Genomic DNA, 72,089 nt, shown 5'->3' with positions numbered 1-72,089 from the left:
ATATATTTGTGGCCCAGATGCACAGGAGATAGAGGCTGTATCTTCCAACAATGTACTGGAGAGTTTTCCAAAGGCATTCTCTGATCAATGTACGAAGAAGTTGTCCTTCTTTCGCACCTAATGTTTTCGCCATTTTGCCTCGAAAATATGCCGACAAGGATTTCTATTCACTTCCGCACTAGCAAAAGTCTGCGCGGCAAACAGAACTTAAGAGAAGCGAAAAAAGAGCGAACAAGAGCTGCGTCACACCACCTGAGTTTTCACAAGAACAATATGTCCCTTGACGCCTTTGGCACGGTTTGTTCCAAGAATAAAAATATTTAGATTGAGGCGTTGTATGGAAGCATTGCAGAATGTTTCTGTTTGGTAGCAGATAGCACTCTCGGAGCTGAACGTGCACATAAACCGAATTATTATAGGTTTCAGAGTAAGTTATTACAAGGTTTCTTGAAACAGATATTTCTTTTGATTTCAACAATTTTCACTCATTTACAATTACATGTGAAAGCTGCACATGCTGGCCGTTGCAAAAGTTGAACAGGAGCTGGAACAAACCCTTGTGACCGCTTCTTCGGCGTTGAAGAAGTAACCTGCACACTGAAATGAATCTTTCACAGGTAAGAAGTATCCCCTTGTGTTTTCGTTTCACCCAAGTCGTAACGATTTTGAGGGCGATAATTATGTTGAGCTCTTTCGGTCGTAGAGTGTCGAGGACGGTATCCAATGTATGCACCAAACTATAATTTACTACTTACACGGGCTGCAGCATCAGTAAATATCGACTCCGTTTTTATCACTACGCCGTGGCGAACACGGTGCACAGCACTGACAGCTCGGTATGAGTCATTTGAACAGGGCCGACGCTTTGACTGTGAACTGATACTAAGCGACACATTTTAAAGCGAAGCTTTGTTTCCTCTTCCCCACATCTAGGTGCTGGCTGTAGCTATCTTCCTGAGCAGATAACTTGAGATATTATTTAGGTACCACTTGCTGCGTTCCGAAATCGACAACGGGATAGCGGTTGCTGTTTTGACGACTAGACAGGTTAGGCCACTGAGCATATGCTGATGCATATTGCGCCACAGCATTTGTGTCACAATGTTTAACTTGCCCTTCTGTATAACTGAAAATCTGCATTATTCAATGGACATGGGCGCTTTCCAGGACAACACGCTCTATGAATGTGTGCCACTGCGACACAATCAAAATTCTCCCACTTGTAAACAACAGAGATCGCCTAAGTCCCCAGGAACCAACTGGTAATAGCTATAGGTGATTTTTGTGTCTATCTTGCTAACCTCTATTAACTTATTAGATTCTTGCGGCTTTTTATTGGGGTCTGATGCATACTCGAGGGAAAGAAGTTGATAGAAGATACGTTGTTGGTTGGTCGCCGCCATTAACTTTCATAGATGAAATAAATGCAAATCAACTAATCCAGAGCAGAATTTCTCTTTGTTTAGGAAAATCAATGTTTTCTTGCTTCTTCTGACGCTGCGATCGCGGTGTGTTTTGGGGGATAGCGGGGTTAATTAGTTTTTTTTTTTTTTAAAGCAAATGTTCGCTGGTTTTCCTCTGTCTGCAGTACTACTTACAGAGGCCTTATATTAAAACCAGGAATGAAATCAGAATATAAGCACAATTGAACTGTCATTGCCTTGGGCAGCTTTTTCTATTCATTTAACAGTGATAATTTCCCATTTATTCAAGCTTCTTTTTTGACGCTTGCAAAATATTTGGTAGAACCATGTGGAAGATTATTTATATATACACACATACCTCACAGGCTCCCACTAAAGTACTGGGCGAGGGGGATAAGAAAAACACCAAATAGCGCAAAGAGGCGTACATATAACAACAAATAAAAAACTGCAAAAAATATGCCGTTTAACATCAAGCAAACGAGGAGCAATAACAACACTGTGGGCAATCAGGAACGCGCATGGCTCAGTGAAACTCTTGGCAAAGAGCTGCAAACATGTATGCATATACATAGTAGGCAAGAAACAAGGATGACGACAGGTAAGTCACAGGGGACAAATGAAACATGTGCGCATGAGTACGCTAGAGAATAATCGCTTTAACTGTTTCTCTAAAAGTTTCCAGGTTATTTCTTTTCAACAATATGGTTTGGAAATTCGTTCCAAGATGCTATTGCCTGAGGTAACGCAGATTTATAAGATCCATTTGTGCGGCCAAAAACAGGCGTGAAAGTGTGTAGGCTACATAAGCTACTGGATGTGTGAAATGGTAGGGAAGATGGTAATGAAGTTGCTCTTTTAGTGTGAGTGATATTGTGCAGTATGCAAAGCGGAGCTACCGTTCTTCGTGGTTCAAGAGATGGGAGTGACAATGATTTCTTTATAGAAAACACTAATACAACATATATTATATATTATACATTATACATTATATAAAACGCTAACACAGCAGTGCTGCCATATATTTAAAAAATTCTATGATATGCGAGAAGGAGTTTTTATAGGCGTGTAAATGCTATAATTTCGGCTTTAACAAACGCTGGATGATATAAATGTGTAAGTTTAAGTGTGATATCCAAGAAATTTGACCTAATTTAATTTTTCAATGCCAGAATAGAGACTTAGACGGTTATCTGTGAAACAGTCTTCCCGAGCTTGTTATGTTACAACTTAGGGTGTCTAAATCAAAATAAGAGAAGCATCACGGCGTCTTGTGGTGTGGCAATAATTAGTGTGTGGTGCTCTTGCAAACTGACTTAAAATGCATGCTTCAGTTTAGACTACTGCGCTTCGAGAGACCCTATTGGCTCTAACATTACAGCTAACCAAATGCGAATAAGTGCTTCTCTTGTTCTCTGCAGAACACAATCACAAGACGTTTACTGTTCATCAGTATCGTACTGATTGGTTTTGCTACACCTGTTATAACCTATCAAAACAGTCCGAAACGTAAGTATGCGAAAAGGACCACATAATCTCTTACTACACATGTGACATTTGGTCATATCCCCAGGTGATGGCTGTTGATTTCTTTACATTTTGACTCCTCCATTGCGGGGTTTACTCTGTAATATAACTGGACAGCTAAAAAGCTTCTGTCGCAAAATTCATGTGGCAAGTTACTTGAAATTTGTCATAATTCAGAACGTGGATTAAGTTATTACGCTTTTATGTTCCTAGCTTGTCACCTTCTGAGAAGCACAATAAAGAAGACAGAAATCGTACGATCAAATGCGTAGACCATATTGAATTGTAGGATGACAAAAAAAAACAAGAACATCAAAAAAATTTTTTCAATGATCAATGCTATCAGAGAAAGAGAAGAGAAGGTATTTGCTCACAAAAACCTTGAGATAATACCAGTGGTAGCTAAGCCCTGTGTAGGTATTCAAAAAAGAGTAAAATGTTTTTGTTATTTATATTTACTAATGACGTCACAACGAGTGTTCAAGGTTAAGACACTTTATTAGAAACGTAGAAATATGTCTTGGCGTTCAAATTCCTTAAAGATATTGACAAGATGAAAATGCGGTGATTGTACAGTCGTCCGCTATAGTCAGTATCAAAAAGCAAAGATAGGGACGCAGTTGGAGCTGTGTGCATTCTAAAATGGTTTTGGGGAAAAAAGTGCTTTTGAAAAGCTTAGTTCTACAACTGTATTCCCTAACCTTGAGCTCGTCATTTATTTGTCTGGATATATAATGTGGCTGAAGAATATACTTATTACGGTCTATTCCAATTTCGCCATAAAATATATTGTGAAAAAGTTTCAAGCGTAATGCCTGCCTTCTCTTTTCTTAGGTGTCCCATTTTAATGTTCAAGTTTATCTCGGTCGGTACACGTAGGAGGGTCGTATACGGTACATCCATATTCTAAAATGGGTCTAACATAGCTTTTGTACAGAAGATCACGAGCCTGCTGGGGAAGGAGTTTTGTATTGCGCCGTAGAAATCCTAACACTTTGCATGCCTTTGCTGCAATGAAATCAACGTGCCTATGCCAACATATGGACGGTATGAGGAATACACCCAAGTACTTGTACTCGGAAACAATCTGCAATGGGGAATTTGTGCCCCAAAAAACTACAGTCTCGCTTGCGGCTGCTCTTCTTCGTCCACGTAAACTAGCTCTATGTCGCCGGGAGTTTTGCATTTCATACTGAAATAAAACCAACATAAATTCCCGGGATCAGTAGTACATTGACAATATTCGCTTCATAATTGTCCTGCGCTCACCTCACGCGAAAGTATAATCGCTCGCCTTGGTGGTATTGAATAGGCAAGCTATTTTAATAGCACTGCCACGAGTAACACTGGTCTTTAGAGGGAGACAGCGTAATAACCATGTAAGGATTTTCATACCACAGAAAAATGGTACCTACCACTAGAAATGAAGTTGACGAAAAAGACGTCACTGGCCCACTTTGCATGATAACTGTGCTTTTAGGTGATTTCGGTCCATGATCAATTAAGTTCACCCACATTTCATTCACTTTGGAAGTCAGGAAAAGCAAGTGGCCGCAGAACTAGCTCAGAGTTTTTAATACTTCAATGTTTTGTATGTTTTTTCTTTTTCACTTGTAGCAGAAGTCGAGTCGACGCGGGAACTTTCTACGCGAATGTCAGATATGAAAACGTCAACTGGTACATGGTGTGCATACGCTAAAAGAACCAATATAGCCACTTCAATCTCGTTCCTGGTGTTAAACATTGTGAGAAAACAATATAGGTGAACCCCCACTATATCAAGACATGCTCTCATGGTGAAGAAACATGCATCCGTCTGCAGTTCAACCACATATATAGAAGCACTTCATTGAGAATGTACGAGATTCCACCCCCGGTCTAATCAGAATTGGTGCAAAGCTTTTGTCACACCTTTAAACATAGCTTTCATCATCGCTGTAGGCACCGGATACTGGTCGAGTTTGCGTAAGTGGCGCATTCATGCCACACGCCACTGCTAATGGAACGGCATGTGAAGACCGGGCCGGGCGCAGCAGGCGCAACATCCACCTACGTTGGTTGATTATGTTCCATAGTGTCTGCTGTTTGCGTAGTTGATATGCTACGTGGAATCAAACACGAACAAAGACGTTGCGTTTTCGGTGCACGAGCAGCTGTTTAAAGTTGACCGTCTCTCGGGGGGCCATTTAGTTCCATCATTGTTTGTCACGGCGTCATCAAGTGGGAAAGCCGAAAGCCTGCCTACGCACGTTTCTTACGCCGCGATACGTACATTTGTAGCGTTGTGTTGCTTGTGTCTAGTGGCTTTAGCATTAGTAGAGGGGCCTTCCTTTACAAAGATGTCGTTGTTACATGTAAACTGTGCGTTTACTTTCCCGTGTGTGATAGCTCCGAAGCTTGAGTACCCAAGGCGAATGAATACACGGCGTTGTAGTCGTCATTTCGCCATGCTCCTAGCGCCTCAGTCTTGCTACTTTAGGCTACACTTTCTTTCCTCGCGCATTCTAGCTCTAGCGGCGTCTGGCACACGTCCCTGTGTGCTCAAATGTCGTTGATGAAGAGCACACAGAAAGCCGGAAGGCGCCGCCAAGTCGCCGCCACCGGTTTTCTTTCTCTCCACTCATTGGAAAACAGACCAGGACTGGAAGTCGGGCTACTTTTTAGGACAAAAAAATCGTGAGAGCATTGCACGATAAAAATAAAAAAAACACAAAGACAGATAATGGTTCTATTATACAAAAAAACAAGTGAGGCCTGCAGACAGGACACAAGAGTGGAGAAGTGGACAACACGTACGGCGTTCGTGTTGTCCGCTTCTCAACTCTTGTGTCCTGTCTGCACGCCTCACTTCTTTCTTGCATAATGAATCCTTACCAACTAGCTCAGCTTTCTGTCGTTCCAATGGTTCCATGCTTACACACGTGTGATCGGCGAAGTAGTGCAATAAAACAAAAAGGGAGATCTACGGCCCCATCTGTCCTTGATTTTGGGGCTGCTTCCCCAATCAAAATGAATAAAGGCAGGGCAGTGATAAGGTGCACATCATAGCATCCCCTGAATAACCGTTAAAGTTTCACGTCTTTGCAATTTGCTCTCGATTTCTACTGTGCATGCTACGTGATATCACGAGTGCCACCTGCCTCGTACAAGCGGCGACCTATCTCAAAAGCAGAGGCCTAACAATGTGTCTTCGGGTGGTCAGAACTTACGAGTCGCAGTGCAACATCACTGGAAACGCCGTATGCGCCTTCGCCCAGTCGTCTGCGTCACATGCCAGTGCACCTACTGCTGCTGTTTGCGGCGCCGCATGCCAGCGTGCCTTACGACGGCCGCCCGGTCCCTGATGCTCGTTATACACTGACTTCGATTGCACAACTTTGTGCAAAGTGTCTGAAAGGGACGAATATTCTGGTACCAAGGAGTGTCATTCTTATCTTGCTACTTGGACTGCTTCTGTCGTGCTTTATTACACAGCCGCTCGAGGCCAGAACAAGCCACCAAGTCCGGCCATGAAAGCGGAAACTTCAGGTAAGCAAGTAATCAATACTGTGTTGGCTGTTATTTTACATGGGTCTCTGTTGATTAGAATGTGTCGCTTTTTGCCTTGTTTGCGTGCCAACTGTAATATGGAACACTTCTACAACTGTAGCGCCGATGACGAAGTTCAATAAGAAGCGGAAATTTTTTCTAATACATTTCCCGTAGCGTACATGTCAAAGGCACTTAAAGAACTAGGCGATTTCTTGCAATTGATTGCATCCACACTTTGGACGTTGTGCACCGCATGTCAGCAGAGATGCGCGGTGCAGGAAGTGTTTATTATTATTATTATTATTATTATTATTATTATTATTATTATTATTATTATTATTATTATATAGTGCTATTTCTCAGCACTCGGGTTAAAAGCTATGCTTAACTAGACAATGCTTTTGCGGTTTGATTGCCTGCTCGCTTCATGTAGTTGTAGCTAACACAAAAACTTCTGCCTCTCCGTAGCATTATTCTTGTCCCCCACGTGTTATGCAAACTACGCTATAAACATATACGCGTTATTAAGACTTATGTGCTTAACTTAGAGAAAAAGCTACAGAAATTCTGCGAATTGTCTGCTAATGCATAAGCATTGTTCGGTTCTGCTGCGACTTCGTGTTTGCTTAGTTTTGCTTACTCTGTACTTAGATTTAGGTGCACGTTAAAGAACCCCAGGTGGTCGAAATTTCCGGAGTCCTCCACTACGGCGTGCCTCATAATCAGAAAGTGGTTTTGGCACGTAAAACCCCATAATTTTTTTTTACTTTTGCTTACTCGCTTTTCCTAGCTTATGCGCGTCTACCCATGGCCGTTCCGGTGGCAAAGAATGCTCAGGCCTTAGCAGATAATTGTCAGATTTTCTCGCCGCATCCGACCTCTTCAATGCAATCGTACCAACGGAGCCGGAACGCCGGGCACGAGCCCGCATCGACGGAGCCAAGCGTTCGGAACACAAGCGGCCGCAGTAGCATGTCAGGCATTGCGTGAGGGGAGAGTGCAGCGCCGCGAAGCCGTGTCACCATCGCTGTCGCTCTCGCAATCCTGTATCGACGCTTCGCCGTGCTCCCTCACGGGTTGCAGAATCAAGCGTCCTTCTCTTCTATGATCCCTATCGTCAATCCTGTGTTACGCATGCACTCGCAGCCCACGAAAGTTCTCGCCTGCGTTTTCACTGCGCCTTCGTAAGGCGCTGTGAAAACGCGCCAAGCGTCGCAACGCGCTCGCTTGTCCGCAAGGTGTTCGTAACTCGAAGGACGCTCACCAGCGTTCAGTTGGACATTGGGTCATCCCAAAATCTCATGTTGGCCCAGACCAAAATTTCGAGTTGGCCAATCCCTAAAGTTGGTGCATGCCCAAGTTTAGGTTGAACCGCTCCCAAGTTCAAGTTCGCCCACATCGTCCCTTTCTGGCACCAACCCCGATTTATTTTGGCCCACCCCATGATTGCAAGCTAAGCAACCCCTAATTCCAATTCGGTCACCCCGAGATTTCAACCTAACCTGCCCCTAAATTTCGGTTAGCACACGTTCAAATTTCAAGTTGTCCCACTGCAACTTTTAATTTGGCCCATGTCCAAATTTCAAGTTTAGGTATATCTGTTCGTATCCTCTTTTCATTTCTTTTGCTTTAAATTGTTCCTTACCGCTTAAAAGCTACCAATCATCTACATTTACACTATCATATATGTCTTAGCTTTGCAATTTACGCATTATTTGTGCAGATGCTGGGCATTACACCTTTTGTGCGACAGGGATGGGGACCTCGCCAAAGAATACGCTATAAAAAGTGACTGCAGTTAACGGTATTGGCCGCCCTACTTAAGCAACAAGTACGAAAGGAGCAACTGGAAAGAAAAATTACTGCGGGAAAATACGGGTAAAAAGGTTTATTGAAACCTGCCATTGATGCTGCTCTTATTGACATTACCGAGGATGATTAACTATGGTTAATATTTTCTATATTTCTATGTTTTAGCTGTAGTCAGCCTTTTCTGTTTAACAGGATAAGTGAACAAGAGTTCTTCCTAGCTCTGAATTGCAACAAGTGCGTTACACAATACCCTCGTTGGTGAACATTTGATGATGTATGTTTGAGAAGAGTTTGTTGGCCATCATACTTCAACTTCTAGAACTCCACGTACAACATTACCCTTGTCCAACCCGTTCATGTCACCGATTCTAGGACCCCTGCAAGGCCCACCAGTAAGTCTTAGTTCCGGAGGACGAACCGGAACACAGAACGCACAGGGCAAGCACTATTTTTATCCTCTTTTCTCTGCAAATATCTTTTCACTGTTGTCCAATTCCAAGATGTAAACGTATTGCATCTAATTATGTCTGTTAATAAAATGGTATGAGTCTATATGCCTTCATATTAAATGCAATAAATCGTCTTCTCCGTCGTGGTGATATGGGTGGAAAGTTTAGGCTATTCTTGTTTTCCGTTCTCACAGCGGTAAAACAAGAGCCGTTCAATGTTTTAACGTTAATAGTTTACGTTAACAGAAACATTCCACGAAAAATAATTGATATTGCGGTGTTTTTGCCGCCATTTCAAACACAGTGGGATCCGGTCGTCCTTCATGTTCTTTGCCGCCAACTGCATGTGATGTCAAGACCACCAAATTGTGCTGCCTGCTCAAGTACCCCGAGTGCCACTGCACATGTGGTAAGCATTCAAAGCACTTACTGCCTGCATATCTCTAAATTTTATTTACTGAAGCTCCGTCTGTCGGCAAAAATGCATCCGATAAGTGAATAGCAGTATTCCAGGTGAGCTTATTAGAAAGAATTAAAATTTGAATTGAAAAGTAGAAATTTAAAACATTTCAAGTAGTCGTAACCTCGCAAAAAGACTCTTCTTCGTTACAATCGCCCTCCGCAGAAAAAGGCGCCATCCTGGCGGCTTAAGGCGAAGAGACTACGATTGGGTCGTAGTACGGCTTAATGCGAGAGACGTGGACAAGTTCGCGGCCGCGATGGCGTAGGTCCGTCGATGGCGTGAGGGGCTCTACGATGTAATTGACGGAGGACGTTTGCTCGAGAACGCGGTAGGGTCCTAGGTACTTTGCGACAAGTTTTGAGGAGAGGCCGGGTGTAGTAGCGGGTACCCGAAGCCATACGAGAGAGCCAGGCAAAAAAGTTGGTGCAGAACGGCCGGCAGGTTGACGGGATTGCTGCTGCCACTGGTCCTCGGTGGAAAAAGAGCGGGCAAGCTGGCGGCATTCCTCGGCATGACGAGCAGCTTCAGATAGCGGAGTACTTTCGGAGGCGTCAGGTGTATATGACAGAATGGTATCGAGAGTAGTAGAAGGTTCTCGTCCGTATAGGAGAAAGTAAGGGGAAAAACCAGTAGTTGCTTGGGTCGCAGTATTGTACGCATACGTCACGAAAGGGAGAACTTGGTCCCAGTTTGAATGATCAGAGGCGACGTACATGGAGAGCATATCGCCAAGAGTTCGGTTGAAGCGCTCGGTCATGCCGTTAGTTTGCGGATGGTACGCTGTACTGGTGCGGTGAACGATTCGGCATTCGTCGAGTAGTGCCTTCAAAGCCTCGGAAAGAAAGGCGCGGCCTCTATCGCTCAGAAGTTCGCGAGGGGCACCGTGGCGAAGAACGAAATGTCGTAACAGAAACGATGCAACGTCGCGGGCGGTGGCAGTCGGCAGAGCAGCTGTTTCAGCATAGCGGGTCAAGTGATCCACTGCAACAATAATCCAGCGGTTGCCTGCTGGAGTAGAGGGTAGCGGTCCGTAGATGTCTATACCAACACGATCAAAGGGCCGACGAGGGCAGGGAAGGGGTTGTGACGGGTAGACTTGTCCGGGAGGTAATTTTCGGCGTTGGCACTGAGCACAGGAGCGAATGAACTTTCTGACGTAGTTATACATGCCGCGCCAATAAAATCGGATGCGTAGCCGAGCATAGGTCTTGAAGAGGCCGGCATGTGCGCACTGAGGGTCTGCGTGGAAAGCGTCGCAGATAAGGTCACGGAGATGGCGGGGTATCACGAGAAGCCACTTGCGACCGTCAGAGAGGTAATTACGACGATAAAGAAGGCCGTCGCGAATGCAGAAGTGAGTAGCCTGGCGGCGAAGAGCGCGAGATGGTGAAGAGGTGGATGGATCAGAAAGGACGCTGATGAGAGCACTGATCCAGGGATCCTTGCGCTGCTCCGACGGCATGTTGCGCAGTGCATGAGATGGAACTGTGGGCTCAAGGGTGGATAGGCAAGCGCAGTCAGCGGAGACCGGTGAGCGAGAAAGGGCGTCAGCGTGCGTGTGTTTGCGGCCGGAACGGTAGAGGACGCGGATGTCGTACTCCTGTAGCTTAAGGGCCCAGCGAGCAAGTCGGCCAGATGGGTCTTTAAGGGTAGACAGCCAACAAAGGGCGTGATGGTCAGTGACGACATCGAAAGCGTGGCCATACAAATAAGGACGGAATTTGCCAAGTGCCCAAATAATGGCTAAACACTCTTTCTCTGTAACAGAGTAATTAGCCTCGGCCTTTGTGAGAGTTCGGCTCGCGTAGGCAACGACATATTCATCAAAGCCCGCTTTTCGTTGTGCGAGTACGGCGCCAAGTCCGACGCCGCTGGCATCGGTGTGGACCTCTGTGGGCGCTGCAGGATCGAAGTGGCGGAGGACAGGTGGCGAGGTTAGCAGGTGGCGTAATTTCGTGAAGGCGTCATCACAGGCGGGTGACCAAGCGGAAAGTTCTTTGTCGCCACTTAGAAGGGCTGTCAGGGGTGCACTTATGGAAGCGAAATTTCGAATGAAACGTCGGAAGTATGAGCATAAACCAAGGAAACTTTGAAGCTCCTTTAACTTCTTTGGTTGCGGAAAGTCGGTGACAGCGCGGAGCTTGGCTGGATCCGGAAGAACGCCGTCTCGTGATACAACATGGCCAAGAATAGTGAGCTTTCTGGCACCGAAACGACATTTTTTTAAGTTAAGTTGAAGTCCCGCGTCAGTGAGGCATTTGAGAACTTGCTCGAGACGGCTGAGATGGGTTCGGAAATCAGCAGAAAAGACAACTACGTCATCCAGGTAGCATAAACATGTGTTCCATTTGAGGCCGCGTAAAATATTATCCATCATTCTCTCAAAAGTGGCTGGGGCGTTGCACAGGCCGAAAGGCATTACGATGAATTCGTACAATCCATCAGGTGTTACAAATGCTGTTTTAGGTCGATCAGATGGTGCCAAGGGGACTTGCCAGTATCCGGAACGTAAATCCAGCGAAGAAAAGAACTCAGCTCCCTGCAAACAGTCGAGGGCGTCGTCGATGCGCGGTAACGGGTAAACGTCCTTGCGCGTTATCTTGTTCAGACGTCGGTAGTCGACGCAGAATCGAATAGAGCCATCCTTTTTCTTAACGAGGACGACCGGTGATGCCCAGGGACTGTTGGAAGGCTGCACAACGCCACGCTTGAGCATGTCAGCAACCTGGTGGTCAATGACACGGCGCTCAGAGGCGGAAACTCGGTAAGGGCGCTGCCGCAAAGGTGCATGACTGCCGGTATCTATCTGGTGAAAAACGGTCGATGTGCGGCCCAAACCGGAAGCATGGCTGTCGAAAGAAGCGCTGAACCTCTGTAGGAGAGCAATAAGCTGGCTTCGTTCTGAAGATGACGTGCCATCGTCGATGGAGCAGTGGAAAGCGTCGAGGAGTGACTGATCAATCGCAGAGTCACAAGTAAGTGCGCCAAGGCCCGCAGAAGTAGAAACGGCAGGAGTGTCAAAGACGCCGGCAGGAGTGTCAAAGGTGTCGACCGGTTGAACAAGGCCTAGGCATTCACCATGAGATAAAGCTAAAGGGCAGGCTGTGGGATTGTCGACGACCATTTTCGTGACGCCATTGCGAAGAGTAAGGAGAGCAAAGGGCAGCGGAGAACATCGGCGGCGAATGAACAGCTCAGAGGGCGTAAAGAGAACAGTGGCATCAGAAATAGCGGCGCACGACACAGGCACAAGCAGGGAAGAGCGTGGAGGGACGGAATTGTCTTCGGACACAAACAGTTTAACACTGGAAGGGTCGTTTTCGATAGGCTCGACGTCGGGAAGTGCAGAAAGTTCGAGTTCGGCGTGACAACAGTCAATAACGGCGTTATTATTTGCAAGGAAGTCCCAGCCTAATATGATGTCATGGGAACAAGTGGGCAGCACGACGAATTCGACGGTATACAGTAGACCTTGAATGAAGACGCGAGCAGTACAGGCAGCGAGAGGCGTTATATTTTGAGCGTTCGCGGTTCGAAGGGAGAAGTCGGAGAGAGGCGTCAAAACCTTTCGTAGTGTGCGGCAGAGTTCGGCGGAAATTACGGATACGGCGGCTCCTGTATCTACAAGTGCCAGGACGGTGATTCCTTCGACAGAGACTTCAATGACGTTGGCTGGAGAGGGACGAGGACTTGGGCATTGCGACGTGGACGCAGTTCGTGCCTCGGGAACTGCGGCCATCAGTTTTCCTGCTCGGTGGACACGGGACGACGCCGCATCGGAGAAAGCGAGCGACGACGGGGAGATGGTGAGCGGCGAGTAGAGGCGGTTGGGCGGTCAGGGGAAAAGGAAGAGGTAGGAAGGCTGGAAGGCGAAGAGGAAAACGGAGCGGGGAAAGGTGGCGCTCGCCGGATGTTCTGAAGAGGAAGCATGCCACGACGACAATGGCGCGCCACGTGACCAGCATTACCGCAAGCAAAACATATTGGGCGGTCATCGAAGGTGCGCCACTGGGGGGGGGGGGGGGGGGTAAGGTTCGAGTCGCGATTGAGGATTCGCAAAATGCTGTCGGTCAGGAAGCGGCATAGGAGGAAAATGCCGGCGTTCGTGAAGCGGCATAGATGGCGGCAAAAATGTCGGTGGTCGATGCATAGAGGGCGGCAGGGACGTTTGTGGACGAGATCGGGAAACTGCTTCAGCGTAAGTGAGAGGAGCCGTGACTGGTGTCTGCTCAACGGCTGGAGGAACGGCTTGAGAGACTTGTTCTTGAATGAAGTCGCGGATCGTAGGATGCAAAGCAGGGGGTGGTTCCTGGACAGAAGATATCAAAGATAGCTGGCGGGCGACCTCTGCGCGAACGAATTCCTGGATTTTTACGAAGAGAGCAGCATGGTTGTCGTCGACTCCAAGGCTTGATAGGGAGTCGGCGGGTGGGGTGGGACGTCGGGTGTGAAGCCGTTGCCTGCGCAACTCGTCGTAACTCTGGCACAATTCTATCACTTCAGCGACACTGTGAGGACTCTTCGATAATAACATTTGAAATGCGTCGTCCTGAATACCCTTCATTATATGTTTTATCTTCTCCTCCTCTGACATCGACGCATTCACCCGTTTGCAAAGGTCGACAATGTCCTCAATGTAGCTTGTGAAGTTTTCTCCGGCCTCTTGGGCTCGCGTGCGCAAACGTTGTTCTGCACGAAGCTTTCTTACTGCAGGCCGACCGAAAACTTGGGTAAAGTTGGTCTTGAAGACCAACCACGAAGTGAGGTCGGCTTCATGGTTTAGAGACCATAGTTTCGCAACGTCCGTAAGATAAAATGCGACGTTTCTCAACTTGGTAACGTCGTCCCACTGGTTATGGGCACTCACTCGCTCATAGGACGAGATCCAATCTTCAACGTCTTTGTCATCTGTGCCGGAGAAGATAGGGGGATCTCGCTGACGCAAGGCACCGGCACAAACCAAGGTGGCCGGCGCCGTTGGAGGAGCTGGAGGAGTGCGTGCGTCGTCGGGCAGGATGGGGGGTAGAGTGCGACTCCGAAGTTCCAGGGTGGTCGAAACCCAGCACCTCCACCACTTGCTAAGAGATTTATTAGCAGGGGCGCGAACGGGTAGCTGTCACAAGCGTTCGTCGAAAGACAGCAAGCACGAGCTCATGCCGGTGGCGATGGTGCTGTGGCGCAGGCGGCTACTCTCCTTCGTTACACTATATATTTAGGGCTTGAAGCTATAAGGAGCCCGTGGCGTAGAGTTGCTGCATCTCATAGTGAAAGGTGACAATTTCCTTTGTAAGGTTTATTCGCCGAGTGCACCTACCAAACTTAATGTGACTAAATGGAAGCAAGGGACACCGAAGGATGTTCTATTACAGCTGTAGTAGCTATAAAGGTCTTACTCTCTCTGGGAAAGCAATGCCTATTTATGGCAAGGGCACAGGACAGGTTCACTGAAAAGAGCTTCAAAACTGAACTGTTTAGAGAATTAGGTCCTGGAGGCGGCACGCGAACATTCCCGTGCGGTTTATAGAATTCGACAGACAAGTACAGACTTCCGCTGAATAACTGCAAGCCTGCTGTGAGCACGTCATGCACTAAATGCAAATAAGTGTTTGTGTATTTATTGATGTAATCTCTGTGCATGCAGGTCAGTGGCAATGCAGGACGTTTTCGTTGCAGCTCTACTGCTTTAGAAATCTATCCTACTTGGTGGTGTACAAAATTTCAAGAGGTAGAGGCAGGCTGTGCATCATCTATGACGTTCGATGGAATCATTTTCCAATCATTAGTGCTAGTAAAAGAATACACTTGTCAATGCGTATCTAAATCGCTTATCAGTGTGGTTGAGTGCAAATAGTCTTGAATTAAATACTGCACAAACAACATACATTTTATTCAGGGCTCGTAACAAGACCGTACCTAATGACATTAACATTAATTACAATGGTATAGCAATTAATCATGTCCAAGAACAAAAATTCTTAGGCGTTTGGTTTGACGAACATTTATTTTGGAGTTCGAATATAAGGATGCTATGCAATGACCTTTCTAAATCTGTCGGTATCATTAACAGGATAACCCAGCCGATACCGCTTTGGCTCAAACAACAGTTATACAATACTCTCATTTACTCTAAACTTTGCTACGGGGTCCTGGTTTAGGGTACTACTTCAAAAACAAACTACAACAAATTATTTCTCTTACAGAAACGAATCCTTCGTATATACTGCAATTACCATGGCCGTTTTGTAGACCTTCAAACAGCTCCATTATTACAACGCTACTCCCTTCTTCGAGCAGACAGAATATATTATATGAAACTTCTGATGACCATACACAAGCAAAAATTATTCACCAAAATAGACAACGATGAAATACCTCGTTATGCACTGCGCCGGAATACCAGACACTTACCGAAAACAAGAACAAATTATGGTAAACACACTTTCATATATCAGTCGACAGAAATAGTAAACAAGGTAGGAGAATTGTTAAACTTCAGTGCTTCAGAAAGTACCTATAAAAAACAGCTTAATGCATTATTACTCGCCGATGACATTGCTTTCACTAATTATTAACATTTTTCATTTTATTGCCTCTGTGTGTAGACATGTATGATCTAACAAAGAGCGCATACTGTGCTAATCGTTATGAGGCTTACTGGTTCTAACGAACAAATATTGTAATCATTTTTGTTCATGAATTTATGATCTCTTGTGTGAAATATCTATGTACGGTATATGTGTATTCATTTGTACTGATTTTATCCGCTGTTGTAACCGTGGGGTTTGGGACCTCTGTCAGGTCTGCGTGCCTTTAGTCCCAGTCTCCCCTCGCTCGGACGAGAAATAAAGTACATATGATGATGATGATGAAAATCTATAGCGCTTCGTCTAGATTGAGGACACCGTTTGCTGTTGTATGTGTTTATGATGTTTTATAGGTTCTCGTAACAGTGCAATCTCAGAAGCGTTTTCAATTGCTCCGAGATTAAACAGCGACTGGGCACATGATTTGGTGTTGCAACGTAACGCATCGCCAGCGAACAGCTGCATCCAGTAGGTCTCTTTTTCATCTTTGAATTCTTCTTTTTTGGGAGGGAAAAGGGGAGCAACAAAGTCAAGGCGAAGCATTCTTCAATTGGCACTGACTTCTGCGGTTTCCTTATTGAATATCCACGCTGATTCGCCAAGCTTACCATATTGTTAGTGCTCTTTTCACTATAGTTCGCATGATGGAGGAAGTGAGTATGCGAAATATATGAACCTGGAACATCTATGAAATTTTAGCGCAGTACCACCCGCCATTTGGAACATGACTCAACAGGAAGATTTAGCTTGTGGGCTCCTATTCAAATACATGCAAAATGATAAATCGTTTTTGTCGGCAACCACAACGCTAACCTAATTAATTTTGCTGCATTAAAAAAGAAAATGGTAAGCTCCAGTGTCTATTTCAAGCGAACTTTCAATTTAAGCCGTGAAGTGGCTGTCTTACAAAATTGTTGAAAATTGCACATCTTCAGAAAACAAAATTACTAAGTTTACAACTCTCCAACTCAGCAATGAACGATGGCGTCACAATTCTGTGAAAAGCATCGAGTAGTACGTCAAAACTGAACAAAACTGACCTATGATTAGAGTCTATTTACAAAATTGTGATGTCTTTGCCACTAAACAATACAACTCACCAAATCCCCGATGAGTTTTGTTGTTCGCGACATCGGGCTTCCGTTTGAGCGTTCCTTCACCAATGAAAATGACACTGATCTCTGAGGGTTCATGCGTTTCCCGTCGAGCCACACAGGTTGATAAGCAGTCAATGAATTGATGATGACGATTAGGAGTGATTAAGAGCTACAAGGGTTGAGTCACGTTTTATAATGGTTAGGCGCGGATGAGGTCTAAAGAGCGATGAGGGCTTATAATGGTCGGGTCATTTCTGATAAGGCTGATAAAAATTACCGACGATTACGTTACTTCCTAATGCGAAATTTGAGCGCAGCAAATAAGCTTTCACCTTTTCGATAGATTGAGGCAAAGAAATCGAGCAACACATGTATGCGCTATCACAGAATTTTTTTTTTATTTTTCACACGTATTCCTTTAACAAAGACTCCACTAACAGTTCTTGACAGTCATGAAGGAAGCTTTGTGGTCGGAGAAATAGACTGATATATGTTCGACTTGGTACACCAATGCTTGATTCTCAAAGACGAGATCTATACAAGTGCCTCGCGAGGTTGTCACAGCCGTGGGACGCGTTACGAGCGAGAGGAACGGGACGTTCTCCCGCATAAGTGTTAGGAAATTGCTGTTTGTCTTTATGTCAACATTAAAGTCCCCCACTACTAACATCGGTGTGGATCGATGGACGGTTAATGCGAGTTGCAGGAAGTGCACGACGTCTTTCGTGAGTGCGGTAGGGGCGACGTAGGCAGCTACTACCAGCAAGATAATTTCGCAGTGGCGAACGGCAGCGGCAATTTCGGCTCGGGCGGTGCACATATACAGATCCGCCGCCACCGATCTGGCTCTCTGATTGCCACCGCACAGGGCGAACGGCAGCGGCAATTTCGGCTCGGGCGGTGCACATATACACATCCGCCGCCACCGATCTGGCTCTCTGATTGCCACCGCACAGGGGTTGCATTGGAGGAGGAGCGAAGAAAGGAATTAAGTTCGAGCCGGCGCTTTGACAACCGGAGACTCGCAGGAAGAGGGGGGAGGGGGGCGGCGTGTACACCCAGCGGCAAACGATGGGGGCAGAAGCGCGCGCAGCAAGCGGACAACACGATAAAGGGAGGAGGGAAGAGATAGCAGCGACTGACTGATGCCGCTGACGCCGATAGTGAGTCAACCCCAGCTGCGGAGTTGGTTTCAGGGACAACCCCGCCGATGCCGACACAAACAATATGATACCCTCGCTTCCGCAGCGCTAAGAACCAGGTCTAGCCGTGGGAAGGTGGTCACGTATTCGTCGACGTGCCGGGGCCTACGTGAAATAACCGGCGCGTCGGCAACTGAAGAGCACCTTATCCGCCACACAAGAACAGGGGGGGGGACCCTTTCCTCCTCTTTCTGCATGGCGGCGACGGTGTTCCATGCAGTCACGTTATCTTGACTCTCTAGCGGCGTCAGCGGCATCCAGCGGTATCAGTCGGTCGCTGCTAGCGCTGGGGGGATGAAAGGGGGGCGGAGCTGGTTACGAGGCCGACGACAACGCCGACGACGACGCGAAACCCAGGAACGGACGCCAAAGAGCTGCGCTCTAAAACGAAATGGTTAAGATAAGGGGTCGGATCCAGTCCCACAAGGTTGATAAGAACCAATAAGGGCTTACAAGAATAGGATCGATTGTGATAAGACTGATTACGAAAACGGGCTGCGTAGACTTCAGTATTGGTACAATGCTTATACATACTTGGAGAACTCCAGTTGAATTTCTCCATAATTTGTTTGCGTGTGGTGCGGCCCATCGCAGCGCACGCCGCAGTTTTTGTTTTCTTTCACTGCGTGTGAGTCCTCCTAGTTAGATTTTGTGATCTCTCGGGTAAACCTTACCCCAGATCTACTGGAAGCAAGAGGGCGCTGCCTATCTGTTGGGATAACTTGAGGAGAAAATGAGACTAGAAATGAGTTAAAAGCCAACGTAGCGTAATCAGAAGGCTGTTTGTACTTTTGTGGCCTAGACGGCAGCCCAAATGCTTGGCAGAATTCGAGAATGAGAGGCGCTCAAAGAGCCGTTTTATACCTGCTCCATGCTAAATTTAGGTACTATCCTATCCGGCTAGAGTTCTCGACGCCTGCATTTAGGAGAGGCTTTAAAACTGCAACTGAAACCGAAGCTAATAAGGAAAGTAATCGCAGTGTATTTTCCTAGAAGCTTTAATAAAGACTCTCCCTCACCAAAATAGGTATTGGCCTAACTGGTGTACTATGAGCCCACTGCCTCCCTCGTGACTCTTGCAATGTACGCATCGCCCTCAGTCCCGACCCGCCGCGCAGCACCTGACCAAGGTGGCGATGAGACGTGCGAGGCGACAGAGGGTGCTAAATATCAGGATACGCGCAGCCCGCAACTAGAAAGTAAACCTGGCAACGTCTAACAAGCGAATGCTCTGGGGTAAGGCTGCAGTAGCGGGACTCTTTCAGGAATTATCAGGCATTGCTTGGAATTTTATTAGCCTCAGTGAGGTTAGAAGGACTGGTCAGGCTTACACAATGCTGACTAACGACCACGTCCTATGTTACATGATTCTAGATAACAGGGCACACGGGATACGAATTCTAATTCAAGACAAAGCGGGCAAAACTGGCAAATTCTACAGCTATAATAAGATGGTAGCAGTCGTCGTAGTAAAGCTGAATAGGAGGTATACTATGAAACTAGTACAAACGCACGCTAAATCATGCAGTCATAATGACGAAGAAAAGTTTTTTGAACATGTTGAATTATAGATGAGAACGGTGCAAAGTCGGTATACTGTAGTCCTGAATACCTTCAATAAAAGCAGCCGGGGAAAGTGGGCTGTGGAACAATAAATTGGCAACTACAGCATCAATTCTAGGAACACTGGAAGATAGATATCGGTAGAATTCGCGGAAAATAATAGGCTCTGAATAATAAATACTTTCTTCAGGAAACTATCTAATAGGAAGTGGACCTTGACAGGCGCTATTAAAGAAACAAGAAATGAAATAGTTTTCATAATCTTTGCCTATCACAGCCTAGTGTACGACGTATAAGCGCTAGGGCAAAGGGCAGTGATCATAGGCTAGTGAAGTCTACAATTTCCCTTAACTTGAAGAGACAAAGGGTAATATAAATCTGGAAGATACAGGCCGACCTAGACAGAGTAAGGGTAAACGCTGACGAATTCAGGCTAATGCTTTCAAACAAATATACAGCTTTAGAACAGGAAGATAATCACATAGAGGTAACGAATGAAACCATAAGTAGGCTCATTTCAGAAGCAGGTATTGAAGGGGGAACTAAGGCACCAAGGAAACAAGTAAGTTTGCAACCCAAATCAAAAAATGAAATCGAATTCTCTGAATTGTCAAAACTTGATGAAAAAGAAAAATTAAAGGATAATAGAAATTGTGATGCGGTAAAGATTGCGGAAGCAGTTAAAAAGGGCCGCAGCATTGAATCAGTGAGAAGAAAACTTGGCACAAGGTAAGTCAAGATATATGCGCTGAAAGATAAGCAAGGTAATGTCATCAGCAATTTCAACGGTATTGTAAAAGCAGGAGAAGAATTCTATACGGACCTGTACAGTACCCAGAGCACCAACGCTACCTTCTTTCAACGTAGACAAGGAAGAACGGAGCAAACAAACAGGGACGAGATAGAGAAGACGGACGAGCGCAGACTAGCAACAATGCAGTCCGCCAATTGTTGCTAGTGTAACCTCGTCTGTGTTTTCTGTCTCATCCCTACTCATTTGTTCCATTCTTCCTTAATTATGGATTATCAACACGCTCAACAGTGAGTACTTCTAAAGCTAGTGATGAACAGCATGCAGAGGCTCCTTCTATAACTAGTGATGATTTAAGAAGGGCCTTGCATAAACAATATCCGGTGAAAAGTGGCAGGACGAAATGACATAAAACCCGATTTCTTCAAATATGGAGAAGATATAATGCTTCAAATGCCTGCGGCCCTTTAGATAGAATTTCTCATGGCTTCATGTGTACGAGAGAGCTTTAAGAATGCCAAAATTGTGCTAACCGATAATAATGTATACGTTAAAGAAACGAAGAAGTATTGGCCTATTAGTTTGCTTTCAGTAATGCATAAAATATATGCCAAGATAATTTCCAATGGAATCAGGGCTACAATTAAATCAACCAATAAACAGACTGACTTCAGGAAGGAATATTCTACAATGGATCGCATCTTTGTCATCAATCAGATAACTGATAAATCTGCAGAGTACAATAAACCTCTCTATATGGCTTTCATGTATTACGACAAGTTCAATCGGTATATATACCAGAAGTCATACATGCATTCTTCAATCAACGCTTGCAGAAGGCATATATGAATATCTTGAGAAATATCTACAAAGATTGCACAGCTACTCTGGTTCTTCACAAGAAAATAAACATTACCCAATGCGTGCTTAGAAGTATTTATGTTACTAAACAGGTCACGCTTAGGAGTTAGGATCAACGGCGAACATCTCAGCAACCTTCGGGTTTCAGGGGACATTGTTTCACTACGGCAACAGCAACACTGCGGACGAATTACAGTGAATAATTGTGAACCTTAACTGGGAGAGTGTAAGAGTGAAGTTGAAGAAGAATATGCACAAGACGAAAGTAATGTGCAATAGCCTGGCAAGGAAACATGAATTTAGAATCGCCAGTCAATCTCTAGATTCAGTACAGGAGTACGCTTATCTAGGTCAACAAATTGCAGGGGACTCTGATTATGAGACGATAATTTACAGAAAAACAAATACGGGTTGGAACGCACTCGGCATACATTGTCAGATCCTGGCTGGGAGCTTACCACCGTCACTGAAAAGATCAGTGTACATTCACTGAATTCTATGCCGGTGTTAACATGTGGGGCAGAACTTTGGAAGTTCACAAAGACACAGGAGAACAAGTTGAGGACTACGCAAATACCGATTGAACGAAATATTCTAGGCGTAACATGAAGAGCCAGGAATGCAGAAGTGTTGATCAGAGGCCAAACCGGAATAGCCGATATTCTGGATTACATTAACATTAAAGAATGGAGGTGTGCAGGCCATGTAATGCGTAGGGTATATTCCCGGTAAACGATTACAGTTGCAGAATGGGTTCGTGGAGGACGGCAGGAAACTAGATGGAGGGATTTAATTAGAAAATTTGGAGGCACATGTGGAAATGCCTCAGAGTAAGGCGGGTAATTGGAGATCGCAAGTAGCTTGGAGATCGTCCGGCAGGCGACATAAAACACGCTGCTGATGATGACGATGATGATGACAAGGCTACTAACTGCACCGCTATTATATGAGTAGGACTTTCGCTAAACCCATGTTAACATTGTAACAAAATACGTAAATTATCAATTATTATATAAAATATGCCTGTTCAAATGTTTTAACGGATGACCTTTACAGAACTGCGATATCTCTTTTCGGTGCAGATTCACGGATTTGTATCATCGTGGTTCGGTTTCATTCAAGCTTGCAAATTTTCATAAGTATCTGTACAATATGTAAACTCTAAATGAGAACTTCGCTCGCAGTTGTCACAAGCATTTAGCTTTTTTCTTAATTGCAATGTAACAAATTTCATCAAATAGGCCAAGGGGTTGTCTCTGAAAAGCGTTTATGCATTTTACGTGTATTTGAGAAAGCGGCATTGGAGTTACATGCTATCTAATGCTGCCTCCTAATAGAACGGACAGCGAACACTCTGTAGCATGCTGCAGATGAAGAAAAAGAAAAGATTCATATCGCAACATTTGTATCGACGAAGAATGCACCACTGAATAATGTTTAGTATAGTGGCAATTTCCCGCCATAGTAGCCTTATATCTATTTCGATGGGAGTGAAAAACAATTATCCTCACGTATTTAGGAGCTCATTAAATGTGCCAGGTAGTGTAAATTATTCTTTAGTTTTTGACTATGATGCGCTTTGTAAATATACCGAGGTTTCAACATGTAAAATTGAAGAATGTAATTTCAATGAGGCAGTTCCAACACATACAGAGAGACACAAACAACACTCAGGAACCAGTGAGCTGAGACTACGTTGAACTTCCATTGCTTTAGTTTACTGGGTTTATGAGGACTTTATATAACCGGTGACTGCAGGTTAAAATATGTAATGGCTATTTTAAAACAAGGTCATGGCGAAAACACACATTTATAACGTTATGTATAGGTGCAGTTATAGGTATAAACCCCCAAATTTCAGAGCAAATGGCATGAATTAAACATTTTTTTCAGCTCCGTTTGCCACAAACTGCTCACTCTTGTGGGGAGATAAGTGTAAGCCACCCCTTCTCCTAGACTGCGAGAAGGCAGCTGGACAGCGAATTTGCCGATGTGGTAAGCCCATTCCTTTTGGACCCTATACGCTTATACTTCGTGTGTATGTCCTAACGATACAGGTACGCTAAAAGCAATAGTGAAACAGTTTCAACTCATAAGGTATTCTATCAAAATACAGCTTTACTTAGGATTCAATAAGAGTTGAAATATCACAAGAAAAAGAAATGAAGGGCTAAGCTCAATATGTTTTGCCCTCTGCCGGGAAACCGTGATGTGTGTGACATGCCTGATTTCAAATCGTGTTCGCGTATTTCAATCAATATGCGGTAGCAAATTTTCTCGAAACTGGTATGGTACTGTGCATGGGTCCTTTAAAATAGAATGCACTCGATCTTTATCAACAGAAGCCCAGCTAAGCCTTACCCGGCACCACCGAACTTCATGAGCTCACAGCTGGCCGGTGCGAAAACTTCAAAGTGACGGCGCCAGTCTTCTTTAGTTATAGCGCCTTTTTTGACTCAACAAGCTTCATCTATCAGGAAAAGGGGCCTTTGTGGCATTTCTGAGGAATGTTTCGATAATACAGTTCGAATAACCTTTTCTCTTCGGTTTATCGTAAAGTTATTTGCTTTAAATAGCCTATGCCGTATACAGGCAATTCTAATCATTGGGCTGTATATATCATTCGAAAAGGCTGGTACCACCTTTACAACCTAATGATGTATAAATCGATGTCCACTAAAATTTCACCGATCACCTTCTAATTGATTTAGCGAAGGTTTAGAAGGCATGAAAGAATACCAAGTAATTTGACAAAGCCTAACTTCACGGAACAAGCAGTAAAGATAGCACCTGTTTCGAGATAAGCGCCGTCACACTTGTGATAAATATGCCTGGTATGTCTATTCACTTTACAAAATGCTTTATTTGCACCGAAGCTCAGAAGGAACTGGAATACCAAAGAACTTCATCGCACACTTCAGTTTTCATTTGTAATGCCTTTATAAAAAATCAAACAAGAGAAGAAAAGCCAGTGGCCGTATTCTGTAACGGTTCGCTTTGGAACCGGTTCGGTCTGGCTTGTACATCTAGGTTACGTGACTAGGAGAAAGAGTGGAACGTCGCGGTGCGAGGGAGACCAATGAACATAAGGCGTTCTTCCACAAGGTCGCGTCATAATTTTTCTTAGTAAGGTTCGTTACAGAGCAATACAAGACAAGGACACAAGAAGGTATAAAACGACGACCCGGCGCTGACTCTACAGTGATATTTTATTGAAGATATGTATAACATTTATATAGGTGCCAGTTGATAACCATGACATGCACGAGACACAGAGATGTATCGAGGTAACTGTGACAACCTTACGCATATTCGAAATTGACATAGGTAACGCAGTTCCTTGTCAGGCAGAGCGATAGACGGTTCGCTGATACACGCTTTGTCCCTAATCTTTATATTGTGAGCCTCGGCGATTTCCCTTGTCGATTGGCTTGCGTGTTTAAAAATGACACTATCTTTTTAATTCGTGGCTACAACCACACGACTTGCAATGCTCCGGGAGATAAGGTGAGATGATGACCCCTTGATCAGATAGCTCATGCTCACGAACTCGAGCATTCACACATCGCTTCGTTTGTTGCACGTACTTTTTACCACAAGAGAATGGGATGGTATACACAACCTGCATAGCACAAGTGATGTACCTATCCACATGTCTGACAGTCTTCATCTTCACATGCGAAGGTCAAGGAAGAAGACAAGCGTACATTTTCGTGGATGAGTGGTGGCGGCAAGTGGGGCTGTTCATCAGAGTGGCACAAGATTGCCTCAGTTGGGACGTCTAAAAGCGCAGTTTTCTTACAGCAATTTGGCAACACATACACACACACACACACACACACACACACACACACACACACATATATGTATATATATATATATATATATATATATATATATATATATCGGTTGCACGTGCAGTTGTAGGTTGTACACAGATGCGGTTTATAGATGTCTTGTATTCTATGCATTTTATATGTACTGCCCGTCTTGCTCCATGCCTCACTTTGAGGCCTGTAAGGTATATATATATATATATATATATATATATATATATATATATATATATATAGCATCTGCTTTACGCGAAGGCTGAGCCATAGCTAATGATGATAGTTGTTGTTAAGGCAACACAAGTATGCACAGAAGCCAAGCCACAAACAGCTTCGCTCTAGTAACGGTGTCTCAACATTCTATACTACAGTCCAAGGACCACAACTTCAACGCCTACCACCAAGCAGTAGTTCCGGAGGCCAAACAGGAACAGGAATCGCACAGGGCAAGTGCATTAATTTTCGCCTCCCCTATATTATGACAACCGAATTCTCAGGCTTGTTTTGTTATAGCTAGTAGGTTCACTCTGCGTTAAAATATATTCTAATAATCTTTTGTCACTGAACAATGAGACAATCTGCAGTAAAGCCTGTTAGGCCTCCCCCTACTCATATGGCTTAGACCACCGTATCAACTCCTTATACTAGTATTGCTCCCCGCTTAGAGGGTACAGATAAAATATTTTTGTTCCATTTTTCCTACGGTAGTTTTTTACGTCCATTAAACATTTGAGGTAACGTCTGAGGTTCTTGGATTTACATCCCGACTGCTAACACAGGAGGAATGAATCGTCGCTCATGTTCCTTGCCTTCAACTCCATGCGACGTGAGGGCCACAAAGATGTGCTGCTTGCTGAACTACCCTGAATGCCGCTGCAAATGTGGTAAGAATTTTATCACATTGGTGAGCCTTGAACTGTCGTTGGTTCCGTAAATCTAAGTGAATGGATGTACAAGCATTAGAAAGTGGAAATCTTGTATCTGAATAGCACTTGGAATGTACGTAGTGCTGAATGAATTCTCGATCTCCAACTCAAAGTCTAAAGCATTTGAAATACTAGTGATATTGTCGAAAAATTCAATATTTGTATGAGTGCAGGTAAGTATCGTGCAAAATGACCTGAAATATTGCACGAAAGCCGTGCTAAATTCTTTGTGCATGAATCGTTGTGTCAGCATTGCAATACTGCAAGTACCTCGAGCTTTTCAAAATTTAGGTGCAGTAAAGTTAATCAGGTTTTCTTATGATTCTGTTAAATAATCATTATTGTCCCTCGCACAACTACGCTTGCGCTTGGGACGAGGCAGCTGAGGCTTGCATTTCAGCGCTCAGTGCATCGTACAGCGCAGGTCAGCATTCAGTGCAAAGAATATTCTAAGAACGCGGCACATGGACACTGGTCTTTTCTATACAACTATACAAGCTTCTCAAAATTAATTTTTGGCACTCGCACTCCCGCTGCATGCACTACACGTACAAAAAACAGCTTGCATATTGCAAAGTTTGTCTCGTCGTTACAAGCTCTCACTGCCTATCATTTAGGAAAGAGACAAATTCTGAAATGAGCAGATAGAATTGTATGACCCGGAAGTAATGGTTAGATGAAGCTACGCTAGTTTGAAATTTTTGATTGCAGGAGTGCGCTGGTGTATTTAGGGCAATATTGATGGTTGCACAACAAGGCTGCACAACAAAATCACTCTTTGAAAAGAGTGCGGAGCTTCACAAAAACTTTATGACGACTGGCTTAAGTGCAGAAGGGCCAATATAATTAGAAACTATGTCAGTGCTAAATATCTTTTTTCTTTTGTACTTTGTTACAGTGCCGCATCAGATCAGCTGCTCAGTCACGTGGGGAGATCAGTGTAAGGCGCCTCAGGTAATAAGTTGCGACAAGAACCCTGCCCAACGAATATGTCGCTGTGGTAAGTACATTGTTCTCAGATTTCGAAGATATAAATGAAGATGTTCAATGCTCACTAGTCGCTACAATTAGCAATTTCTAAGAGACCGGAACACGCAACTGCTTAAACATATTTCGCGTTCCCGCGAATATATGTGGTCCCAAACTACACTGCAATATCTGCCGCGTGTTTCTCATGGACCGTTTCACGTTGTTTCTAAGTCGTAGTAGTTAAATTTGAAAACCTTTATAAATTACGTACGTCGATCATCACCAAGAGTAAACGTGTGCATAAGAACTCTGTTGCGTGTTTGGCGAGTCATATGAGTGACAATATTGTTATGCAGATAATAAAAATGAAAAAGGAAACACGTGGGAATCTAGGCAACAACTTATTTCTTCGACATCTGCTATATGGTTGCTGCTATATTATATGACACCATTGTCAGCCTAAACAATTTACAGTGATTAGAGACTACTGAAAAGTTGGGTTAGCGGTGGTTGCATGGAGCGATAAAGTAAGCGGCATCATTGGCTAACCCGCACTGCACGGTCCCCAGAAGGAGCCTTCGACCCACTCCAGGCTCTTCGGGTCCAATCGTCATTCCACCTTGCCTTTATCGTGATAAACACATATACATTCACGCTTGATGGCATATTAAGAGAAATAGTGGCAGCATTCAGTAATTTGTACCTACTCAGTAAAATTCAGCTTTAGTTATTTCTCGCAGCATGGGCAAGCTATCTACCCCAAATATGCTTAAGCGACGTAAAATAACGGGGCACCATAATTAATTAACAGGTAACTAATTAATTAATTAACAGGTAACTAATTATATCAACATGAAAATATCAAACGGTGTGGTTTTGCGAGTTAAAACGAGGTTCTTTGAGGAACCCCGTAGTGGAGTATTCCAAAATTATTTTTACCGCCTACGATTTAGTAACGCGCGTCTTAATTGAAGTATAATAGCGCTGTTGCATATAGACCCTATTAATATGTAGCCGCCAGGCTGGGATTGTAGCTGACAACTGCGGCTGAGCAGCACAACGTCATAGCCACTAAGCTGCCATGGTGGGTGTTCTCGACGTTGTGTGGTACATCCGTAAAAGTTTAGGAGATCTTTCGAATCCCTAATAATTTTATTCATCCCACGTCAATTGATTCATGATTTCTGAATATGAATTTGGAAAGTACGTGTTCATTGGTAATTTCGAAAATGGAGCGCAAGTTTGTAGTATATGCGTGATAAGGTACAACCGGCAAATAAATTTTGGACCATGTAGAAAGCTAGGTTTGAGTCAGCGTAGAAATAGAGAAGCCACTGTGTAAAATTTGACGTTTGCCATGCGAGGGGATGCATCATGGAAAACTTTCAAGAATAGACGTTTTTGATAGTTAACCTGATAAAAAAGAGTCTAGCGGCCCATGCCGCTAACTTCCCAATAGATGGGTGGCCTTCCAAGAGTCTGGAACTCCCGTAGTTGCATCCCCAAGTTGACATATGCCAACGTTTACATGAACAATACCTTGCACATTGAGGGCTCTAGTTATGAAATATAGCAAGTGGCAACAGTCACCCCTGATTAATCAAGAAAGAATTACAACCTTTTGTTAGATCAACAACATGGTTCTAAAGCCTGGCGCAGCCAACGTGACCACTGTTCGCCGTAAAAATCTTTTCAGTTATGCGTCTGCCTTTTGAATGGTGCTTAAACCTTCGCACCTGAAACGTACGCGGCAAAACGCGCAAATTTTCACAGATGTTCCGGAAGAAAATAGTGCAGTATTCAGTTAGTACTTTTTCTATTTCTTTCTATGGCCCAGTTTATCTCATTCAGTATCTCGCAGAGCGCCCACTTCTTGCATTTAATGGTACGAGTGCAAGTGTGTTTTTCCGAGCACCCGTACAGTACTACTTAGTAAATGCCTGGCCAAGCTTTCGCAACGATTACCATTATCGAATGCCCCTATCAATGATGGCATGCAGAAATGACATGGTCCGAAATGCACCAGAAACGCTGGAACGCTTAGTTTTTGAGATATACCTAAAAGACAGCATTGTCTGTCTGATCTTTTGCCACAGTTCAAGGACCACAACTGCAAAGCCTGCCACCAAGTGCGACTTCCAGTGGGCCAACAGGAACAGGAAAGGCACAGGGTGAGTTGCACTATTGTTTCCCCCTTTTCTTGCGGTGGAGATAATTGTGCATTATTGCTTTATTACAACAATTGGTCTTACTGGGCATATGATTGTTCTATATTAATGATGCTGTTAAATCTAACCCTAACATAACACGTGGTGCCATGTGTTAAGACTTTTCGAACCGTATGAGTAAATACCTTTTCCTAGTTTTTTTCACCAATAGAGAGAGTGCAGAAGGAAATACGCTAAACGTTCTTACGGTTGCTTATACGTGAGTGAGAGTATCCTAGAAAACGAAATTGTTTCTTGTATTTTCGCATCTATGTAATCACAGCAGGTCCTGTTCAACGCTCATGTTCCTCGCCGTCGACTCCATGCAACGTCACCACCAGCAAGGTGTGCTGCTTTATGACGTACCCTCAATGCCAGTGCAAGTGTGGTAAGCATTTCAGAGTACTTATTCTAAGGTTAGATCGAGCGCAGTCTTCAGAGACGATGCGTCAATGCATGCAGATGAGTGAGAGGGTCGGAGGGGACGGCTCACTGGAGGCTCAACACGGTAAGCTAGGAAGGACGGGCAAGTTTTACAGCATATCTGCATATGGTTAGGGTTCCGAGCATTTTTGCTCTCCGTGAACAAAAACTATCATCATCAATGGCTCACACCCTCGTAAGTATTCATACTCCCGTAAGCAAGCAGAAAATGCAATGGCTCATAGCCCCGTAAGGCAGAGGCTACAAGCAGTCAGCCAAGTGAAGCGAACAGTGCTTAAATTCTCTCTGTTGTAAGCCAAGGACGTGCTCGTTCTTTCCCTACTGCTTCGGAACTCTTTCCGACTTTCGGTATGCACATTCCTTTAGGACAGCGTTGTTCTGTACATGATATATAACCGACAACTTAGATAGTTTCACGCGTTTATTTCCTTTGCCAATTACAATATTATATGTAAGCTTGCGAATGCTGCGCAGCATCCACTACAGAAAGAACACATTCCGCGCCTGCGCCTATTTATCATGCGCGATAAGTTTAGTTAAATTGAGCTGTACACGTTTCAGCGCTCAAGATTAAGCTGTGGGCTAGGCTTGGAGTTGAACTTAAATGATTAGTCGACCATACTGAACCACGAAACAACACTCTGGAGAGGAACACCTGTATCTCCGATGCTTACATTCTTACTGGTAAATTAAAAATTGTTCATTCAAGGTCACGAAAGCACGAAGAGAGAAGTGTGATTGATGAAAACACATCTTTATCTTGTGTTCTTTTGTCGTGTGTGTCCCTTCGCGCTTTATTAACTATAAAAGAACACAGGCTAGTTCCTTTTGCTACGTGCTCAATGTGTTATTTACAGTAGGTTTTGCACATAAGTGAAGGAAGAATGGCAGATGTAACCACACCTTCTACCGGCTACAGTATCATATAAGGGAACTGAGTCTTGCAGCTTAAGCCACGCGCTGTGGAAAGGATACGTTATTATTGCGATGTTTTCTTCGTGCAAGTAGGGTAAGGCTACATATTGGTAATGAAAGCGACAGTTCTGAAGATAAGCAATGAGCTTGAGGTGAGCATGATCTACCGTTGCGTAGAGGCAGGGCAGTTTCTAAATATTTGTAGCCGCAGTTCACCGATTTTGACGGCTTAAAGTTTCGACATGCACAATCTCAGGACAACTGTCGACATTATTGCGATTAGCATTCAAACAAAGCAGCGAAATACGGTATGGCCCCCACCGAAACGCGTGATGCGTTTCATGTGAGAAGCGTGTGCTACAGCCGGGATTCTTTCACGTGTTTCTCTGCGGATGCGTTGTGCCTTCTAGCGGCGGACGTGTGAAGTAGCAACTCTGTATATAATTATCTCACTATCCCGTGGGCATTCATGGTGCCGCGTGTAAGCATCGGGCTAAGGCCCCCGTGTGGCGTGGCCTGGAATCTGGTAAGAACAGGACACATTTAAAATTATTTTTCGTGGTAAAAATGATGCGACAAAAGGCATATATATAAAGATAGACCAATACAATTTAGCTGATGTAGGCTAAGAATGCAAATATCAAATAAATAATCTTAAACAGAAGGCAATCGAACACCCTGAGAGAAGATAAGAAGATAAGTCAAACGAGTCTAGTAGAGAAAAACATTTATGCTCGAACAATTTCTGACTGTAGGCATCAAGATAGAACGACTTATGTGATCTGCGGGAATTATGTTTTTTTGCCACTTACAGTGCTGCACCAAATGAGCTGCTCAGACCCGTGGAAAGCGCTGTGTAAACCACCACATTTTGTCCAATGCGAGAATAAAGCTGGTCAAAGAATGTGTCGTTGCGGTAAGCAAGCTTGTTTGCCTACATAAAAAGAACACAGTATGTGGGTTCAGATAGCAAGGAATTCTAAAGTGAGATAAGAACTCAAATCGAATGCATGAACCAAATATATGCATGACAACTCAGCAGAATATATCTACCATTACCCTTAACATAAGGAAATTAACAGTATGGATTCATTGTTCCCATAACTCTTAGTATTTTGTATTTTCCGAGAGGTTTACCCAAATTTACTTCACTAATAGAAATATATTAAATTTATCTCATTATCTCACCTATACAGAATAATGTTCGGCTTATTCATACATGCTTTGTCCGTGTGTACCCTCTTGTAGAAGCATGATTACGTTAAATGCAACGAAACTTATGTTTTCATAGTAGTTGCTACAAACCCTTATTTGCAGCTGCGCAACAATTTTACCCGTCGTATAGCTATACCAAGAATGCTATCATCCCGCCATTTGTAGGAAACAGTTTGATTTAATCAAAATTATTCTTTCTTTGTTTCTTGCTCGATGAAAATAAATAAATTAGCACGGTGTATCACTCGTCAGGAGTCTAGATGATGTAGATAGCAAATGAGTTCATGTTTTTATTATAAACGTTATAAAAACTTTTAACTTCTTCGAAGTTGCACATTCGGATTTGCAAGAATTCTGCAGCATTGAGGCATGATTATTTCTTTAAAACGGCAGCAGCGTGGATATAATTATTTTGTGCAAATATCTTCCTTAGCCTTGTACTTTCCAGATTTTGACTTCGTTCAACTGGAATTTTATTATTTTCCTGGTTACAGTGAGCACGCCGCTTGCATTTTTCTATTCCGCTTGCAAATCTGCGAGCAGCTGAAGTCGCTGCTGTTCCAATCTCTGTGTGTCCTCCATGAACTTGCCTCATAAATTGTGCGAACAACGTTTCAGAAAGCATTGAGTAAAGTGCATGTGCTCCATGTGCTCCATGGTTAAAAGTAAGTTATGGGGTTTAACGTGCCAAAACCCCTTTCTGATTATGAGACACGCCGTAGTGGGGGACTCCGGAAATTTCGACCACCTGGCGTTTTTTAACTGGCACCTAAATCCAAGTACACAGGTGTTTTCGCATTGCGCACCCATGGAAATGCGGCCGCTGCGGCCAGGATTCGATCCCGCGATCTCGTGATCAGCAGCCCAACTTCATAGCCACTGAGCAACCACGGCGGCTTCTAGAAGAATGTGTACTTTCGTAGTGAGTGAGTTCAGAGCTGAAGGAATAGCTAATGTTTTCTGTCTTTATTTATGCGTTCTCGTTCAGTTATGCCATTCAGCAATTTTGAAGTATCCAACTATTCAAGAAAAGCATCTAAACACTTCTTACAACGGAACCACACTAGGTAGACGTAGAATGGGCAGGATTTCCTTAAATATCCAAATATAGAGATCTTTTCTCGTCTCATAGGTACCGTAGAACAACATTTACTGCCCTTCGCTGATTACTTACGCATGGACATCATTTCTTTATTACTACTGCCGGAATTCATGGCGTCATCAGGAACTCTAAATATCTGGCGTCATCCGGCGGGAGAAGGATCACCGCCATTTCTTCAAAACTGTGTTTCAACTCTGTTGAATGCTGCTGAATCACTAGATTTGAGAGGCGAGAGCTCTGACGAAGTGTAGTGCAGCGGCTTTTTCCCCTTATCTTCTCAGCCATGTGATCAAGGATATATCGAATTTTAAAAAAATCCTTCCTGTGTTGTGACAGGCGTGTTTGTTTTTTTCACTCTGCAGCATTGTTGACCACCGGATGACTGGATGGCAGGCAAAGTTATTGTGCGCAAGACTGCGACTGCGTACAATAATTGGCAATAAACATTTTTATTACAAATCAGCGCTCGTTTGTCGAACCCCATTTCTTGCCCACACTGGTATATTAAGGATATGCCTGCCGAGTCGTCAACTTACAAATATATTTCTGCACACATATGTAGCATTATGATTGGAACGCGACAGTAAACGATTCCTGACACCCCACGCCGAGGCTTCTTCATAGCGCTATTATCTACTACACTTACATCTGTCCATCACTTGAATATGCATAATCCATCACGGACCACAATGGCCACGCGATTAGAAACAAACTAGAAGTAGAGAGAAATTGTACCACTCGCTCGTCTCATACAAATACTTTGACCACACAATCAGATTTAAAGAAAACTTACACAATAAGGCTCTCGACCTTACTATTACGTGTGAAACCGCATGACACATTGATTCTCATACACTTTCCTACAACAACAATCACCTTTCTTAACATTTAGTTAAGCAACCTCTCCTCGCACGATCTAGAATTTACCACCATCATAACAACGTGGTCCCTTCAGGGAGCACCGTCACCTATAAACTCACAGCTTTATTTATAACTACCTTTGTATGAGTTAACCTTCGTGAAAGCGTTCCTGATAATATTGAGATAACGCATTTTAGAAAATTTTATTATGAAGTGTACCACCGTTTTATTGTGTTCTTTTCTGCCGTGAAATAGGCAAGAACTGGCAATGAGGCACTGCTTGTGTGCCCCTGAAGTATCCTTGGGTACGTGCTAAACAAAAGAAACTCGATATATTTCTGCGCAGATCCCACTTTTGCACCTGGCAACAATGCCTACTCGTCAAATTACGTTCATGTCTGTGCATGACGAAATATGACACTGTAGCCAGTGCACATTGAAAAAAAGTGGAATATGGATGTCTCAGTAAGGTGAAAGATAAAGAATTCAAACTGAACACTTGCATTTTTCCGAGTTCACAAAATGGGTATGGGCAAATGGTTACCCCGTGCTTTTGTTCTTGCCCTAATAGAACAGTGAAAAAAAAACGCAATGTCTTTCCCGCATGAACATTTATGTCATTCTAGACAAAAGCACTTGACGTGATCACTTGGCATTGGATTGCCTTGACGTCATCGTAGGTAAATATGTGAGCGTAGAGAAAATGCAACAAAATTAATTTCTATAAATTTTGCTCAAGCATTTTTCAGGATCAAAGATTTTTACTACAAGTAAATGGCATCTATGCTTGGCAACCAGTTGTAACTGCTGCCTCTTCGTCGTAACCTTATCGGCATTTTAACAAGTACTGGTCCCAACTCTGTTGACGCGTACACATGTATTTGAATAGTTGGGCCCAAGCTAAAGCTTCCTCTTAAGAGGAAGCCTTAGCTCGGGCCCAACTCCAACTCCGCCTATTCAAATACAAGTAAAACGCAAAAACACTTGTCTGAGAGGGCCCTTGGACCGATTTTAATGAAAGGTGTTTTATTTGAGAGAGAAAGTTAAATTATAGTCACAGTTGGAAGCGGAATTTTGATTTAGGACCGGAATTATATGAAAGAGATTTTCAAAAATTCGAAAGTTTGAAAAAAAAAATAGACGCGCGAAGTTGATAAATTATTAGCTGTGCATCAAAAACAGATATTGCGGTTCTGTAAAAGGCATCCATTAGATCATTCAAAGCGGACAAATTCGGGATGTCAATTTATATTTTATGTGAATTTGTTACGTTGGTGTACAAAGGTTCTGCAAAAGCTGTATTTCATTATTAATCAATTTTTTATATTCATGTGTAACGTATCAATTTTGTCCACTTTAGATTACCTATCAGATGCAATGAACAGAACTGTTATTTCTTTATCGCTTGCTGAGTTAAAGAGTGTAAACTTGATAGTTTCATTTCCAGAAAATTTTCCATTTTTCCCAGTTTCGCATAAAGAATTTAGGGCCTAAATCGAAAATTCGAAACAGCAGTCACTGTATTTTACGTTTTTCTTTCAAATGTAACAAATCTCGCGAAATTCGGTGCAGTGGTTGCTGAGAAAAACGACTTCTCCTTTTGCATGTATTTAGATAGGCGCATCCGAGCTAAAACTTCTTCATAAAGGGGCCCTGAACCCTAAAGGCACCCTGAACCACCCCTCGGGCTTGGTAAAATAACATAGTCCGCGGGTAGCATGTGCTGTTGTGAACGTCTCGGCCAAGTTCTGCTGTCGTACGCGGTCCGTGGAGCTCGCAAGCGGAGCGCGAAATCACCTCTTTCTCAAACGCTCTCGTTTCGAAAACCCCATGATCCTCGCTCCTTTCTGTGTGCTTTATTTCGTCATAAAGCACACTCCAATCCGCAGTTTCTATTGGTAGCTGCGCTCGGCTACACCGCGGCCGCCGCGAGGAGCTGCCACGAGTCCAGTGGCTAAATGCACTGCGGCTCTCTGAGGACAGCCGCGTTTGGCTTACGTTTAGCGCGGCATAGACACCAAATCGGAAATTTTAATTGCGCGCCACGGTGACGCCTCCCCCGTAGCCTTCGCAGTGCAAGGCATTGGAGGAGGAAGGGGAGCACAGCTGAGACCGCGTTTGTTTGCCGATAACTCCGCTTGTGCTGAACGCATTGAAGTACTTTTTGCGGCAAAGTGGTTCTGAACTTGCCTATATTTCACTTCAATTGTCTTTGTACACTTCTATAAAAAGTGGTTCAGGGCCCCTTTAAGGCCGCGTCGGTGCGAAGGCTCCAGCACCAAGTCCAGAAGCTCCTGCAGCTGCAGGTCGACCTTAACGGATCTCGTCGGCAGAAGTTCTTCGCAACTCAATGCAGCTTCTTCCAGTACCACTTCAACGAGGTTGGCCCTTGTGACATCCCGGACAAGGCATACTCTACATTAATTGGAATGACTGACAGTGCAGCTTGCGAGGTCTGTGGCACCGAAGAAAACATCGACCACCTGCTGTGCCACTGTCCAAGATATGCCTCAGAGAGACAAGAACTTGCCAAAGCTTTCCAAAAACTGGACAATCGGCCGCTTTCTGTGCAGGTGCTGCTAGAACACCGCCCCCATCGCCCGTCGGCCCATAAAGCGGTGAAGGCGCTTTTGTGTTTCTTAAGGACGACGGGTTTGTGCGACCATCTGTGACTATTAACGCGATTTCTGTTAGACCACACGCGTCAGCGAACTCGCCGCAATTTCCTTCTTTCCTTCCCTCCTCTCTCTCCCTGTGATCTTTGTTTTCCCCTTTCCCATTCCCCCGGTGTAGGGTAGCCAACCGGACATTATTCTGGTTAACCTCCCTGCCTTCTACTTTTCTCTTTCCTCCTCCTCCGGGCAAGATCTTTCCCTGGCTCACCTTGCACTTGGTAACGGCTGAATGGTATGCCCGGTCATGACGTTGGGTCAACGAAGAATGTCACTCAAATTCGCTTCGACAGCTTCGCTAAAATGTAGCGTTCATAAAGTGATTAACTGAGCAATATATCAGAGACGGGTGTCGTTCGCCATTTCTAATTCTATTCTGAAGAATCCTCCTCTGCTTAGTCCTGATCGCTCTTCATCGTGTTGACTGAGCTTTACGGAGTAGATCTCTACAAAGAAGAACCGGCCAAACAATATTTTTCAATCAAACGAAATAACACAGTGTCAATATTCATAAGACTACGGTAAGTACTTAGCACTTCCCCTCTTCCCCCCATCGCGCAGTTATCCACTGTCGTGCAGGGACTAAAAGAGCAAAGTGTTTCCTCCGTAGTAGTACTATAGCGCTTAGGGAAAGGAGGACACCGAGAAGCTCAAATCCCCAGATATCTCTCGCACTACTCAGCCATTCAGAAATTGCTGGGCCAAATGCGAGAAAGAAGATCACGCCTGAGGTTTGCCGCCGTGCGTTGCCAGGCACAGGAAACATTCTTCGCTAAATATACGGCACTCGACAGCCGCTATTCTGATATGATAAAGAGCTCGGCATTTTACGAACGTATGCAGCACGCATGAGATGCCGACAACAACCATTCAAGACATTTAGTCACGCGATGCGCCGTCCGACATGAACAAAACGGATTTGTTCTATCGTGGGGATCAATTTAGGCAAACTTCACTGCGGACAAATAAAACAATAACCGTAGAATAGCGCTTTTAAATGAAATATTCTCTTCAAAAGCGGTAACATTCTCTTCAAAAGCGGTAGCCAAATTGTATGTAGCGCAGCTTTCATTATAATTTTTTGGTTACATTTGAAGGAAGAAAGCTGGATTTCGCGTGTCATTAAAAACCTGTAAAGACCCACCTCACGATTTGTGTGAACGTTAATGCGACTAGCATCGAAACAATGCAGTGACACACCGTACTGCCAATGCTGACGGGTGTATACAGCCGGACTCCATTCTCATGCTCCCAGGTGATATGCCGCATGAAGTGCAAAATCCGGCGAGCGTCCGGCGTTAACATCTCACGATACCAAAAAACCCCTGACCAAGTGATGATATCGTGTTCTCGGCACTGCAACTGCTGCGGCTCGAAGTGCGTAATCCCACGGCCAACAGCCAGGATTGATCCACGTTCAAAACCGACTTGACCCATCCGCACAATGTGGGTGACCGACACTCGAAATTGAGATGACCCACACTCAAAACCTGGCCCTCAAACCACCCTCAAGATCGATTTTGCCAAATTCGAGCACTTGACGAAGTGAAAAGTATCGCGTGGAAGAGTCATACTACTTTCGCATTCGATGGACAAAAGGACGTTTAAGTGCTTCCGTAAGTTTTTGGCGCAAGATCTAGTGGCCAAAACCTTTAAAGACTGTTCCGTCCATATATCTTTTAACGACTGTTCCGTAGTTGTAGTGCAGTCGCGAATGGTTACAGGCATTTTCTGACGATGTACGAGAACATAGAGGCTCATTTGGCTTTGCGCTGTACTCTCTACGCTGCACCAAAATTAGTGACTCCACGTGCCTGGCGAGCGAAGTGTGATTATTACGCCCATTCGTTCGTCCCAATCATTCACATTTTATTACTGCACTGTGATTCCAAAAACAATTGTAGTTGTTTTAAAGAAATGGAGTGGTCGCATGGTTACGTAAACGCAGTGATTTAGCGATTCTCTGTAGTTACGTGTTGATGTCTCTCCAATGCTCGCCATAGCACGAAACATGAACGAGGCAACATCACTGGGCAATACGAAAAAGAAAATATTAGGCGCTTTTATCCTCGCTCGATACAGTTCATCTTAGGCGTATAAGTGCATGACTGTCGTGGTTACGTTACCTTCCTTAGCTGTTCCTGAGGTGTTGTTTTTATTGAGTATCCCGCTACGGAAAAATCATTTTGCCTCGTGAATTTTCTCGCTTTGGTAGATTGATTATCTGATGCAAAAAAGAAGAAAAATTTTATTACTACAGAACAACGTGTGGTATTGCAGTCGCTAGACACAGGGCGTCGTAAAACTAAGTTGCTGCCGCGTAATATAATGTGGTCTTTAGCGCAGTGTTAGCTTGATGAATTAACGGCCATATTACTTCCCAAATAAAAAAAATGATAATAAGGTTGGTTCCTACAAGTGAAAATTGTTGGCATCGTTCTCATACATGCCATGCAAACAAAGCAAAAAATCATTGTGCTCAAATGATACGATTTGGCTATTACAGCGCAAATCATATGAAACGTGCTCAAGTAACGTGGCGATCCTGTACTTGCACTGTCCCCTGTGTGGCCTACATAATTGAACCTAACTATCTTGTATTTGACAGAGAATCGAAAAAGAAGTAAACGGTATACTTAGGCATGCGCACACACAGTGAAGTAGAATCACAATAACTTGAAGGTAAAACTTTATTGTACCTTCTACAGGCATTTCTGTAGCCAGTTCAAGTATAGGAGACAGTTTAGTTGTCCAACCGCAACGCCGAAAGAATAGACCGATCGCAAGCCAACCCCAACGAAATGCACGATGGACATAAAGGAACATGAACTGCGTTTTGCAATCCTTTTTACGTAATTTTAGATTGTTCAGTGCGTTTTATTTAAAAATCTGGCACAGGCAGGCAATATATCATCAGTTTGCTGAAGTCAGCACATTCTCTTGCGAAGAAAAAAGGTTACTCTCCATCCCACCCCTGCGAAAGTGGATGTCAAGCGAAGCTGTTGAAAACCACTACTACAAATGCTGAGGTAGGTATGTAGTGCTTTATTGCTTTAGAGAAATGGCAGTAATGGGAGTAATGGTAATTTTGACAGCATGCTGCTCCCATAGCGTTGCTGCTAGAATACTGCAATGAGTTGGTAGGCTGGTTCTTTTATATATGAGAGCCCAGGGATGTCTCTTGCCACGCCGCAAGCTGCCGTCGGTGTGGTCGCTTGCGCAACAGTAATCTTGACCGGGAACGTATGCGGGCAGAGCTACGTGGTTAGCAGTGTTATGTGGAGCGCCTTGTCATCAATTATGTGCTTTCGAGGATTGTTCTGTGCTTGTTTTTTTTATTGAAACCGTTGCTGTTTTGTGTGTAATATGCGTGATTGCAAAGAATGTATGCATTGTTCGCTCCACTTTGCTGACTGCTTGAATCCTCTTCCTTAAGAAGGTACTAGCCACTGCGGCGGGCCCTGCACTTCCACCGGGTTCTGCCCATATTTTGCCGATGCCGATCAAAATGCCGATCAACTAAAGGTTGACAGCTTCGCTGTAAACATTGTCCCAATCGCTCACAGCGAGGCACCGCCGTGTGCATTTCCATTTGCACCACCGACCAGCCATCCGCTCTATCACCCAAACAGTGCTGCCACCTATAGCCTGATCTCGGAGCCAATATGTTAAGAATGGTAATTCGTAAATTTTTTTTTATTCTGAGAAACATTTCTTTAAACGACTTTTGCGATACCAGCACACCGTTGTTTTAAGACATCTATGAAACGGATCTGTGTGTTTATGCGCTGCTCAGAAAGTTCTCCCGTATGTTTCTTTTGACACATATGAATTGAATTCTACCTAGCTAACATTTTTCATACTTTAAATATTACACTCTCGGTATCGCTTGGGTGTGCGCACAGCAGTGAAGTAGCGCAGATTTTGTCATGCATTCGGCAGCTGTCTTCTCAATAGAACAACCTTCCAACGGATACTACATTTGCATCGCATTATTATGTTTTTTTCAGAGGACACTGCTTGTGTTTTCTTTGTTAGTGTATCGATGCTTATTTTTGAAACTAATATACCTAGTTACGCTCTTGTTGTTTCGCCTTTTATGGCATTGAATAAGTGCCACGTGTTTCCTAATTGCGCTATCACCGCTTCATTTTCCCGCATACGGTAGTAATGGTCTCCCTTACGACAACCTCCTCTGTAATATCTCGGCGACTAGCCACACCTACGAAATTGAATATGCTGAATAAAACGCAGCTATCTTGGTGCAACTAATCCTCGTCGCATATGTGGTTCGACATGGTGCGTTAAGCCAAACCACTACCCGTCAGTTTATTTCCTTCTTTTTTCTTCTGTTCGCTGGAGACGTACCTGTTCCTTCGAATGTGTTTAAATATATGTCCTTTTCTTGTCAACTTGCCACTTAACAATGAAAGTTCGAGTGAACATATAGGGTTTTATATAGCAATAGTGCTGTTAAGTCGGGCTGCAGTATTTAGCAGTGCTAGTTTGTGTGACATTTTCGATTTATTTGAGCGCTCGTACATAGCGCACATGACTTTGGAGGAATATTTCACTGGTTTGGCGTGCCTAAATCTAATGAATAACTGCTCCCGGCAAAACACCAATTACAATTTTTGCGACTGGCGACTTCCAGAGGTGCGTTATTCAGCGTTGGGATTTTGTTCGTAAATTTTGCCAAGTGGTACCTATCCAGCTTTCCTCTTGATTCGTGGCTCGGTAAATTGTACCATTTATTTTAGGAACTCTTAATGTTGGTACATTCCATAGCAGAATTTTTTTATTTATTGAATCAAACGCGCAAAAATACTAGCTACATCGCTAGTGACACAGCCGCAGGCAAGGGATAAAATATTGCAGTTCGATTTTTATAAATTGTACGACATGTTTAAAAGAGCGCTTTTACTCGCATCTGCTTATGGCATGGTTCTTTGCAGCTAACCATGTGTTCATTTTACCTGGCCCTGGGTTTTCTCTTCCTTGGTTTCCAGTGCTGCGTGCTTGGTTACAAAAATCCACCTACACTAGGTAAGTGGCACCCGTTATTGCTGAATAGAAAAATATTTGTTTATTGATTATAAGGAGTGCCGGTTAAACAACCTTTCCCATATATTACATTGGTAAAGGAATACATTGGCATTAAAGCAATGAGATATATTTTTTTTTCGAGTTTGATACAGTGCCTATTTCCAAATACGAGCTTCTTGAGCTGGCGAATATAGAATCGTTAGTATTCGTTGTAGGAAATTGTGATAGTGTCTGAGTTTCTGACAATATACAATCTACCACGACATAATTCAGACTGCCAGGTGACATGAAGCCTAGGTTACTTGCAGTAGTGACTATGTGAAACATGTTTTGCGAGTTCTGGTTGCCGTGAACTTTGATGAAATGCCTACTTCTTCATAATAGCCGTGGTGATGAAGTGTAATGCGTAGCTGGCGTAGTATCGATGCATCTAGAATATCAGTTTATATGAAAAAAATACGTGGGTTGCCAATGATAAGGCGATCGCGATCAACACTCGGAGGCTTCGGTCGTTAAGTTTAATATAAAGATATGTCCGCGCTTGATATGTTCAAAAGAGGTCCAGATGGAAAATGCAAGAATATTCTTTTAGTTTACTACACTAAATTGCGGGCAAATTAAAGCGGGATAATTGACGCAAGCAGTTGCAGTAAAACAATGAAAAAACAAGGGAAGACAACCTAGAGGCCATCGGGAATGCCTAGGAAAATCAGGGCAGTCACAACGGAAGGTGTTTTTGATCATGAGTCTTTAGCAATATACATTGGTTATCAATGTCCACAATGCGCATTGTCTTCATTGTAGATATCATTTACCACATTCATCTCAGCTACTATCGAAAGGCATGTAGCAACAGATATGCAACTAATATTTCTTCTTTGGGTCATCTATAAAATTAAGCATCCGGTATCAGGATATTCAATGGAAACAGGACTGCAATTTCACTGACACGTTTAATATTTCAGTAGTAGTCTTTTAACTAATAAACCGCACATATTTTCGACTATCGCTGTTCTTTCTTCGCTTATCTAAAGAAAACAAGGCCACATGGCCCGTACAAGTATGACATCTCACGAGCACAACTGTAAGTACGTTTCCTTAGCACTGTAATTTACTGCTATCCATAACATCACCAAAAATTGTGGTGAACCGACAACGCTTCTTAAGATATATCCGTCCTGAACTCGACACCTATCACCAATAAATGACATCCTAATACATCGAAAAAAAGGAAAACGAATGGGCACCTATTTTTGTTGTTCAGAACCAAGCCAATGAGTAATAAAGCAAGGAAAAGCAAAAGAACAGTTATTTGAAGTGCTTATTTGAAGCGCAGGAATAAAAAATAAAATCCTATAGAACTGGAATTGGCCAATAAAAAGAACTTGCTGCTGGGAGGAGCCGAAAATACAATTTCTGCAGGATGCATGCAATGCTCAAGAAATTGCGCTATGACACCGGCTGTTTCAATGTGTGCCATCTCGGGTGTTTATGTGCGTGTCTACCCCTCGGAGTGCGGGCGACGGCCACTTAGGCAATTTTGGTGGTCGCATACGAGCCCTATGACCGACAGCGCCACCTAGCGTGTGAACTTCATGAGCCAGCAATTGTTCAGTAAACCATCTTATTCTACTTCAGGGTATCAAATTGCAGGATTCAGGACCTTCGCTATGAAATGAACGAGAGCAACAGGTACCGATGGGCGCGACTTCTGTTAATCACAATAAAGAAAGCCAAGAGATAACGACGCCAACGTAAGCATCGAGGAAGGTATTTGTAGTTTTTAATTGAACCGTAGAAAAATATAAGCTAAAGGGAAATAAAAGTAGATGAAAGAAGTGTCGCAGTTTCAGCCAAATGGCAACGCGATAGCATTATTGTACAGTTATACGAGGTAAGGATAGCCAGGATCGGCCGTATAAACTTGTAAGCATTCAATTACTAGCTAAATTAACAAGCATGGTGCTTGACCACTCAGGCAAACCTGAACAAATTTGAATCCATGGCCTCGAAAAGTGGCAGTCCGAGCGCTGGCGTGAGGAAGGGTGGCAGGAGCGGCGAATGAATTGCGCTTCGGGCTACCTGGCGCTTCAACGAGAACTAAGCGGACACGAAGCTAACCTCTCTCGTTGCGCCTAGGCTCTGTACCCATCGTATATGGCTTTTAAAGTAGGGTGCGCGCAGCAGCGCTCAGCCCCGCCATACACAGCAGCCTACAAAGCACAACACCTACCCTCCCCCAGTGCCTTGCGCACGATGGAAGACCGCCTTCTTCCCTGTTCGCCAGGCGATGAGCAAAGACGCTTTCGTACCTATATATTATTCCTAGCTCTAGTAGCTCCGACATTTCTTTTGAGACCTCGCTCTCCAAGGCTACAGGAATGCGATAGAGGTGGCAGCACTTCGGCGTTGCCGCCTCAACCAGTTTTACTGGTGCTCGCTCACCCGCACTATCCCTATTTTGCGTGTAAAAAGGGACACGTGTCTCAAACAGCGCGTTCACTAACCCTCTCGAAGGCAGCTCCAACTGTTACATAAGGTCCGTAGGTAAAATGAATGCCCTGGTGGGAACCTTGCCTGGTAGCGCCATGCACTCCACCTCGCGAGACTCGCAGTCGTCGCAAAATATTTCGCCTATGCCAGCTACGTGGTGCAAATAAGGCTTCAGGCGGTTTTCAAATGCCACCATATGCCTTCCTTCAGGAGTATTGACGCAATAAGGGTGTTTTATGCATTTTTCCTTGATCGTGCATGGCCCTAGGCACTTTGCGTACACATTACCGTAGCGCTTACTAGAAACTCAAGCACCTCGTTCGCTCGGTAGAACATCCTTTCTTTTGGGTGCAGATTATACTGAGTAGCGTAGGCCCTATGCTTGTTTGGAGTAGTCAAATGGGCCGCCTCAGCGGTTATCCCTGACTGTCTTTTTAGTTTACTCATGTACACAGATGATCTGTCTGCGACCTACGCGGGTACAACATTTCTCATACGAATTTGTAAGACACGTTATACAGAACAGGACACACCCATATTTTCGTGTCGGACTTCTCTGTAGGTCCACAACTAGAAGAGCACACACTAATCGCATTGTGGACGATATTCACTGATCACTTGCAATAACATGTTTTGGAACGCCCTGTCGCGCTGCTCCACCACCCAGCTGCTTCCGGGTGGTCAGGTGTGGAAAATCGAGGCCAACAGCACAGCGATTGAGGAATTCATTACTGAGTGCAGTGGTAAAATTCTTTCCGCAATCAGAGCAAGCGACCTCCAGTATCACTGCGCTTCTCACTGAGTTTCCTGAAATCATTACACAGGCCCCAATTGACAAGCCCCCTAAACATACCATGACGCACTGAATTATCCCTACAGGCCCCTGTGGGCACTGCCGCCCGTGCCGACTTGGTCCTGACAAGCTCCGTGTTGCTCACAAAGAGATCAAGCCTATATGTATGTTGTAAATAGAATTACCCATCGATCATGAAGCTCGTGCTTGTCAACGCTCCCCATGATGCCTAAAGGAAACAAAGATTGATGGCTCTGTTATGACTACCGCGCGATGAACGCAGCGACTGTTCCTGACGGCTACCTTCTACCCAACATTCAGGACTGCACTGCCTTTTTCCTGGGACCACGATTTATTGCAAGGCAGATCTCACAAAGGCTAATCACCAGACCCCTATTGAACAATTTAAAGCACCCCGAACTGCTATAATACCTCGTTTGGCCTCTTTCAGCTCTTGCGTATGCCTTTTTGTTTGAATAGTGAGGCCCAAACATCCCACAGTCTTATAGATGAAGTTACACGGTACATTGTGTTGCTTTTCCTACATTGATCAACTCCTCTTCACTAGTAAGGATGCCGGAACGCACAAAGCGCATCTCCGTCAATCGTTTGCTCGTCTGCGTGCTTACGATATCGTCATCAATGATAAGAAATGTCAGTTTGGGGTATCGGAGATCGATTTTATAGGACATCACAACACCAAGCAAGGCGTCCCTCCACTGCCTGACAAGGTACAGCTCCTTTCCACTTCGAAAAGCCAAGTCGTCCCACTGCCTTGGCACTTTTTCGTCGTTAGCGCCACACTGCCCAAGCCACAGTCCTAAACCACTCCTCGCGGACTACTCCTTCTAGACTTATGTTGGACGCTGCATAAGAAACCTTGGGGGCCGCACTTGATTAGTAGCTTATTAGTGTACGGGTCCCCATCTCCTTCTTGTCTCAAAAGTTGCTCTACACATTTAGCAGTTTGGGATCGTAGCTGCTCGTCGCCTAAATTGCACAGAAAGACTTCAGGTACTTCGTCCAAGGTAGATCAATTTTCATGCTTACCCACCACAGGCATCTCACTTCAGCTTCACGTTCCTTCACCGCCAACCACTGTCCTCGACAGATCCGTCCTCTAGCTTCCCTTGTCGAACTTGTCGCGGCTGACATACGCTATGCCAAAGGCAGCCTCAACAGTGCAGCTGACGTTCCGAGTCGCATCGTTTTGTGATATCTCCCTGTCCGCACGCGCAGTGACAAGTATCCGACACCAAGTTTCCGCGTCTCCGGTCTTCTCTATCACTCCGCGTGGAGCAGGTCGCCTACCTAGACCATAGCTTCACGCTTTGGCGCCATGTTCCGCTAGCCGTGCTCGCATCTATATCCCTTCTGTTTTTGGTCATGCTATTTTTCAATCGATGCACTCGCTCTGCTCCCGAGGCATACGTGCTACGGAAGACCGAGCGTTACGTCTGAGCTCGCGTTCGCTCCGAATTGCGTTGCTGTGTTCTTGCTTGTTTCAAGGTGCAACAACGCACAAAGCCTCCTCAGGGAGAATTCCCGCTCCCCGATTTACGCTTCGGTACCATTCATCTGGACATCGTCGGACCTTTGCCCCCATCCAGTGCTTATACGTTCTTACTTACATGTCCTCAAGGGCACACCCGGTGGCCTTCATCCGTTCACATGGCGGAAAGTTCATTTCTGCCCTTTTCACATTCCTAAAACCTATGCTGGACTGTGTGCGCACCCGCACAGCTGATAATCAGTGTCATCCAACGGCACGGTCGAGAGGCTACACCGACAGTTCAAAGCAGCGGATACTGCTTAGCCTCACGCGGGCAATTGGGTTTCACAACTGTCAGTAGTGCTGCTTGGCTTTCGATCTCCGCTCCGATCAGAGCTCTCCTACTGAGTAGCGAAGATGGTTTGCGGCAGCACCTTACGCTTGGGTGATCTAGTCGCTGTATTTATGCGCCAGCTGTTCCTGAGGTAGCTTTTTTTCATCCAGCGTCAGCGGGCTTTTACGAAAACGTTGCGTCCTTCGCGAAATTCTGCTCACGTGAGTCGACGTGATGTTTTCCTGCTACCAATCCTGCTAACGTCATCCCATGTTTGCGTCCGTAATCGCGCGCCTCGTCCTACTCTTGAACCTGGCTATGAGGGTTCATTCGCTGTCGTCAAAGGCTGACGATAACACTTTACTATAGTATGCGTTGGGCGTGAGGACACAGTCGATTTTGAGTGGATCAGACCTGCTGCTCTCATCAGCATACTCACCTGAATGACTTGTGAAATGGCCATGCCCTCTTTTCGGCAGGGGTTGGGGGGGGGGGGGGAGCTGCACCTGAGTTGCATCTTACTTCTGGCGCCGGGTTGGTAAACCACGTTAGCTGGTGCGAAGAAAGGCTAGAAAGGAAGAGGAATTGACGGTGAGTTAAATCTCACTTGAGCCGCTCGCGACGACTTAAGAGGAAGCTTTTGCTCGATTGCTCCTATCTAAATACACGTAAAAGAAAAATTCGTTTTTCTCTGCAACCACTGCGTGAAAATTGACGAGATTTGCTGCATTCCAGAGAAAAACTTATAATCTAGAGACTGTGGGTTTCGAATTTTTGATTTATGCTGTCAATTGCTTATTAAAACTTGGCAAAATCGCAAATTTTCCGAAAAAGAAACCCTCAAGTTTACAACTCTGTAACTCGGCAATGAAGAATTATATCACATTTCTGTGAATTGAATCTAATAGTACATCTAAAGCGCACAAAATTGATATGTTACTGATGAATCTCGAAAAATTTGATAATATGAAAATAAAGCTATTGCACAACCCTTGTACACAGCGCAACCAATTCACGTAAGATGTATACTGACATATCTAATTTGTCCGCCTGGAATGGTCTAATGGGTGCTCTTTACAGAACCGCGATATCTGTTCTTAATGCAGAGCTATTAATTTGTAAATTTTCTGCTTCTATTTTTTTCAAGCTTTCGAATATTTGAAAATGTTTTTTCAAACATTCACAACCTAAATCAAAATTCTGCTTGCAACAGTCACTATAATTTTAATTTCTCTCTGAAATGGAATAAATTTCATCAAAATTGGTCCAATGGTTATCTCAAAAAACGTTTTTGCGTTTTACATATACTCGAATAGAACGCGTCGGAGTTGGGCCCGAGCTAAAGCTTCCTGTCAAATGAAGTGGCCAAGGTTCACTTGTACTCAGAAGCCCACAGTGCCAGTCTGGTTCACTAGACATGTGCAACCGGCTATGCGTTATACTTTAATAAACCTAGTACTCGCCAACACGCATCGCTAGGTATGGGCCGTTCTGTGTGCGACACTTTTCAATGAACGTGTTTCGCGATGAACTTAGTTCACTCGGTACGTGCAATCGGTTATGAGTCTCTCTTCAATTAACACCTCTGGTCCCGACTTGAGTCACAGCGTACCTGCCACTTGGTGTGTGTAGCTCTTGAATGAACCTCTTTGACGGCAACTTTGCTCACTGGTTATGCGCCGCTTCGTATTTGTTGTCTTCAATGACATAACAAATCTTTCATAATCTCCCCGGTTTGGGCGATATTGAACCCGCATTGAACATATTCAGGCAACCGTTCAGGCATATTCAGAAACCTAGCGGGTTCCATCATGGTGCCGCTGGATGGCAGAGCGTGTCAATATTTGAAGACTTTATGACGAGCCAGGCTCTACAGACGCCTTAAAATTGCGCGTTTAGATTTGGCAATGCGGTGTCACTACATTTCTTTAGTGTATGAGTACTGACCTTGTCATTCATAATGAGATGTGTTCTACCAAAACTTTTTTTTCCTTACTTCAGAGTCTTCAAGTGAGCAATTTTCGACCCTTTTATCTCTTTTGCCGCACCGAGTGTAAATGTCTTGCCCCTGTCTTGCATTTATTCTGTTCTTATGGGGTTGCAATAAATTAGAAGAGTTGATTGTTGTGCTAGTTGATTTTCAATAACTTAACTGGTATCTGAGCGCAATAGAACCATAGACACAAGAAAGGCAGAAAAAGACAAGCGCTACTCACAAATGTTTAGTGGAAGGAACGAACCGTACACATATATGCTCTTGTCAGTTTTACTTCAAGCGCAACTGCCTTTGTTGTAGATGTGCCCACTCTGATTGCTTGGTATGCGCATGCATGACAAAAGAATATATAGGCACAATTATTTCCTTCCAATAAACAGTTCCGAGTAGCGCTTGTCTTTGTCCACCTTTGTCGTGTCTCTGGTCTTTAATGCGCTAAGTTACTTGTTCAGTTATTCAATAAATTACTTCTGAACCTTCGCCTTTTCGATTCTTTATTTTTTTTCCATATTTTTATATCTTCAGAAGGGCCATCCTGCTCATCAGCTGGCTGCTACGGTGGCAATCGGCCTGCCTGCTTCCATAATGCTACCTATTGCACGTGCGCATGTGGTAAGAATGCCACAGCTAAAGACAACGTTGAAAAGTCTCATTATGTATAGCGCCATGGAAGCTTTCTTTTCTTGAGGTATAGGCACGGTTGGCTGCTCTTGCAACGTGACGCGACTCTAGCACAGACGCCTTTTGAGAACGTACACAACCTTTCAGTAGTAAAATGTGTCACTTTCGCAAATATTCTTAACCTTGTTTCATAAAGACTGATGTACGCACTACCCTGTACAACACTTGTAGCCCATGTCATCACTTTCAGTTAGCATCCATGAAACAGAAGCAAATGTGTGAGTTCGGGATTTCAGGAAGGAAAGCATCGTCCTCTGTTGCTCAGACGATAGCCACAATCCATGGTGATGCGAAAGACGTTATGAAATACGACTGCTGACATTACATTTCTCGATAGAGAAATCTAAAAAGCACAAAAGTGCCAAAGCTCTAGATTCGGTTAACACACTTGCTACAAAGAAGGATCAAGAAAGATTGGAGATTGTTGCAGATGAGTATTCTTGTGAAGCCGTCATGAACATCTAAACCTGCTCAAGTCTAATCTTGGTTAGGGCTAGTTGGTGCGTCGTACTTGAAGAAAAGTAAATGGCTCAATACAGGCGTGGTTGAAGGAGTACACACAAGAGGACGGGAACAACTTAGTTGGTAGTTGACACCCGTAATGGTGTATATGTTCCTCTGCACAACATTTGTTTGGCGCCACTTATTTCCTTCAACTATCAAAACGTTCAACAGGCTACGGAGAACATTCCTCCTGTGTAAAGATTTCAGAGGGTGTAAAAAGTCCGCTTGCAGCTTAAGAAAGAACAAAGGAGTAACTTGCAATTGCGATTCAAAGAGAGGCGTGATGGTGTCTCCGCTAAGAAGTACAATATTTTAGGATAGTGTAAAAAGTGTGCCATTGTAAACTTCAAGGTACCTATTCACCCGAAAGGTAACTAACAAGCATCTAGATGTATTGGCGCAACTGCCAGTGACGGCGAGAAAATCGGCGGTAGTGCCTGTGTGGTAACCTTAGCTTGGATGACAGGTGAAGTTACCTCCATACAGGTATAGGGCAGAAGAGGTGGTATCGGGTGGTGGCTTGCACACAAATGGAACAGCTTCAGATGCATGAACGTGAATTACGTGCCAAATATTCGCTGCTAAAGTGAGACCGGCTGCACAGCTTCTGATAGAAGGAAGTAAAAAAAAATTGACGCAGAAGCTTCTCTGGGAGTTGTTTGAGCATGCGTAAGCATTGCGCCACTTGTTCATCTACATGCAGCCTAGTGTTCTTATCAATGTTGTGAAACTTGATCTGACCCTTATCATCCCTGATCAGTTGTTACCAACATTGTCAGACTCAATCAGATCCTTATAAAGCGTTACCGGTCGGTATCAAACTTACGCAATTGATCCGATCATTACCAATCCTTCAATGTCCTTATCAACCTTATCGGACTTGATCCGACCCTTATCAACCGTTATCGGTGCTTATTAACAATATCAGAATTTATCCGACCAATATAAGCTCTTATGACTCTTTAGCACCTTATCCAACCGCGTCGAACAACTATTAAGCGTGATGAGACCCATATTACCTCTCATCATCCTTATCAAGTCATTGACTGCTTATCTGTCTGTGTGGCGCGACGTGAAGCGTGTGAGCCTTCAGATATCTATGGCATTTTGGTCGGTGAAGGAACGCCTCAAGGAAGTGCGCATCCCATGACCACAGAAGCGCAACGGGTATGCGGCTTGTTCGGCATTAAATTTTCGAAAGATCAAAATTTTCGTCACGTCTACGATGCACCAAGACCCGCCGTGGTTGCTCAGTGGCTATGGTGTTGGGCTGCTGAGCACGAGGTCGCGGGATCGAATCCCGGCCCCAGCGGCCGCATTTCGATGGGGGCGAAATGCGAAAACACCCGTGTACTTAGGTTTAGGTGCACGTTAAAGAACCCCAGGTGGTCGAAATTTCCGGAGTCCTCCACTACGGCGTGCCTCATAATCAGAAAGTGGTTTTGGCACGTAAAACCCCATATTTAATTAATTAATTACGATGCACCAAGTCGGCTCTACATATGATTCCAGAGATGGCTTTTCTTCCAACATTACAAAATATTTTACCAAGGCCTTCATAGAAACAATGTTTCATTCGTTATTTTCTTTATAGTTAGTCGTCTTATGTAATGGACACGTTTCCTCGTTGCGTCGCCATAAAAGTGCTTGCGAATTTAAAAGAATATCAGGGCAATCAAACTGCTCAAACAGACAACGCAGGAGCCCAAGCTTCGGAGTGGTGGGGATGACCAAAAAGGCTGCACTCACTCTGAAGCATGCGGCGTTATAAAACCGCATGCGGCGTTATAAAGCGCAGGTCGTTAAACCTTAAGCAGCGATTGATAACATCAACAGTAGCATTAAGCTTGTTGTTTAGAAGTATTCTTCCCTAGTCGTTGACGATTCCATCAATGACTTTTCACATCTGTTCGGCTTCTGTCATAGACAAGCGAACACACCTACAGTGGTTAAGATGTCCGCTATGTAGCGAATAAACGCCTCATTAGTTGCTGAAGCTGTTTGCGCAGGCGTTGTTTTGAGTGATGCATGCATGCAAAAAAAGTGGCCAATGACACCAGTGAAGCTTCACTTGAAGACTAGCCTTTGGCATAATTTGCTTAACGGTTATGCAATCACAACTTAGTGACTGTTATAAAAAATGACGCTCCGTTTCCTGTTGTTTCATTGGTTGTTAATACCCAAACGTTCTTAAAATGGCAGCCAATCAGCCCCGCCTACAGCTTACCTGTACTACGCGTACCTGTACTACATATTAGTCTCGTATGAAGGTCTTTCATTCATTGAGGTGCTTAATTCAAGAGAAAGCGCGAGAGTACTAGAGTCTGTAGGCAATGTAGGCCTGACTGAGGCTGATTCTTGTGAGTGAGGTGCGGTGACCCCGGCTGGGTAGAATTTTGGTGGGTATAATTCTGCGTGAGGTCCGGCTCAGTATAACAAATGGCGAATCTGAATCCGGGTGACTTTTGTTGAAAATATTTTTTTTAGTATGAGTCCAAGTGAGCCCGGTTGAGCAGTAGAAGTGTGGTGAATCTGAGACCACGTGAGGCCATAAGCTAACAATACAATTTGTGATTAAGTCTGAGCAAATTCTGTTTACTTTGCGAACCTGTGGTCTTAACACTAGATCATGGAATACCAAGATCGCCCAATGCGCAGTAATTACTATTCATTCATGGTGTTCTTCTCTGGCACTTGTCTTTGCGATCGTGAGTTTTCCTTCGTTTGTCGCCATGTATTAGGCAAAACACTTAGGCCCGTAAGGGGTACGATATCGTAAACGTGATCCAGCTACTAAGATAACTTTGGAAACCGTCGCTCCTTGAGTTCCAAATGAAAGCCCAGAGAGTAGCTTTTAAATTTAGAGTTATAAAATTATTTTAGGAGCAAATGGAAGGGGGATAGGGTCGAAGAGAAAAGATAGGAATATTAGTGCTCATATTTGCGACAACCCCTGTATTTAACTATCCCTAGCACCGGCATTTCTGTTGCCAATTTATTAGTGTGTACATTGGATTGGGCCACTGGCGAACGTTCTAGCCATCTGTGATCGAAATAGCTCAAGTTAAATGTTCTTCACAGGAAGTGGAAACTGCCGCCTCAGGAAATGAGTTCATATTGATCATAATATTTATAACATTATTGGCCATATCAGGCGATAGACAAACTATGCACGCTATAATTATTCAATGCATTACAACGTTTCTCCTACATAAATAGAAATGCGTTATTTATTGAAGGCATCTCGTAATACAGATAATATGTTAGCATTATAGATGTAGCTATGGCGCCATTTGTTCCACCGTTTTTATCTTACTTGCGATAAAAAATGGCCAGGCTTAGCTTGGTTAAGCCAAGAATGCGTTGCATATTGTGTTGGGGCCCAGCTTTTCCTCCGGCTGTCGTGACGTCACGTCACGTGGTTGCGCTAAAGGTCAATGGTGGCTGCCCGGCCGCGCCCAAGGGCTGAACTGAGTGATTGCAATATGCAACGCATAAAACTCTAGTGTAGGGGTATGAGCCACTATGGTGGCTCATACCCCCAATGGTGGCTGCACGGCCGCGCCCAAAGGCTGAACTGAGTGATTGCAATATGCAACGCATAAAAGTCTATAGGTACATTTCTCCTTTAATTAAATTTCCTCAGTGCGAAACTTGTACAGTTCTTCTTCCTTTCAGCACCAGTGAGAAAACCTTGCGAAGAAATATTCACAACGAAGTGTCAGTTTCCCTATGTAGTACATTGCTTAAATGGCCAGAATGACTGTAAATGCAGTTGCGGTGAGTAACTTGTTTTATTTCTGTAAAAGCCAACACTTCGAATTCGAGGCTTCAGGATTGTGCAAACCTATGAATAATTATGTAGTTGTTGCCATTTTTTTGTAACTTCTCGAAGTTATCGGTAAATCGGTATGTCTATTCATCTATTTATGGATCGATGAACCTCTTTATGCTACATTTTGTAACTGCTCATTTGACACTGAGTATGTGGTGCTCTTTCCCAAAGTTCATTGACACCAATTTTAGTCAGTAGGTATGTGTCACTTGGTATGTTTTCCTATTCAATAAGTCCTTTCGGGGAAACGAGACGAGACAGCTGCGTTCGATGCGAACGATGATGATGATGATGATGCTGATGATGATGATGATGATGCTGCTGCTGCTGATGATGATGATGATGATGATGATGGCCTCATGTTATGGCTCATACCCACACTGGGGGATTGGCCAAGAATTGAGTGCTGAAACGTTCACCTATTCTTTTGAAGTGCTACTTATTCGATGGATGGATGGATGGATGCAAAACTTTAATAAGGTCCTGAGGTACGCGACTCAGCGCGCTGCGGGCCGCTCCCACGTTGGGACAGTGAGGCCTTGCCCGACTGCCGCATCGTGGGCCCTCTGGACAGCCCATAGTTGCGCCCCGGCATCGGGGCTCTTGATAGCGGAGAACCACTTGTCCTCATTGCTTTATTCTGTGCCTCGTAACGAGGGGCAACGCCAGAGCATATGGTCTAGGCTAGCGATGTCATTGCAGTGCCTGCAAGAACTAGTGGCATAGGTGTCGGGATAAATTTTGTGGAATAAAGCCGGGTTGGGATATGAGCCTGTTTGCAATAATCTGAGGGTCAATGCCTGCGCTCTATTTAACTTCTTGTGTGGAAGGGGAAAGTCTCTCCTGCCGAGATAGAAGTGCTGCGCAATTTCGTTGTATGTGGTCGGTTGATCTCTGTTCTCCACCACGGCGGGCCGGCGTTGGAGTTCTCCATGGCCGCGGAAAGCGAGACCTCGCGCCTTGGAGTGGGCCAGCTCGTTGAGGTTTGTGGGGCCTCCCATGATGGATCCCATGTGAGCGGGGAACCACGTGAGAGTGTGGGTGGCGACGCTTTTGCCGTCAAGGATGCGACAGGCTTCCTTACACACGGCGCCAACGCTGGAGGCACGAATGGCTGCCCTGGAGTCGCTAAAGATATTGGCATGTCCGTCGTCCAGGAGGGCCAAGGCAATGGCCACTTGTTCGGCCGCACGTGACGACGTGCTTCGTACCGAAGCGGCGTTAATGGTTGAACCCCTGTGGTTCATTGACACTACCGCGAAATTGTTGCTGTTGCCATACTGGGCCGCGTCAACGAAGCAGCTGCCGCCAGGGAGTTCTGTTGCGCGGCGTAGGAGCGCCACCGCTCTGGCCCTCCTTCTTTCTACGTTGCGCTGGGGATGCATATTTCGCGGGGCGGGCGATATGATGATGTTATCTTTCTGCTCTTTCGGAAGGTCCTGGTAGGCGTCTTCGACAGTGGCCGGGGGGACGCCCATCTCAGTTAGGAGTCGTCTGCCCGCCCTGGTGCCGGAGAGCCTTAGAATCTGCGCCCTTTCTTGTGCTTCTGCAATCTCTTCCAGGGTATTATGAATACCCAACTGCAGGAGTCGGTCGGTGCGTGTGTAGTTTGGTAGTCCGAGCGCGCTCTTGATCCCCCTCCTTATCATGGCATTTAGCTTGTCTCGCTCGGCCCTCTTCCACACGTGCATGGCCGCTACGTACGTAAAATGGCACAACAAGAAAGCGTGGACTAGCCTTAACAGATTCTCTTAGCTCAGGCCTCGCCTTCTGTTAGCTACCCGCCTGATTGGACCGATGACGCTATCCGTCTTTCTTGCTAGCTTGTGAATGGTGATGCTATTCGTGCCCGCCCCTTCGAGTGTCATTCCCAAGATTCGAATGGACGCGCCTTTGAGAATGGGATCTCCGCAATTGGTGTAGAGATTGATGTCAATTTCAGTGGGGGGTTTCCAGTTCTGTGGCTTGCGGCCCTTTCTACTTGGGCTGTAGAGAAGGAGCTCCGATTTCTTTGGGGAGCACCGGAGTCCCTTGTCGGTTAGAAAGCGCTCTGTAGTGTCGACAGCTTCCTGGAGAGCGGCTTCGACTTGTCCGTCACTGCCACCCACGCACCAGACAGTGATGTCGTCCGCGTAGATCGTGTGACCGATGCCCTGGAACTTGCCTAGATACCTTGAGAGGTAGACCATTGCGATGTTGAAGAGGAGCGGTGAGATGACTGACCCCTGGGGGGTGTTACTTCTGCTCAGCTACATTTTCTCTGATTCCAAATCTCCAGCCTTGAGGATGGCGCATCGTTTGCTCAAGAAAGACCTGACGAAGGCATGGAAGGACGAGCCCAGGTTGAGCTTATTCGATGATTCGACGAGCTTACTTATTCGATGCGAAAAAAAAATATATATATATGACGAAAGAGAGATAAAAACATACAAAGACGAACAAATTACAAGACAAAAGTTAAAAAGTTATTCGTTTTGTTGACTGTATGTAACTGCAAACTGCATCAAATACGTCCCTGTGGCTGACCCCTATAACTGACGCACCGAAAGATAGTATGATTTCTGGTGATAACATTAACCCTAATTTTGCGAGCGGAAGTTCTAGATGTCTTTTTCTTAACAATTTGTATCGTCGACATACCAAAAAATAATGATCTAGTGATTCTGTTTCTTGGCAGTATGGACACAAAGGCAACGAAATCAAGATTCTTCTTTTTCTTTATTGCTTCTTGTAGCGCGCGCCTTCGGAGCCCGCCGCCTTCTTCTTTCTCGTCTTGTCCGCTCCCATGAGTTTCAACAGCTTCCTGCCGCGAAAAGTTTTCTTCTCATCAGTGGAAACAATTTTCAAGTGTGTGAAGATGTTGTGAAGGTCTCCGAACGAGTCTACCTTTCGTTTTTAAGAGACAGGAGTGCGGCTTTGCGTTGACTCCAGAATATACTCCAATGACCTTTTCTTCTTATACTTCATTTTCTTTTTTCGTTTCTTTTCTTTTTGCAGCGTTTCCTTTTTTACGCCTTTTCTTTTTCTTTGCGTCGTCCTCTTCCACGACATACGCAGCAACAGTTGTCCTGAGCGGGTCGCCTGCGCTTAGAATGTTAGCTTTCGCACTGGTGAAATCTTTGTTCACAGTGTCTTGAACAAGTACTGGTACTGGCTCCAGTAAGGGACAGGTACAACGCAGACGAACGACGTCCAGCCTGCTGACTAGGCCGACAACATCAGGCCTGTTGACATCTGCTTCAGCCCTTGCGTTGAGGCCTGGAAATGAAGGAAGGCGCCGTGAGTCAGAGTATTCGGACAGTTGCGATCCCCTCTTCACCCATGCTTCTGAGGAATCGAAATTTGGCATTCGACACATCCCTGAACGTACAGAACCGGCGGATGTGGACTTTCGACATCCCAAGGGCTCCTGGCACTTCGAGACTTTTTATTCTCGCCTACCAATCTGTGACGGTCAGAATTTGCAGACAATCTCGAGTTTGTCTCGACTGTAGAGAGCCCGCATGAGGCCAATCTCTCACGCCTTACAGTTATCGTAGGGGACGTGTATGGCTTGCTTTGAACTACATCGTCCGTTACTTGAAAACAGACGTGGACCATTCTCCCTACACAGTTTTAGCTCCTTGTAGCTCGATGTAGCCAGGCTGCGTCGAGCATACTTCGGTTTTAATTACGTCATCCACGACTTGGAAACAGTCCTCGACTATTTCAACTACTGTTTGGGGCCTTGGTGATTCGGCGTACTTAGATGGCGCGGGCATGCTGGACGTGTCCTCGTACATAGTCTCCACTTCGCGAAATAGAGTGTTCGTCGACGACGGCTCCTGTCCCGTGATGTCCTCCTGATGGGAGTTGTCAGCATCGATATTGAGCGCAGTCGCAAGGAGATTCAAGACTTCGCTTTTCGGTTGTTCTGTTGAAGGTGGCTGGATTACTTGAGTAATGTTTGATGATGCTGGATTGATGATGAATGTGACGTTGGATACCACGGCTTCCTCCGTACCTTCAACTGCATGAATGGCGGGCTTTTCTACAATGGTGACGACGGGTGGAGCTGTCGTGAGTCCCCTCTGATGTCCTTGGAAGCTCTCTTGGCCGAATGCGCCATTCTCGTTTCCACCGAGCTAGTCTTCCACGTTCTCTTTCCATGGAAGTCTGACAGAATATCGCTTCTCTTCAAATTTTAAGTGCCTCTTGAAGTGCTGAATCACTTCCTCTTCTCTCTCGGTTTCTTTCTCAGGGCATTTTATGCCTAGAGTTTCGATGTCCGAGAAATGTGCGAGTTCTGTCTATTTCAGAGTTATCCACGAGGACGTTGAGTACCATTACGGTTGACTTGTCCATTATTGTTGCTGATATCTTAGCTTGGCCTTGTACTGTCCAGCCGAATATAGTCTCTGTTGCTGTCAACCTTTCTTCTAGTCTTCGGATCCCACCTTTCATTACTTGCCAGTACTGGTCTGATCCGATAAGTAGCCCGATTTCCATGCATGATGTGCTTCTCCATAGACTGTCAGCCAGCTTGAATACGTCGTCTTCATACTTCTTTAGTAGTGATATAGGCCGGAACGGTAATCTTTCTTTTGAAATTATGTCTATCTCCCGTGCTTCCAATAACACTTCTTCCCTACTGTAAGGACTTTTCAGTTTAACCTCAACCGAATTCATCACTCTTTCATTTTGACCTCCTCCGAATGATCTTATCGTGAGCCTTTCTTTTCCTATAACTTTGCAGCCAAGTTACTCAGACAGGCTTTTGCGTATGAATGATCTTTGGTTGCCAGTATCCAGCAGAACACGACAATAACATGACTGCCTTCTACCTTCTGCTAGTGCAACTGCAGTCTGCAGAAAAGCACTTGATGAGAGGTTCATAAACTGGCAAGTAGATGTTTCCTCTTCCTGATTTTTAATTTCACCAGGAATAGATGCTGTACGCATCCATTATTTGCTTCGGCACATAGATGTCGCATGCCATTTCTGACATATCTTGCATCTAATGTTTGCATTACATATTTTAGCAGTATGGCGAGGCTTGGTACAGCGGAAACATCTGTTTGCCTCATTGAGCTTCGTTTTCTTGTCTTCATAAGGCATCGCTTTCCTACAATCATCAGTATAATGAGTAGTATTCTCGCAAAATATGCAAAACCTTGCAGCTGCACTTTCAAAATTAACAGTTCTTGCCTGCTGCTTACTCTCCGTTCGGTTGCTGTAGCTTTCTCTCCTATCGGTCGACAATTCCTCTCTGCACTCTACCTGATCTTCTATGTATTTCATCAAGCGCCTAAGAATATTTTCTTGACGTAAAGCCACTTTTTGGTCTTGTGTTGATGATCTACTGATCACTTCTCTTTGTTTTAACTGGAATCCAATGTACAGATCCACTGGCAAAGCTCTTTTCAGGGTCGGAAGCAACATCGATGCATAGAACTCGCTTTTCAATCCTAAGGATTCCAATCCACGTATGTGCACTTGCACCTTTTGTGACAGCTTTCTTAAACCGTCGTGCTCGTTGCAGCTAGCCACTGTATTCAAGTTAGTTCTTTCATATGCATTTCTACCACCACCTCATCTTTTCTGTAGTTCTGCTTGAGTAGATCAATGGCATTCCCATAGTTACTGTCGGAAAACTGTAGTCCCTCCACGGCAGCTGCCGCTTTTCCGGTTAGTGAGGACAGGAGGTACGTAAATTTCTCATTTTCGTTCAAGTCGGTTCTTTCATGTACAGCTGTTTCAAATTGCCGCCAAAATCTCTGCCATTTAATTTTATAGCCGTCAAACTTCATTATTTCTAGCTTTGGTAGCTTCACTATTGTTGCTTGCTGCGATTGTCTAGCTTCGTCATTAAAGTTGGGTTGCTCCCTCGCTGTTTCCCGTATTTCTTGTCGAGAAAGGTACACGTTGATGCTGTGCAGAGCACTTATTATCTTTAACTCGTACACAGTTGTTTTCGCACATTCTGAGTCAGCTGTTTCAGGTGTTATTAACTGCTCCATCTGCTCGTCTGCTTTCTTTAGCGAGTCTGCAATACCTCTAATCTGGATGGCAATCCGCGACATCGCTGTAGGATCCTGATTTTCCTCCGGTTTCTTTTCAACATCGCTCACTTTGTTATTTGTGTCCTCAGCATTTTTAGCTCTTTCAATATTACTTCTCTGTTCATCTTGAATAACTGAAGAAAATGCTGGTCACTGACAGTTTCTAGCGGCGAGCCGTCATCTGAGTCTTGGTCGTCCTCTGTGTCCGTGCCGCTCCTTGCTGTCTATGTCCCGCCTTGCTGCCGCTGGTTCGCCTTCGGGCCTCCTCTTCGTCCGTCTTCTGTGGCCAGTCCGTCGTGCTGGTAGTCCGTGGCCAGTCGGAAGAGGAGTAGCCGCAATCCTGGTCACGGCACCATTTCACAGAAACGAGACGAGACAGCTGCGTTCGATGCGAACGAAATCAGGATTCTTCTTTTTCTTTACACGCCGCGATCATTACCAAGAGCTAGTTGGCGTTGACACAATAGATGTGTGAGTGCGATTGTGACCTAATAGGTCATCGGGCAATTCGTTCTGGAGGACGCAAGTTTGATCCCACCATCGTGCAAGTAATTCACTTTGATTGTGAAGTTTCGTTGCCTGCAGTCACGTGGTTTCACCTGGGTTGGTCAGTATTAGGGTTTTCGCCAAGTATATTCCTCCTCACCTATAAAAAATTTTTGCCGCCCGTGGCAGAGCTGGCCCCTCAGCCAATAGAGCAGCATGCTGGTGCTCTAACCATCGCGCCACAACCGCATGCATACTTCTCTTGTGCCAAGAACAAGTGAGGTCGGCATAAGCGTGTGTTACCGTGTTTACTATGTGATAATTTCCTTACTATGGCACATTTGAAAACGAAACGTCGGCGAATATTCGTGCTCACATGTTCGTTATGACGATGGTTTACAAACACTGGTGCATATCCTAGTGCAGGGGATTGTCCAACTAGTGGGCGATACATACCATATCAATGCTAACTACAAATTTCAGATAATCACAGCGTCGTAATGGCGATTTCAATTTCCGTACTTAGAACATACCCACAACGAGGAATTGGCGAAGAAGCGATTGGTACATATAAAGTAAATACGAAAAACATGAAGTGCCCGCGAATATAGCATTTCTCACATTGCCAAGAAGGAACACACGAGAGCATAGGCCAGCGTCTGTTTCATAGACGCCACATATATAAATTAATTAAATGGGCAAATTTAAAGTACCCAATTAACCACTTCACGAAAGTTACGTTTTACATAGATTCCGACACGTGAGAAAAATCTGCATATCTTTTTAAGTATGAGTTATTCGGCAAGACGGCAGATGGCCCCAGCGACCACGCTATAGAATTTCTGGGAGGGTTCGCAAAGACATTTCCTCCACAAAGTCAGTACGTGGCCTTATTTGCCTGTCCTTGCTTGGGCCTCTTTCCTTATTGAGGTGAGGCACGGGGACCTGACGTTGTCCTCCGAAAATAGCCCCTTCAAAGTCCTGTTGCCCTGATGTTTCTGGAATGCCTTGGGCGATCCGTTTTGCGCATTCCCTACCGCTTCGACGTTCGGTGATGAGTAATCATGGCTTTGTCATGCGCGGTGCTGTGAGATCACTTGAAGTCGCCACCAGCCAGTGCCATCGGATCGTCAGCGTGGAAGTTGTCACCATGGCGCGAAAACACTTCTCAACAGCAACGGGGCGCATTTATCTCACTTCTTTGGCGCTGCCTGCTATTTAAAGGTCTCAACGCCTCATGCGAGAAAAGTTCTGGGAATGGGCACTAACTGGCGACAAGCGTGTCTGTTTTTATTGTTGAATGCTTCCTGAATATCGCCAAATACGGTTCGTGAAAAAAAAGCTAGCTCGATTACTGATCGTTATTCCTCTTTTCTGCATACAGATTTACCCATTTAGTTCACAATAAAATCCAATTTCTGTACCTCGAGGTGATAGTCCACAAATCCTGCCCTTATTGATGCACGTGCCAAATACAGCCGATGACATTGGTGTTTGATGCTGTGGCGAAAGGTGCGGCGAAATATTTATTCACGGCCTCCACTGGGCCCCTCTATGCTTCCTGCTTCTGTTCGTTTTGCGGGGAAGTGGGGACATGTAAGTTTTCAGTGAAACACTCAAAGGTCGGTTGGACAGTCTGCCTTTTCAAAAGTAAATGAACTGTTGTAGAGAAGGGTTAATTATTGCGAACTACTTCTAAGCACTTCATTTCCTTATATAAGACAAAAAAAGTCATTAATTTTGATTCACGAGGGAAGTGCACACAAATAATTTGATGTCGAGACCCTAGAGGGTAAATATTATAAAGTATGTGTCATACTTTTAATTACAGATTGTAGTGCGAGTTGTACGAAACGTAATACGTTATTCACACAAACGGCTTAATCTCGACAAGTGAAATTTGCTGTAGACTATTTCTGGGCGCTTCAGTTTTTCATATGACACTGCAAATTCAAGAGTCATAAAAAAAAGTCTATGCAGTCCTAAAATGGGTTAATATGCGGATCGGCTTGTGTAAATTATTCTTAAATGCACAGTTGTAAAATTTCTGATATTAGAGCAATTAAAAATTGTTGAACATATCAAAGTGTAGAATAAGTAATAATTTTGATCGCCTACAGTTCTTCAAGGCGCACCGAAACGCGCACACAAACGCAATTGCACTGAAATATGGAGAAATGATGCCACTGCACCTACGAAGAGTACCGATGATCTCATGCCCGTAATCCCCTAATATTAGTTACCGATAAAGTATGTTAGAATAGTGAACACTATGTGGTCATGCTAACCATGCCTTGGCCAGCAGCATCAGCTACCGACAATCTTCGCTGATGTTCTCCTCTTGCCGCGTTGTGGCTACGATTCTCGGCTTGGGCAGCCAACGACAGTAGCCAGAGGGTCCATTCGTCTGCGGATATGATGGCAGGGGTCTGCGGCGAAATAGCATGGCCTGGTGGCCTCGGCGCGTGCTTGCTTTTTAGAACTTGCTTTCTGTTTTGTTTGCGTCGAAGCTTTGTTAACTAAAATGTCAAATTTAGACATTGTTTGCAGTGCCACCACTGCCCGGGTCGTCCCACAAGCCTAATTGTAGCTTTGGCGAACTATCGCTTTTGCTTTTGTATAACGAACTGAAAAAAAAAGATATAATTTGACGGTAGCATAAGAATCCTACAAAAATATCTAGAGTGTCTAGACTTCTTCACGCACCTACTTCTGGCTTCTCAAAGATTCCTTTCGCTTGCATTCTGTGGGCCTGCAACGAGCGCTCACTCGAAATTGACATAGGTAAGGCAGAAAGTTTGGTAGTTGGTAACGAGCATAATAAGAGATTATTACTAGGCTAACAAGACAGATGCTAAAGAAAGAACACGGGGCTACGCTAGTTCCACATGTTACACAGACATTTGCCCACTTTCCAAGCAGCACTAAAACCCATTTCATAATTATTTTCGAGAAATGCCAATGTTCTTTTTTCGTGCTATGTGGTGGACACTTCGTGCATGGCATCTCTACTCTTTATTGGTGCTTATTGGTGTGTGTGTGTTCTATTTGTTCCATGTTGCGGTTACCATCATATTGGTGTCCCAACTTCCTGAACTATGAGTCAATATTGATTTTCGCATGGCACATAATATACACTGCTATGGGAAGGGCTGTTTGCTAAGTTTTGTATGTTGTGTTGTTTGGTGTATGTTATATATTACAAACCACGATTGAATAGAATGAGAACTTTTGTAGTCCTGTTTGTCGATGTGTGTATATATTATATATATATATATATTTATATATATATATATATGCCTAGCATACCATTTCAATCGCGTGCGCAAGTACTAATACTACTAGGTTCTTCCTGGGCAGAATTTCTACTCAATCTCGTCAAGGCGACTGGATTGGTACGAGGTGCTCTATCAGCATTAACCCACATGATCAAAATGAGCTTCTTAAACACAGCTCCTAATGACGTTCCTGACATTAGGTCAGTGGATGAGAGGCCATACGAAAACTAGGCTCTTACTCTTAAATCGACGCTTTGCCCTTAACATTAGGAAAATCAGAAGGAACGTACTGGAAGGAAGCTTTAATCTAGACTGATAGCGTGCGAGTACCGTTCGAAATAAACGTGCTTACGTTAGGGTGCTCTTAGAAAGCGGAATCATTAGTGTTCATTTCATTAGCCTCAATGCTAGGGAATATAAAACCGCCCAAGCTGCCACAACGCAGTCAGCTGTTTACGAAACAACTATCCCAATACCCGTTTTATTGACCATTGTAAGGTCACCCTGCATAATCTATTCCACTTCTGTAGCACAGTTTCCGACTAAGGGTGGGAAGTAGGAGGGTGTCACACCAATGTTCTGAAAGAGCACAGGGACTCGCCTTTACACGGCTCATCAGAGCGGTGGTATTTCATTTTACGTTGCCGTAATTTACCCAGAAATCTGAGGTATCCCTAAGCTTAGGCAAAAGCGACAGATGTGCCATGACGTATTTGCCTTTGAAACGTGAAAATATTGTTCTGTTTGCAAGACGTCTAATGTAGCCCAATGTTGTACTTTCCTGTACATGAACATTCGTTTTAACGGATTTAGGCCTTTCGAAAGCATTTTCTTGCGAATATTACACGTTTAGAATGTAAGCAATTGGCAAGGCAAATAAATTTCACTTTCACCTGTTCCTTCAAATAACATTGTGGGTATTCTACATTTTATTTACAGTTGCCACGCCAAGTGGTTGAATACCTCAGGAACCGTGGCTTATTCCTGCGCACGTACTGCTCTAAGCTCTTCATGCATGTGCCGTGTCCACAATAAACTTTTTGTTCGAGTTCCTCCTTTTATATGTTTTTATTGCTTGTTCTGCATGCAGGAATTCTCATACAGTGACTATAATATTTGTCTTATTATGCAAGAGAGATTTTAGCGTTGTTGCTTTTGGTTCTCATAATGCACTTGACATTTCTATTTTATTTGTTTATTTCATACATACTGCAAATCCCAGCGGGGATTTTTGGCAGAAATGGCGTACATATAATAGGCATATTACACTAGTCTCAGATTGCTGAACGTATCACGAATAATAGTTTGGAGTAACTACAAAAGGGTTTTGTTGCAATCACTTAACAAGTGCATGTGATATTACATGTATAATGAATGAAGCGTTATTACAGCAGTTACAGAGTGCGTGCTATAATAAAAAAATAATTAAAAGTTAATTAGAATAGACACGTAGTGAATGAATAGGTCGTACACGATTTAATCAACGTCTTCGCATAAAGCAACCGGTAAATGAAGAAAGTGCAAAAATATAGAAAGAACTAGACTTAAAAGACAGCGCAGTATTCTGCCTCAAGGATTCAACACTGAAGGAATACGAGGCTGAAGCCAAGTTCGCCATCGTTCTAATACCAGAAACCTAAGAAAAAATATTGAGTATGCTGAATCGAGGAAGCAGCAACAGTGCGGTATATTGTGAGTGCAGCTGAGGGCGCATGCCCTCTGGGGTACAAAAATAACATATCAAGATACATAAGAGACATTTTTTTCACCCATTACAAAACAAATATACTTCACTGATAATCAGATACCGTGGGTCCAGCTGTCCAATCTTCCAATTGTACATGCTTCATAATTGTAGTGGGTCCATGGTGCTCTGAGTTGGTGGGCGCTTATTGGCCTCTGACTGCCTTCGTGCCCGAATCTCTTATTGTCATTTCTGAACTCTACCAGTCGAACCCGGGGCCACCATAGCTGAGAAACCACCAAATTTCTGGTACAAACTGCGCTCTTGCAAGCCTTATAGCTCCTTGTAAGCACAGCACTGAGTGTGGTGAACTATATCTACTAGGGTTCAGTGAGTTCTCTCATAGGCGACCGCTCCAGCTCGGATAGATGAAAGATCTGCGGAGCTATGCCACTCTGAACGACGAGCAAAATTTTAGTTCCGACTGCATTTCGCAGGGTGCGACAACGGCACCATTTGTTCACGTGACCTAGGTTTTATAATGTAATTGCATGTTTCCTCTACACAACGACAGGAAAGTAGGGTGCATAGCTAGTAAGGTTGCAATGATGTAATTCATAATATCACCATTATGTGTTAATATATGTCAAGCGTATGACGAAAGGCCATCTGGTTGGGATGATATACAGTAAAGAACCAAGTGCTTGGACATCAATTAATATAAAATTAAGAGCGTTTTGATATGTTTAACACCGTCACGGCGCGGCGTATACTGTGTGTTTGCCAGAGAAAGCGGGCGAGGAGAGCCGATGGCGTCGCGGTGAGTGGAAGGAATGGGGGCGGCGTTGTACTCTGGCAGTAAATGCTTACCGAGCGGACGCACGCGGTCAAAACGATCTGCGCTGGGGCCGAGTCGAGATGCCTCGACGGCTCATACCTTCGTGCGTGCTCTGTTCTCGCTGCTCAGTTTGCGTTGAAGCGACAGACAGCACGAAGGTAAACTCTGTCGCTGCTGCGGCCGCGCTTTCTCCCACCAGCATTATGAAAGCGAGTGTCCGCAGTCATCGCATGTGATGTGCCCATGTTTATCTGTGCACGCTAACACCATGCTTGCTAATTTAGATAATAAGCGAACGTTTACAAGTTCATACGGATGATAAGACAACTATGCTTACTCTGTGTAGCTTCCTAATAATTTCCTCACGCAATCGGGGTCGGTGCTTCGCCTTGCGGGCGAAACTGCAATTTTTTTTTTTATCCAAGCGCGCAGGAGGGCTGACTGGTAGTGGGGTTTTCAAAGCCTGGAACACGATGGTAGCAGTGACTGCTTCGTAATTCTGTTAGGTAGTTTTAGTAGGGTGCGTTCTTATTACGAGAAAACAAGTAATACCCTTTTCGAAGAAGCGAGCCCAGCAGTGTTAACCATTATGGATAGTGATGTTGGCTTTGATAATGCAGGTGACTGCCGATGGTGGTAAGCGTCGGCGCTCACTTGCAAACTTCAAGTCACGCCCAACTATAACATATGTTCCACTGGAACGCTTAGACCTGTGTAGCTAATAGATCATTACTCCCATTTTAGTTATCGATTGCTACATGTTATCTGCCCCTCTTGGACCTAGAAAGAGAAGGAAATTTATTTGTGATTTATGAGAACTACGAGATTACATTTTTCACGATAATGATCGCGCCTCATTAGAGCAATTGCCAGAAACGCTCCGTTGATTGCAACTTCTGAATATTAAAAATCTTCAAAGAGCACTGAACATTCAACATAATTTGCAGCACAAGCAATTGACGGACATTAATGAGCAATGCAGGTAGTTCTTAGTGCTCAATTGTCTAGTCTACGATCTTCGTGAGAGACATGTGAGGAGATTATGAGCGGCGTCTGGTGGCTATCTAAAGATTTCAAAAGGAGCAACAATGGCAACGTAAAATTCTCTTCACACATTGACAATATATGGGAAAGAAACGTGTACGAATCCTTTTCTAAAAAAGGCAAAATACGTCCTTCATGGTTCCTCGCCGTAATAAAAAGGAAAGAAAATATACCTGCACCTCGCTGGGCCGAAACTTCAAAATGTCCGTGCACGCCACATCAAAATACTCGAAATTCCAGTTCAAGGGGAAGAAGGTGCGGCTACTTGGACCAAGTAGATAGAACATAGATAGCAGGAACAACTGCATGTCGTCAAACACATATCGCAGAAGTGTTAATGACCTGATAGCCATACTGGTTGCTCTTTGACATGGTACACAGACACCTCGCTAGTTCGCGGTATATTGTGAGCCTACCAAAGCGCAATAGAACTATTTAGAAAGAATGCACCGGGATTGTCTGGAGTAATCACATGTCTTCCCCGCCGCGCACGAGTTGAAGACATGCATCGCTACTCTGAATCCCAAGCTGACTGACATCACATAAGAATGCCAAGAGAGACATGGCAGCCACCGCCGCCAGAGAAGCGCTGGACAGCAAGTCCTAGAGGGAAACGGAGAGCGCTTCTTGGACAAGATGGAAGTGCTTCCTGCTGTCCCCCCGTTGGACCACGTGCCGGTTCGAGTCCCTCATCACCGCCGGATGAGGATAGTTCCACGGTACCTCTAGAGCCAAATACGAAGAACGGGCTGAATTGCGGGAAAATGTCATAGTTACATAAGCGATCTGGGATCCTAATGCCAGTTCAGCGGCGCTGGCACTCCTTATTACGCAGCAGCGAGATGTTCAAAGTGGTCAACGATAGTAAGAAGCGACCTCTAAGGCACTCTGACACCTAAGAATGTTTTTTCGCGCCCATAACTCACCTCTTTACACCCTTAAAAAAGGATCTTTAGGCAAACTAATACCCCCATTTGAAAAGGTGATATTTTACATTTAAACCCTTTCCACCGATCTACGCTTGGCTGTAATGCACACTGCATTCAATTTTCACAACAATATCATTTATTACATCACGGCCCTAGTATTTTGTACGTCCGCGGAACTAATTGCGAACTGTTTTCCCAGATGATTTCAAAAAAATGAAGCAAATGAAACAAATCATGTAGGTTATGTTCAAATCTTAATACTACAGATAGCTAGTTGGAAGTGCTACCTTTCCACCGCTCAGCCTTTTTTTTTCTTACGTGGTATTTATTGTATAATCCATAATACTACATGCGAGAAACTTGGAAGCACTGACAGCACGTCACATATTGATGGGCTGGAAAGAGCATATCAATCACGGTGTGAAAGTCATGCACTCCCCATAACTACAAGTTTTCGAACCTAAAAAGTCGCAACGACAGGCAACTTATTAAGTAGTGGTAGAAGTACCTATAGACATTCGATTAGGTCATACATGTCCTTCAAGGAAGCTCAACATACTGAAGTTTCGACGAAACAATGGGTTCAGCGTTTTAGTCCAACTTACGGGTCTTTCATGAGCTACGAAGTCTACATAACTGCAAGAAATAAGAAAGCAGCGTAAACTTGCAGTAGCGCGTCTAGCGGCTCTGATGGGCGAACACCACCCTCTTCGGTGCTTCTGTTTATCTGTAAATGAGCACCAAGTTAAAACACTTTAGGCGAAATTAGCAGTAAAATGTATGAACTAGGAAAGACAGCAGTGGACAAAGTCGTGTGTTTCCGTTGCATGAACGGTGCGTGCCACCTGCAGAATAAATATAGTGCTCTTAACGGTATTTGGCTGTTCCGCATGCGCCTGCTAATTTTTATTGCAACCAGTACTGAAACGAACAGCGGTACACTTACTGCGGATAGTAGTGCACCAAATCTGATACTAACCAAAACTAACATGAGCCTGGAGAGCTACGACTGGCCGACGCGCGATGATTTGCTCAATATTGACAGTGCATCTGCAAAACAAGAGTGAGCTTAGGAACTTTAGCAGAGGCAATGGCAAAAAGTAAGTGTCAGGGAGGGAAAAAAAAGCCACGTCTTTCTACATCACCACCGCGAACGCCATGTACATAAAAAGAAGGTTGACATTCGTTGCTTATTACGACTATATGACCCAACAAAGACGTTGCGCCAACAGCCGAGAAATAGACATCATGGCTATTTACAAGCTTGGAGTGTAGAAGAGCCGTAGCATCCCTTCCTTATGAAAGCGTTATGTTTAGGGAAAAGCCCCATGTTAACTCCTAAAATATGATGTAAGAGTACACTAAGCGTGTTCTGCTGACAATTGCGATGTTTCCGTAATGTTCAGAGGAAGTAAGGGTGCTAAAAGCGTGTTTTGAAATCAAATTCACCCTCGAGAGCACACCTTTTCTGAGCCTGAAGAGTGTCTAGGTAGTGTCATCTTGCACAGGCCAATGTGATTCTGGCAAGTGTGAATAATAACAGCTTAATTAGTATTTTGCTTGCACTCTGTCTATTTTATGGGTAAAATCGTTTTATTTTATAGTTTAGCAGCAATCGGCTGGTGTCATAAAAGCAAACAGGAAAGGGAGCCCAACAGCTATAGTCTCTAAATATTGAAGTTATTTCAAGTTTTCTTCCCTTTCATTTTTAAAAACGTTTCTTTCCTAACATGGACGAAGATGAAGTGACTTCGATCCAGAAGCCTATTTTTCTCAAACGCAAGCTCCATTTCCAGGAGTGGTGGCGGTACTGTTTTTGGACAGTGTTTGCCGTAATATCGATTACGGTCGCAGCACACGCTGTACGGCAGATGGAAAAGACAGATTTCTCACGCATAGACGACAAATAAACAGTGCGCACACGTTCATCACGCGCGCACACGTGTCTGTAGACCTCCAGCATACATCGTCATTCTGGTAGGCCTTCTGCATGGCGCAGGGGAATATTGAACTAACTCAACTTGTCAAAGTAAACTTTGTCGCGAAATTGGTAAAGTATAACTGCCAGACAACCTACAGACACGATAACATCGCATTATAACTGAAATATACGAGGAAACATAATTATGTTGCATGGAAACTCAAACACAAACCCCTTTTGCAGCTATCGTGTTGTGGATGAGCACGCCAGGAACAATCCCGGCAGAGCTCACGGCAGACGTCGTAGGAGCAGCGCTGCTCCTACGAAATATATGCTGCCATCACGAAAGTCACGGTTTCCGCCCTGCGTGAAATGTTCTCACTCGACAATCGTATTGTTACGTAGTAGTGACTGAAAAAGCACGGCAGCAAAACTGTCTATAGCTTCAAAACTTTTATTGGGAGAACCTGTGCCCGCGAAATATATAATTAGTTCCACACATAGCAGCCAACGCTGTGGAAGCTACGCAAGAAGTTTGGACAGGAAACGTTACGCCTCAGCGCGTTCCGTCCATGCTTGGCTGTGCGCCAACAACGTTCGCTCTCGCCTGAGCATGCACGTTAGGCTACTCGCGACGGGTCGCAAATAAAAAAAAATCTGAAAAGAACAACCAAAATAAAATTGATCTAGAACAACGCATTAGAAGTCGTATACTGCAGCGCGTTTGTTTCTGAGGATTAACACGTGTTTTATTCGATTATTGCGGCCTATATTAAATACTGTTGCACACAGATGCAGTCAAAAAACACCGAACTGTAACCTCGTGTGAAAGAAGCCTCTGCAAGAAGTATTTCTAGCCTCCACAACGCTGACTGCTGTGTATGGAATGGAGTACAGTTACCGTCGAAGCACAGCGATTGCGCTGAACAATGTCAGCGGTCGTCGAAAATCTGATCTGCCGGTCAAGCACGTCGGCTTTTATACGTGAGTGATCGAAGTTTCCATAGCAATCACTGGTGCCCGCGTGGCTTCCAGAAAATACTGCAAAATTCGCGTCGCGTGTACAATCAGATTACAGAAGCATCGGTAACAAAAAAGAACGCATAGAACCATCGATAACATTCCAGTAAGTTACTAACATGCAGGCGCGTCTTGCGCTGAGCGATAAACAAGTTGTTAATGGCTGAAATGCCGTCCCTGATGAAATGATAAAGAAGTGTACGTCTCAGTATTGAGCTGGATCTATGGGCAACACAATAAGTTAGGCCAATTTGCCAAAAATACAGCTAAAGAGGCAATAAATGCCGCTTGCCTGGAGACCTGCCGTTACTTTCCGGATGATCATAATCATTCCGACTTATTGAGCAGCCAGTGGAATAGTTCCAGATAGATGTGCCAGCAGAGGACACCACAGGCTAAAGAATTCGACACGATTGCTAAACTTGGCCACAACTTCGAGCCAACGTATTACCCCGCAAGCGTTCTTATTTAGGCACATGGTGACGCGTACACGACAAGTGATATGTCGAAGTCCAGCGACTAAGAATACTATATCAGCCGGAGCTCATGGACGCCGAAATGGTTTTCATTAATGATTCCCAACGAGAAACATTCCTTCTGGACGTAAAAGGGGTTTCGAATGGAAATGTTGCATCGTGAAATAAATTCACCCTTTCATTGGCCAGAGTAAACAAGGTCGACGGGAAGGTTGAGTTGACGGAATTTACACGACATAAGGGGAGAAGCATCGCATTATCAGACCGGGACACCAGCACTTTACGATGTTAGTAATCATCGAGGTGCACTGCAGGGCATTGAAAGAAGATGTTGCGAGCCAGCATGGTTCAAGTTCACCAGCATTTCTAGATTATCCGTGCTCGGCAGGAAAACAAGCGGATTATAATTGCCTGTTTTCTGTGAAAGAAAGGTGGCGCGAATCCACCAAAGTGAAGTGTGCGCCCCTGTCACTCGATCGCCTCCTTTCTTCTTGAGGCCATTTGAAGTAGTTCGAGCAGACTTTGCAGCACCGCTCCATGTAAAACAAACAGTGCTGACTGTCACCGACCGCAAAAGATACATCTTGCTATCCACATGCACCATCACCGGAGAAAACACCTAGAACTGATGAGTCAGCTCTCAGCGCAAGCCTTGCTCCTGGCATTCCGCATATTTCTATCTATCATGCGCGACCTTGCACGAAGACGTATATCTGTTGCATTTTATGTTATTCTTTAGAGTACGTCTGCAGAAGTTTAGTTGCTTATCGTTCTTTGTTTCAACGCGCAA

General features: G+C 44.4%; 1 protein-coding gene and 2 long non-coding RNA genes across 4 annotated transcripts; all 3 read left to right on the top strand.

Annotated features, from left to right (window-relative positions):
- The first annotated feature begins 374 nt into the window (after positions 1 to 374).
- Positions 375 to 8,732, top strand: LOC129385614 (uncharacterized). Its single transcript, XR_008613084.1, has 4 exons — positions 375 to 617; positions 2,846 to 2,933; positions 6,426 to 6,479; positions 8,667 to 8,732. It is a non-coding gene; the product is annotated as an uncharacterized lncRNA (long non-coding RNA).
- Positions 8,733 to 8,967: 235 nt separating this feature from the next.
- LOC126534914 (uncharacterized) lies at positions 8,968 to 33,337 on the top strand. 2 transcript variants are annotated; one of them, XM_055072417.1, is made up of 9 exons: positions 8,968 to 9,152; positions 23,158 to 23,259; positions 25,469 to 25,543; positions 25,877 to 25,981; positions 26,922 to 27,023; positions 29,089 to 29,163; positions 29,486 to 29,587; positions 31,373 to 31,474; positions 33,238 to 33,337. In XM_055072417.1, exons 4-9 carry the CDS (start codon positions 25,882 to 25,884, stop codon positions 33,255 to 33,257), a joined length of 501 nt encoding a protein of 166 aa, XP_054928392.1. In that variant the 5' UTR covers positions 8,968 to 9,152; positions 23,158 to 23,259; positions 25,469 to 25,543; positions 25,877 to 25,881; the 3' UTR covers positions 33,258 to 33,337. The 2 variants fall into 2 exon arrangements, with proteins under 2 accessions (XP_054928392.1, XP_054928391.1); XM_055072416.1 differs by having other exon boundaries at positions 29,483 to 29,587.
- A 6,246-nt stretch (positions 33,338 to 39,583) lies between these two features.
- On the top strand, positions 39,584 to 49,228 carry LOC126534915 (uncharacterized). The gene is made up of 3 exons (XR_007600408.3): positions 39,584 to 40,085; positions 41,364 to 41,454; positions 49,088 to 49,228. It is a non-coding gene; the product is annotated as an uncharacterized lncRNA (long non-coding RNA).
- Positions 49,229 to 72,089: the final 22,861 nt, after the last annotated feature.

The sequence above is a fragment of the Dermacentor andersoni genome, chromosome 7 (genome assembly GCF_023375885.2).
Source record: "Dermacentor andersoni chromosome 7, qqDerAnde1_hic_scaffold, whole genome shotgun sequence".
In the NCBI taxonomy this organism is placed as follows: Eukaryota; Metazoa; Arthropoda; class Arachnida; order Ixodida; family Ixodidae; genus Dermacentor; species Dermacentor andersoni.
Note: the sequence above shows the minus strand (reverse complement) of the source record. Positions and strands in the feature narration are given on the sequence as shown.

Excerpts from the sequence above, each read along its gene's own strand:
- LOC126534914 (XM_055072416.1), top strand. The coding sequence starts at position 25,882 with ATGAATCGTCGCTCATGTTCCTTGCCTTCAACTCCATGCGACGTGAGG. Across the intron at positions 25,982-26,921 it reads TGAATGCCGCTGCAAATGTG|TGCCGCATCAGATCAGCTGC; the intron begins GTAAGAATTTTA and ends ACTTTGTTACAG. Across the intron at positions 27,024-29,088 it reads CCAACGAATATGTCGCTGTG|TTCAAGGACCACAACTGCAA; the intron begins GTAAGTACATTG and ends CTTTTGCCACAG.